A 72,089-nucleotide genomic window follows, 5' to 3' on the forward strand; every position below is an offset into this window, starting at 1 on the left:
TACACTCTACCATACAGCTTCAATCCATTCAACAGCTTTTGGAATCTGTTAAATGTGTCATTTAAAGATTCATTTTCTTCAAAATGAAAATACTCATACTGTTGAATGAGAAGCTGCATCTTGTTCTCTTTTACTTGTTCTGTACCTTCACACAGCAGCTGAACTGTGTCCCAAACCTCTTTGGCAGTTGAGCAATTTATCACATTATCAAACATATCCTTGTCAAGACCATTAAACAAAATGTTCATAGCCTTCTTATCCTTGTGGACTTCTTCTGTGTCTTCCATTGTCCATTCTGCTCTAGGTTTTGGAATGGATTGACCAACAACAATTGTGGCCGTAGCAACTGTGGCTACTTTGTGGGGAATGTGAGGACCATTCTCAATACAGTTTACATAACCTTCATCTTGGGAGAGTAGATGAAGGTGCATTTTCACCTTCCAGTGGTGATAACTGTCTCTGTCAAGAACTGGGATTTTTACTCCAATATCCTTCTTACTCATCTTTGTTAGATTCCAAGATCTTTAAACTCTTTGTTTGTCAAGAGCCTGCTCTGATACCAATTGTTATTTCTAGAGAACTAACAATGAGATTTACAGAAGGGGGGTTGAATGTAAATCTCAAAACTTTTTCAAGTTTTGAGCAGTTTATAAAGACTGTGTGTTCAAGATGAACAAGTGTGTGAATTGCTTTAAGCTGATACAGACAGATATATATTCAAACACAAATGTAAAGAACACAATAAACCTTTAAAAACTTTTCTGGTGGATTTGTTGTTCCACCAGAGATGGTATTTCAGAAATTCTGTGATCTAAGAATTTGATCACAGCTGCATCCTAGTACAAACTAGATAATTTTTCTCTCAAGATTTTTCTAAACAGCTCTGGAAAAATTCTTATCTAATTACTAGCTACTACTTGGTTTATATATCACCAAGTGTACAAGTGAAGACAAAGATAAAAATACAATAATAAAATAAGTTCTCCACTTGTTTCTTCTCCATATTACTCAAGTACTTTGTTGACTATTGCCTCTTTGTACTAGAGTAGAACGGCTGCTTTTTCTGATGTTCCTGAAATTAGGCTGCCACATTTCAGTTATCTCTGTTCACCCACGTGCCTCTGTTTGTAGGTACAACTACCACTTATCAACGGTTAATCAACAGAACATCCGTTGAAGCTTTCATCCGTTGATGCACTCATCCGTTGAAGGATGTTATCCGTTGAAGCTTTAGAGACATCCGTCGAAGCTTAGCTTCTCATCCGTCGAAGGTCTTTAAGTCATCCGTTGATACCACTTCATTTATACAAAATTACAAGGCATGAAATATTTACAATTGGCCTTCCTATCTGTATATCTTCTAGTAGTCAACATGACTCATAGTTTCTCTCAACTTCTAAGAATTACATCTTAAATACAGAGACTGAAATATGCTACAACACTAGACTTATTTCTAAGTAAAGCTACACCATCAACGGATAGCCAAAGTGGTCTTATCCGTTGAGGCTACAGACACTGAATTTCTACTTAAGTGTTTTGTTAAACATATCATCAAACTAATGCACATATATTCCTAACAGATTCCTCAATTATCCCAACTTCCAACAATCGATCTACCTCCTCCACTATTGCTATCGCCCTCTCTCCGCTTATCGGGCGACGTTTTTGTCGTATGCCCGTGCAGTTAGGGAAGATGTTCAAACGATGACACATTACTCCCGGGTCAATCCCAACCATGTCTGAATGAATCCATGCAAAGATGTCGAGATTTTTAATCAAAAACGGGTGAGCCTTTCTCTCATCTCATAACTTAACTGAGATCCCACTTTCAAAATCTTGCTTGGATCATCTTTATCGATTGGAACAGATATCGTGTCCTCAGCTGGCCTTATTTTCTCAGCAGGCATAGGGATTCTAGGATCCAGATTGAAATCAAAGTCCCGGGGGTCTTCTACTTTCATTCTTGCACTTGAGGGAACGTCCTTACAAATAGGAGTATCCACCTCAGGACAAGGCATAGTTTCATGCATTGCAGGTGTGGAGGACTCGTCCTTAGTTAGAGAACATTATTCTTGACATTGTAAACATGGAGGGTGCGTCCTTCTTTTGAAGAGCATCAACCTCATGCTCATTTTCACTCTCCAAGGGTGCGTCCTCCCTTTGAGGAGCATCTACCTTAGGATTACTTTTCAGGATTTATAAGATCTCACTCATTCCTTCCAACTTTTCTCCATTAATTTCCCTCTGCACAATATCTCCTTCATGATTCACCATGACTTCCTCCATACTGCAAATCCTCGAAACATTCCCCAATATCAAAGCATGAGTATTGGTCATACGAGTTTCTTCTTCCTCCGGATCCTCCACAAAGTAATGGGCGTGAACCTCTCCATTTGGTTTCACCTGAATGTCCGTCACATCTTTGTCTGGAAGACCCTTTCCTTCATACCTTCTCCTGCGGAATCCTTAGCAGCCTTGTGATAGCAGTCACGTGATTCGTATTGCGACCCCCTCAAGCTGCCCACTCCGTTAGGCGTAGGAAACTTTATCATCAAATGATGTATCGGGGTTATCACCCTGAACGCTCGCAACCAAGGTCTACCCACTAACACATTATGCACGGACTCCTGATCCAACACTTTGAAGTCTATCATTTGAGTAATAGACAGAGCTCCTTCCCCAAGTGTGACAGGATTTCTAATCGAACCCATAACCCTTACTGCTTCTCCAGTAAAACCGTAGACGTATGCATCTTCAAAATTCATGTCGCTATCTGGGAACCCCAATTTCTTGTATGTGCTGTAATACAAGATGTTCGAAGAGCTTCCGTTGTCCAAGAAGACCCGATGCACGTTCATCATCCCAATGAACATAGTTATTACCAACGCGTCGTTATGAGGATGATGTACCCACCTTGACTCTCTTTCCCTGAACGTAATATCAGCTGACTCCCCTTTGAATATTTTCGGAGGTCTATCCTCCAAGCTATGAATGTTGTTGAGCGGTAGATGTCATGCCTCTCTAGCATTTCTCTCCAATGCCTGATTACTATCACCAGCAAATGGATGTCTTACGAAGATTTCCCTAATACTCTCAGCTCTTTGGAACTTAATCTCGGCTGGCTTCTCAACAACGTCTGCTTGTGGGGGATGCCTTTCATCTTTCCCTTTGTCATCGTTTCCTCTATGTCGCTTCACCTTGTCAATTCACTCTCCCAGATACCCAACCTTGATCAATTCTTCAATCTCATCTTTTAGGTGACGACATTCGTGAGTATCGTGACCGGTAGACTCATGGTACTCGCAATATTTTTTCTTGTCTCTACTCTGCCATGAGGTCAGGCGGTCTGGTTTCTTGGAGATTCCTATGTTCTTATTTACTTCAAAGATATGATCAATGGATGCCGCCAGGGGAGTATAATTGCTCACCCTCTTTTCATAATTTGACGGTGGACTCCACTATCTCCGCACGTTCATGGCATTCACCCTATTAGGACTCCGAGCATTCCGCCGATATACTGGACTCGCAGACCTATCTCTCTTCTTAGTTCGCCCCTTTGAGTTGTTGGTATTATCATTCTTTTTGGTCTCGACAAGTGATTGCTCATTTGCTTTGAAGGACTCAGCCTGCGCAAGTACATCGGCTAACGACACAGGGTCTTTTCCTTGCAAGTATTTCCAGAAATCTGTTCCCACGCGCAGACCAACTATAAGAAGTATTTTTAGCGTCTCGTCAGTTGTGCCTCTCAACAAGGTAGACTCCACATTGAATCTTTTGAAGTATGAGGTAAAACTTTCTCCTTCCTTCTGTTTCACATTGGCCAGTGTAGTAACAGGCGGCGTATACTTCACCCATCTTGGAACTGAGTCAAAATATAAAGTTTTTATTTGCTCCCATGATGTGATAATCCTTGGGCCAAGTTTATGGAACCACTGTTGAGCACCTTCCCTAAAAGTAGCTGCCAAAAGACGACACTGTGCTAAGTTAGGTACCTGATACACATCCATTTCAATGTTGAATCGTCCCAGGAATTCCACGGGGTCGGAGTTTCCATGAAAGTGCAAGTCATTGGTCATGTTCCTATATCCATCGGGTAGCTGCGCTTCCCTTACAACAACAGAGAAGGGGGATGGGGCTTGTGCAGTTGTTGTAACCCTACCTCCTTCAAGATGGTTGAGCAACCTCCAAAGATCATCCATATTGAACGTTCCTACTCCGGGAATGGTTTGAACATTGAGTTATTGGGGTTGCTCCACAACCTGTTATTGTTCCCCTTGGTTACCCCGGGTGTACTGGCGGATCTTTCCGCCCCTCGCCATGTGGTTGCGGCTGTGGTATATCTCCATCTTGATTTTGAATATTCCCTTGTGCATGAGGTTCCTCCTGGCCGCGTCTCGGTACCTCATTGTTGTTTTGCAACCTTTCTTGAATTCGGACGCCGTCCCTGTCATGAGGACGCATCCTGGATCCATTGCCCGTAGCACTGTGAGAAGCTATGGGGACAATGACAGGGGCTTCTTCAGTTGAGGGTGCGCCCTTCCATGCTGGTATCCCATCCTTCCCCGTCCATTCCTCGAAAGGCGCAGCTATAATTTCCAAACCTTCCTCATTGAGGGGCACGCCCGTGCTCGCAGTACCGCACCCTATCATCCCTTGGATATGTAGGGGGCACACGCGTTGTATCACAGGGCCTCGCTTCTCCACCATTTCCTTCCTTTTGCCACTCTAGCAGCAACATCCTCAAATCGTCATCTTCCAATCTTATGCCAAGTCTCCTCTTCAGAGTTGAAAAATCTCTTCTTTCCTCATCTTGATTCTGGATATTTTCCGCACGATGACGCTCGTCTATCGTATGCCCAGATCTATGTGGGTGAGGAACAACCTGATTATCGATACAGGGCCTCTCTCTTTCATCAGTATCCTCATCGATAGGCTTCACAATAGGCTCGACATCATCAGAGTATTCCAAGCGCTGCTGAGTGATTCACAGGTTTCCTCCATTGGCTTGGCTGCGAACATCCTGGGTATCTCCTTCGACCACAGGCACTTTCCCCACGGCGTGGCCATGGCGGGGTAAACGACGACCCCTCCTTGTTTTACAACGCTCCACCATGCTGTTAGGAATATATGTGCATTAGTTTGATGATATGTTTAACAAAACACTTAAGTAGAAGTTTAGTGTTTGTAGCCTCAACGGATAAGACCACTTTGGCTATCCGTTGATGGTGCAGATTTACTTAGAAATAAGTCTAGTGTTGTAGCACATTTCAGTCTCTGTATTTAAGATATAATTCTTAGAAGTTGAGAGAAAATATAAGTCATGTTGACTACTAGAAGATATGCAAATAGGAAGGCCAATTGTAAATATTTCATGCCTTGTAATTTTGTATAAATGAAGTGGTATCAACGGATATCTTAAAGACCTTCAACGGATGAGAAAAAAAGCTTCAACGGATGTCTCTAAAGCTTCAACGGATAGAGCTTCAACTGCTAACACATCAACGGATAAAGCCATCAACGGATGAAGGCTTCAACGAATGTTCTGTTAAATAGCAGTTATTAAGTGGTAGTTATAACTGCAGACAGAGGCACATGGGTTGACAGAGATAACTGAAATGTGGAAGCCTAATTTCAGGAACATCAGAAAAAGCAGCCGTTCTACTCTAGTACAAAGAGGCAATAGTCAACAAAGTACTTGAGTGATATGGAGAAGAAACAAGTGGAGAACTCATTTTATTATTGTATTTTTATCTTTGTCTTCACTTGTACACTTGGTGATATATAAACCAAGTAGCAGCTAGTAATTAGATAAGAATTTTTTCCAGTGCTGTTTAGAAAAATCTTGAGAGAAAAATTATCTAGTTTGTACTAGGACGCAGCTGTGATCAACATCTTGAATCACAGATTTTCTGAAATACCATCTCTAGTGGAACAACAATCCACCAGAAAAGTTTTTAAGGTCTGTTGTGTTCTTTACATTAGTGCTTGAATATATATCTGTCTGTATTAGCTTAAAGCAATTCACACACTTGTTTATCTTGAACACAAAGCCTTTAAAACTGCTCAAAACTTGAAAAAGTTTTGAGATTTACATTCAACCCCCCTTCTGTAAATCTCATTGTTAGTCCACTAGGAATAACAATTGGTATCAGAGCAAGCTCTTGACACACAAAGAGTTTAAAGATCTTGGAAACTAACAAAGATGAGTAAGAAGGATATTGGAGTAAAAATCCCAGTTCTTGACAAAGACAGTTATCACCATTGGAAGGTGAAAATGCACCTTCATCTACTCTCCCAAGATGAAGGTTATGTAAACTGCATTGAGAATGGTCCTTACATTCCCCACAAAGTAGCCACAGTTGCTACGGCCACAATTGCTGTTGGTCAATCCATTCCAAAACCTAGAGCAGAATGGACAATGGAAGACACTGAAGAAGTCCACAAGGATAAGAAGGCTATGAACATTTTGTTTAATGGTCTTGACAAGGATATGTTTGATAATATGATAAATTGCACAACTGCCAAAGAGGTTTGGGACACAGTTCAGCTACTGTGTGAAGGTACAGAACAAGTAAAAGAAAACAAAATGCAGCTTCTCATTCAACAGTATGAGTATTTTCATTTTGAAGAAAATGAATCTTTAAATGACACATTCAATAGATTCCAAAAGCTGTTGAATGGACTGAAGCTGTATGGTAGAGTGTACCAGGTGAAGGATTCAAATCTTAAATTTTTAAGATCCTTGCCAAAGGAATGGAAACCCATGACTGTCTCCTTGAGAAACTCTCAAGATTATAAGGACTTCACTCTTGAAAGATTATATGGAATCTTGAAGACTTATGAACTAGAGCTGGAACAGGATGAGGTATTGGAGAAGGGAAGAAAGAAAGGAGGTTCAGTTGCCTTGGTAGCTGAAAATGAGAAAGAATGCAGACAAGAAACTATGAGATCTACATCAAACTCCAAAGATGGCACAAGCAAATCAGAATCAAGCAAGGGTAAGGAGCAAGTTGCTGAGAATGAAGACAACTCCAGCCAAGATGACTCTGATGGTATTGATGAGCATCTTGCATTTCTGTCCAGGAGATTTGCAAAGATGAAATTTAGGAAAAACACTAGAGCCACTAAACCTCATAAGAACATGGTGGACAAATCCAAGTTCAAGTGTTTCAATTGTGGTATAAGTGGACACTTTGCAAGTGAGTGCAGAAAGCCAACTTCTGAAAAGAAGAAATTTGACCAAGTAGATTACAAAAAGAAATATTTTGATCTGCTCAAGCAAAAGGAGAGGGCTTTCATTACTCAAGAAAAAGACTGGGCAGCTGATGGAGAAGAAGAGGATGAAGATGTGGAATATGTCAACTTGGCTCTCATGGCTGATTCTGAGGAAAATGAAGTTAGTTCATCAAGCAACCAGGTAATCACTACTGATTTAACACATCTTACTAAAGAAGAGTGCAATGATGCTTTTAATGACATGTCTACTGAATTGTATCATTTGCGTGTGTCTCTTAAATCTCTTGCTAAAGAAAATAGTAGGATTAAAGAGAACAATCTGTTTTTAAGTAATAGAAATGCTGTGTTAGAAGATAAGTTGATTGACCTAGAGAAAACTAAGCTACATTGTATATCTGTTGAAAATGAACTAGCTGAATCTGTTAAGAAAGTAGAAATACTTTCCAATCAATTTGAGTGAGAGGCTGGGTTGCACCCAGGCAAAAGGAGAGATTGAGAGCTCAAATATGCATGCTATTTCTTCCAGCATGGCAAAAGTAAGTGAGAGGAGTACCACCTTAGTAGGTGAAGGTGAAGAAGTGAGGAGTGTGAGCCAGGGGGAGCCCCTGATGCAAAAATATAGAGAAAAAGAGAGAAAGGCAGGTACAACAGATATAAGGGTGGATCCAGCCATTGCTAGTGAGTCAATGATTGTGGATGATGCTGAAAAGGAAAGACAATTTCAGCAACATTACAAAGCTGTAATTGATAACATTTCCTTGGATGCTGACACTTTTACTCATCCTGTGTCAGCCTATCAGTTGTTGGCTGCTCAGGGCAATGAGGAGGCAGAAAATACACTACATCTAGTACATACAACAGAATCTCTTCAAAGGGATAAAGCTGACAAGATGCCTTCTACAGCTGGTGAGTCATCTGAGGAATTTGGAGTAAATTCTGATGATGATGACTCTGTTTCTTTTGATGGAAGCATGGACTTAGGGGGAGATGAAGGCCCTAGTTCTATTCCAAATTTACCTGAATGGGCCTTGACAAAGGAGTCTACACCAGGGCAATTCAATGTCTCCTTAGTCAAACAAATCAGTACTATCCAACAGGCCATTCAGAAAACTTCACATGCTGGTACCAATGCAATCCTTACAGCTCACCTGGACTCACTGCATCTCATGAAGTTGCAGCAAGTAAGACAGAATCTGAGTGTGGATGAACTCAAGAAGGATATTGCTGACTTGAAATCCTACAATTCTGAAAAATTGGATTCAGTCATGCCCTATGGTACAATGAAGGACTTATTGTTGAGATTGAAAAAGGATTCAAATACTGAAAAGAGGCTGGCTAAGTTAGAAGACAGAGTCCAAGTTATTGAAAATTCTGTGGCCAGCATTCTTCACAACCAACAATCTCAAACAAGTCTACTTATGCAGCTGGCAAAGGCACAAGGCTTGACCCCTCTCCTTGATGATAACAAAAAGGGGGAGAGAAAAAGGGAAGGGGAAGGAGAGCCATCTACAAAAATCCAAATATCTAAAGTGCTAGTTCATGCCATCACTACTTCTCCAATTATGCAAATCAAAGGAAAGCCTGATGGAATTGACCTAATCCAGCTAGCAGCAGCTGAAATTCAAGTGAAAGAGCAAATGAGGAGAATTGATGAAAGGGTGCAACAAGTGTTTGGCTCAACACAAGATAAATCAATATCTGTGAAACATAGCACAAAGGTTGAACCAATCATTTTAAGCACAAGACAGAAAGGAGGAATAAGGTTGGAGAGACTTCTTTCAAGAATCTAAAACCTATAGTTCTCAAGTCCATCACTAGATCCAGCAATGACTCCACAAAGAACCCCCTAGACTTTGCTCAGATGAAAGAAGTGGACTTTCCTCTTCCAAAGCCTGATGAAGACAAAGTTTTGGGTGCTAACATCATAAAGCACAAGGAGACCAAGGACATAGTTGAAAGAATGAACATGGACATTATCTTTAGAGAGGGAAAGAGTATCTGTGTGATGCAAGGACATCCCAAATTTCCAAAGGCCAAGAGGGAAGAAACCAAAAGGTTGAAGAAAGAAGCTGAAAAACTCAAGGCTGACAAAAGAGCACAAGCAAAGCTTGAACAACAGCTAAAGTCAAGTCAAGTTGAAGGAGAGAAAGGAATTGAAGTCAGGGGTGAAGACAAGATTGCAAACCTAGATGAGGTTTTTGGGAGTATATTTGGTGAGAGTATGGAGGAAAGAGAGGAATGACAGAAGGGAAACAGAAGAAATGCCAAGGCACATAGAAGGAGTGAAGATAACACTGAAGAAACTAAATCAATATCTAAACCACTACCTTCCATACCTGAACCCTTTGTTGCTGATCCCACTATAAACATCCATGGTGAACTAATCATCCCAAAAGAGGAACCTATTGATTGGGATACCATCAAATTGCCTACCTTTTTAACCACTCTTCCACTACCAAAGAAACAGAAAAGAAAATCCAAATCTACACCTCCCCTAACCTCTAAGAAATTCACTCAAAAACAAAAACCTAAGCCTAAGCCACCCATTTCTAAAGATGATTATGTTCACATCTGTGACATAAAAGAAATTTCAGACATTGAACTCTATCTGGATGAGCTGGAGGATGTAAGGGGAATAGCTGCCTATAGACAGCTACCAGAGAGATTGGTGTTCAGATACAAAGGAGCTGGGGAAAGAACATGGCCTCTCTACAGGATTCTGAATGAAGGCTACTCTACCTTGATCAGAGTCTTTTCAGCCATACAAAAGGATTCTGGCTTTACCAGGACTGCCAAGACTGAAATTCTCAACAAGATTGCCAACATAAGGAAAACTTGGAGGGAGCCCAATGCTTTGCCCAGAACTTTACTCATTCAAGAAAGGGGAATTACAATCCACAAATCACCTCATTGGTTGATGGAATTTAGAGATGATAAAGGAGTCAGAAGATTTTTCAGACTTGAAGACCAACTCAAGATTGCCAGCAATGAAACTCTCAAGGAAATACAATCTAAGTTGGATATCAGTGATGATGATGAAGCTGAATTCTACAGACAACTCCAACTCCAAATTGAGGAAAATGACAGAGGGCTAGGAAAGAAAACAAGGGAACAAAGAAGAAACAGATGATTTGCTCAGACTAGAGGAGCACCCTTGGAAATTCTGTAAATCTTCAATTACCTCCTAGTACATACACTTTTGCAGCACTTTTAAATTTCTACTTAGTTGCAATTCATATATTTGTTAAGTGTTTTGTTATCATCAAGTTAACCCTGAATTTATGTCTACAATTATAATAGACATAAATAGGGGGAGATTGTTAGGAATATATGTGCATTAGTTTAATGATATGTTTAACAAAATACTTAAGTAGAAGTTTAGTGTTTGTAGCCTCAACGGATAAGACCACTTTGGCTATCCGTTGATGGTGCAGCTTTACTTAGAAATAAGTCTAGTGTTGTAGCACATTTCAGTCTCTGTATTTAAGATATAATTCTTAGAAGTTGAGAGAAAATATAAGTCATGTTGACTACTAGAAGATATGCAAATAGGAAGGCCAATTGTAAATATTTAATGCCTTGTAATTTTGTATAAATGAAGTGGTATCAACGGATATCTTAAAGACCTTCAACGGATGAGAAACAAAGCTTCAATGGATGTCTCTAAAGCTTCAACGGATAGAGCTTCAACTGCTAACACATCAATGGATAAAGCCATCAACGGATGAAGGCTTCAACGGATGTTCTGTTAAATAGCAGTTGATAAGTGGTAGTTGTAACTGCAGACAGAGGCACATGGGTTGACTGAGATAACTGAAATGTGAAAGCCTAATTTCAGGAACATCAGAAAAAGCAGCCGTTCTACTCTAGTACAAAGAGGCAATAGTCAACAAAGTACTTGAGTGATATGGAGAAGAAACAAGTGGAGAACTCATTTTATTATTGTATTTTTATCTTTGTCTTCACTTGTACACTTGGTGATATATAAACCAAGTAGCAGCTAGTAATTAGATAAGAATTTTTTCCAGTGCTGTTTAGAAAAATCTTGAGAGAAAAATTAGCTAGTTTGTACCAGGACGCAGCTGTGATCAACATCTTGAATCACAGATTTTCTGAAATACCATCTCTGGTGGAACAACAATCCACCAGAAAAGTTTTTAAGGTCTGTTGTGTTCTTTACATTAGTGCTTGAATATATATCTGTCTGTATTAGCTTAAAGCAATTCACACACTTGTTTATCTTGAACACAAAGCCTTTAAAACTGCTCAAAACTTGAAAAAGTTTTGAGATTTACATTCAACCCCCCTTCTGTAAATCTCATTGTTAGTCCACTAGGAATAACACATGCCCAACCTCGAGTTAAAATTATTTAGAGTGGCGATACAGCCGATCCAAGATATTAGCATTGCTGATGAGAACTGGTGGTATTCCACCCACATCAAGAGTTCGCGGAGGATCCATTATGTTTCTGGGCACGTAGTGTTCATGGCGAGTGTAGCCTCCCTCGCATTCTCCTTCAGATTTTCTATCATTTCCATCATAAGAAATCCTATCATGATTGTAAGACATCTTTTCCTCCCAAGACTATGATCTTAATCAGTAACCCCTCCTTCTAGCGCCAATTTATTGACGAAGGAAACTGGTAATAACAAATCTTGAGGTTTCTCGCCGGACTAAAGATATGTAACGGTGGTTCTTCGCCGGAAAATTAAGCGGTGTATGGTGGTTGTATGTTAATTGGTGGCTGAGATTGATTAGGGCAAGTGGTGGCTCCTTTTCAGCTCTCAACTTCTTACCCCTCTCAATTTGCCTACGTATCCTTTATATAGGGATCAAGCCTGACGTAGTTCTTGGGGAACAAGAAATCTAATAGGCTTAGACTTCTCATTCCTAGTCCCGGTAGAAGTCTCTCTAGAATCCATCTTCCGCTAGCTTTAGGAATGTCCAACTATGAGGCCCAATCGCGAAGGCCCAAGGTTCGTCCGTAATCGTAGGAATTCACGGATAGTGCATCTCCCTACGCAAGGATAACACTCCGTTACAGTTATCTCCCTTGATTTACGAACACAGGTATAACCACGGTTCACCCCAAATACCAGACGCGTCCTTGTCTCCCGAATGAGGATAACCCACCAGATAGTATGACAGGTGATTCCAAGCTCTTAGGTGCAAAGTGCAGGATGACTCCAAAGTTCTCCAACAAGGACACCCGTTGAATACAAGAACAGAGTTTTCAGAGCACACACCAAAGTTAACCCCACATCCCCAACGAGGACACCCATTGAATATAGGAGGAGGTCTTCAATCATCAGGCATACCCCTGGAGATTATCAAGCTTTTCACGGACATCCCCCTCATTGACCGTCTCAAGGAGGGAATTCTTCAAAGAGTACCTGCAACAAATATGTTGGTATAAACAATCTCTATTACTCTTTCCATGCTTGCCTTGTCCTCAAGATATCTTTGTTCGCCTTGTCCTAGATGAGGACAAACCCAACTATCCAAAAGTATGCATCTCCCAAGGACAGGACGCGTCCTCTTCCCGTGGAATGCACACATTTTCCTTGTATTACAAACTTATCATGTGGACAATCTATCTTGTCAATTCTACCCATGCAAGGCGTGCCCTGAGCTCTGGGCACGTCCTAGACCATTGAGATTTCCTTCACATCCCTGGCATACCAACCTTGACCTCAAACGACCCAAATCACAGTCTATTCAATATTGGACGCGTCTTATATATATACAGTGGGCGCGTCCTCTCTTAGCACATTACAGCCTACAACTTAACCCTTTATTTCTTTACCCTAATTCTATTCCAATTGACCCGTTTTCGACCCAAGATGATCCGACCAAATTTTGGCCATAACACAATGTATACTCACTACAAGAAATATTGAATCGGATAATGGTTTTACACCGCTGTCTAAAAGATGAATTTTTTGTTGTCTATCCGGGGGTGGTGTGTTTGGCACTCATACAATGGTTACTCACCATTATAACAAATACACCACACAACTAAATATAAAGCCTTTGTCTCATTTTATTCACACAATGCATATGACCCTTTCTAATATTCTACAAATAACAGTTTTCTAGCCGTTGTAACAATTTAGAGGTACAATAGTTAAAAATAGTGTTATGTAAATTGACTACTACAACAGTTTATGTATTTATTTCATCTAGTTACACAATGGTTTTTATTAAGAAAATAAATGTATGAGATACTTTATACAACGGTTTTTTATTTTTGGGTATTGTGTTTTAGCTATGCTCACAGCAGCTTTTGTAATGACCAAGATTTTGTTAGAAGCTAATCTAGTAATGGTATGTAGTGATCCCAGAGTGTTGTTAGGATTTGTACATACAATGGTGTTAATAATTTGATCTATTGTGCAAATTATTAAGGCACAATGTTTAAGTTCTATTAATGAGTTGTATAAGTTTGGTTCATACAAGTGTATGCCTTTTAAAACATCATTGTCGAATATCTTTAGCACAATGGTTTACTTTTGTGCCAAATATTATCTAATATAGCTTAGAACAATGGTTTACTTATGTACCAACTGTTGTCTAGTATAACTTAGCACAATAGGTATTTTTATTTTACTAAACAATTGTCTGTCAAACATAGCAATGGTTCTATACCTATTCTATTTATAAATAAAGCCTTTACAAAAGTAAATTGCAAAATCAAATACCAAACCATTCAAAAACCAAATGTACCATGCGATAAATACCATAACATCCGATAAACTTCATAATTCACCAACTACACCAAAGATCCACTTCAACCATAAGTACATACATCCACCAAACTTCAACAACCATAAAAAGTTCAGAAAAACTCCACTTAAACACCATACCAACAACGTCAATAACTTAAACTAGTTCATCTTACCAGCACAAATTACATATAAACTAGTCGCGAGACTAACTTAACATGAATAAAACTTCATGAAGAATTTGGCGAAGTCCATCTTGATCACGTTTAAGTCATCCTCATTGTAAGCCAGATTGCCTCTACGAATCCACTGAAAAACAAATAAAGTTTTGACAGTTTTATAAGCCACTGTGTTGATAGTGAACATAAAGTACAGCCGACATAAAGTTGTAATTTAAAATTAAAAACAAGAAAAAATCATACCTTAGTTGCAAATTGAAGCTCTTTGTCATAACAAATTTCTTTCATATATCCCATAACAAAAAGGCCACAGTCCCGGACCCCTGTCTGCAAAGGAATTCCCTGAAAAAAAATAAAAAATAAAATTAATCACATATTTTACTTGCATATATGAGAAATTATAAAAATATATTATTACCGCCATATTCTCCCAACAAATTTTCTTCCTGGCAACCTTATTCAGCGTCTCTTTGTACATCTTTATCGAATTGTTAGAAAGTAGTACAAGTCAACAAAAAACATTTTGCGTAAATAACCTAAAGCAATTAAAAATATTGACTCACTTGTCAACAACATCTACCCATTCATCGCTTGCAATACGACGCTTAAGAGGATCCATGTGGTATACTACCTCCGTCGTTGGAACAACAACAGTCAATGACCAGTGATTCCTACCAAAGCATGAGAAGATGTGTCATTGAGAAATTCAATTATGCAGTTAGATGTTACCTCAAAAATAACCAAAGGTAAGTTGAAGAAATAATTAAATAAATTACTTATATCTCATTTAATTATGTATTTAACAATTTACAACTTACCAAATTAATTTACAAGTTACCAAATTTAAAGTTCCAGCCATACAAATATATTCTACAAATTTCTAAAATTCACTAAAAATATAAAAAAAATGAAAATTAAATTACAAGTACTTAAACATCTTAATGAGATCATAAAATATGAAGTGTACTTATAAAGTGAGAAATGCTTACACGTCATTGAAAGGAATAAGAAAGCATTGTCCTTCCTTAGCATTCATAAAACGGTTGGCAAGCGCACGTGACCTCTCCCCTGCATTGCCACAACCAATGGCTCCAACCATACCCGGATCCACAAAAGCAATCATATTCGTCATTTTATTCTTTCTCAAAAACTCATACAAGAAGATGTAAACAAATTAAACAATAGTTGGAATCTAATTTCATTTTATTTAAAGAACAATTAAAATAAGAATGCACTCATTTTTAATTCAAGATAATTAACAACAAATTGAAAAAGCTAATGTACGTGGAAACTTACTGAATGAATATGGTAATGATCGATCCGCATATTTCACCTCTACCACATAGGGAATGTATATCTTGCAGAAAGATCACCTGCTTCTTTGTGACAGCAAAATGCTTGTTCATTTAACTGAAACTTACGGTTCTACCATCGCTTGAAGCATCCTTTGCCCACATCCACAACCGTTTTAAATATGATGGATAATTTACACCCATCTCTACATGAAGCTCATCCTCCACATCATCAGTTTCTATCACTACAGGCTTTTTTGTTTTCTTGGAACCAACTTTCTTCGCACCACGCTTTTTGACATTCTGAAAATAAAAACATGCACGTCAACACAGTAAAAACATAACAAAATATATCAATTACACACACACTATCATCAATCTTTACCTTTGGAGTAGACAAAACTTGGGTACTGCTTGTGTTCCCCACCACGAGATCCCTTGGCCATGCAATAAAAGAACCTATTTCATCAACCCGACCATATGCTACGATGTTGCTTACTGATCCTATTTCTGGTTGATAAACACTGGATAAACCATCCAACTTCAACCCTTTAGGATGATTCTCAATTTCAACAAACTCATTATCAGCGTCAACCATAAAGGCCTCCTCACCTTTGAAAAAAAACATTATGCTCATTCTCCTCTTCAATATTTTCATATCCAACATTATCCTTAGAAAAAAATTCTACATTCTCCTCATCACCATGATCTGAACCTTCATCCCCAGATTCCACATTCAGCTTTTTCCTTACAATATCATTCCTATCATTCTCGTTTACGAACTGAGGCACGCCCTTTAAATCTGAGCAGCTTCCTTGTTGGGAATCAATAATTGGGCTACCCCTTTGACCAATACCTTTTGCCATTTTCAATTTTGCTCTGATCTTTTCAATTTCAGCAGTCCAGAATGCATCTCTCTGTTTTATAATTTTCGGAGTCTCCTCAGCCATAAAGTTTTTAACCCCCTCATGTATCCTCTCCTCAATAGTCCTTGATTTTTTCTATCTCGGCAGATCAAAATAGATAGACTATTTCACATGGCTCCCCTGCCCACGTACTCTGCCTCCATGCTCAAGCTTACTGAGCACCATGGTTAACACTTCATTTCTACCTTCTTCTACCAATTCCCTTTCTTTAACCTTCTTCTTGAGCAACTCCTAAAAAGACCACAGTATAGAAGAAGTTATAAATCAAATTGGAACTATGATGAATATTCTCAGTTAAAATATAAATAAAAAACTTACTATGTTCTCAGCTTTTTCTTTAACATTCTCATTTTTAAAATTTCCATCTTTGTCTTTCCTTGCAAGGACCCAGGCATCCGATCGATCTATCGGTTCTTCTGGATGTTTTTTCAACTGCATGTACGATATGTTTTATTAATGATTCAAAGATACAAATTCATATTGAGCACACAAAGTATATAAAAAGACTAAGTAGATTTTGGTTGTCATCACTAACCCATTCCATTTCTAGGTTGGCATAACCTTTTCGAGACATTAGATGATGATACTCATTCATCCGACTTCTTTTTACCAGTTCTTCATGAATTTTCTGTAGAAAAAAGCACCAACAAGGTTAAAACATCATGCTAAATACCTATCCAATTATTGAAATTGATAAATAAATAAAAATAATAAAAAGTTTACCTTAAAATCATCTCCAAGACGATCAGCAACAAATATCTCCCAGTGCGACTTTTCTATGAACGTGTAGTCAGCCGGAGGAAAAGTGAGTTTTTCTGGTTGATTCCGGTGTTGAAGGATGTACTCTGTCGTGAGCCGGGATTTGAACTCTCTCCACTTTTGACAAGCGGATTCCCATACCAGTTTGCTTGCAGGTACAATAAAGGCCATCTACGTACATAAGAAATAAAAAATTCAGATATGCAAGTTAACGAATGAACAAAATCTATAGAAAGAAAAGAAAAAAACCAATATCAAAGAGAAAGATAGGCATGTGTGTGTAGACAATTTACTATACCTGCACACAGTCCCAAATTTTATTCTTTGTCTGCTCAGGAACTTGCTTCCAACTATTATGCCAAATGGGGACTTTGGTCCTTGCCAAAACTCCAATGTACAACTGCATCTCTCCAGCTTCATCACCATACAGCTCCCCTTTTACATTGAAGGTCACAGTAAGCTTCTTATTCATTATCTTCCATCTCAGAATTCTGTGCATCGTGACACAACCACGTTTCAATAGTTTTAGTCCTTCCGGTATTTCTGGATTTTTCTTAGAATCCACTTGCTTTTTTCTTAGAATTCACTTGCTTTTTCTTCTTTGACAACTTCTTCTTTAAATTTTCAGATATCGGATTCTTCTTGACAGATATGGGAGAAGAATAAGAAGGGTTAACTTTGTTCAATGATTGTGTTTTTCTTATAGCCTTCACAACTCTCATCGCTGTTCTATTTGGAGAAGACTTTGCTTTTTTATGAGAAGCTTGTGTCTTCTTCTTTGGAGGAGCCATAATATGTATAAGGAAGGATTTGCCAAGCTAAGAAATAATAAGGGGTTTATGAGAAACAAAATTCAACCACCAAAAAATCCCCAATAATATGGGTTTCATGAGAAACAAAATCTAACACTACTAGAAAAAGTAGAATAGACATCGCCTCTTAGACATCGGTTGCTCTTGGCACCGATGTAAAAAGTTATTTTTACATCAGTTTTTCCCAACCGATGTCTTTGTGTAATATAGACATCAGTTGTTTTATCCCAACCGATATTAAAAGTGTGTTTTCAAAAAATGATCCAGCACGCCTCCCATATTTCCCCCTAGTCAAATAATTCATTCCCTCTTAAAATTCCCTCCATCTTATTTTTTACCTTTAGCAAAATTTCAAAATCGTCATCTTTCCCCCTTTCAACTTTATACATAAAATTTAAATAAATTAAAAATAAAATACATTCACATACTCTCATCTCTTAAACATAAAAACATATAAATCAAATAAATCAAAAACTTTCTCCTCTCTCTCTGCTCGACTGAAAGAACAGCTCCATCTCTCTCCTTCAACTGCTTTCGCTCTCTACCTCGCTCTCCCCGTCTCTCCCTCTCTCTCCCACTCTTTGCTCAACTACTCTCTTTACTCTCTCTGTGTGCCCTCTCGTCAAACTTTGAAAAGTTTGGAGGTTGTTTAGGATGGGAAGTAAGCTCAACTTAGAGTTTAACGGTTTAGAAGTTGAGAACTAAAAGCTCAAAGCGGTGTTTAAAACTCAAGTCAGAGGTCAAAGTTTGAATTAGGTAAGCCTTAACCCTAATTTTTAAATTGGGGATTTCAATTTCAAACCCTAAGTTTTTAATTAGTTAATTTTAATTAGATTTATATAGTTAATATTCTACCTATTTTTTAACACTTCCACGGAGTTTAATTATGCATTAAGTTGTCCACACTGCGTTGGTAGGATGGGACGAGGATGTGGATGTTACAATCATGGAGCGCAAAGAGATGCGGCAGGGGAAGATGTGAAGGGGGGATGCAATAGACTACTTTCATAAGTTGATGTTATAGTTTGATGGCGTCATGTTCTGTGTTATTTCTTTGTTGTGAACTTTTTTATTAATATATATAGCTAGATGCATGTATGAATGTGTGTATCGAGTTTTGATGCAATTATTGCTGTGTCGTGTTTCAAGCAACTTATTACTTATTTATTGTATTGATGGCTTTATGCTCTTGTATCAGGCTCTGGATTGATTACGAAGAAAGGATTCAAAGGATCGTTTGGAGAGGTTTGAAGAAAGGTCTAAATTATGTTTTTTTTTCTAATTATTAATTTAGATGGCTCCTTGTCTAAATTATGATTCTCCTACTTAATTATATGTAGTTTAGATTGGGAGTTATATAGTGAGTAAAGATTTATCTTTGGATAATGTTGAGTGAGTTATATTCAGTTAAGATCCCATTTGATAAAGAACCTGAGGATTTTATTCTCAACTAATGAATAAAAATGAAATTTATTCACACATAGAAGACTTTTTCTTTTAAACAAAGGGCTTTCTAGTTCTCAAGTTAAATGTGTCACCATTCAAGCCAAGACCGGTATCCTTTAGCTCATTAGTCATTACTATCTACTTTCAAGTCAAGTAGACATGTATTGATATCAATATGCCTTTGCGTTTCCGTAATTAGATTCCCAGATAGTTGAGAATTGGCGTGTTCTTGATATATTAAATGCTCCAATTTATATCACCAGTAGTGAAAGAAACTGGAGTAACTGTTTGGTGTTTATTGCATTTTCTCTTTGTATGATCAAGCAGATTGTGTGATCTGGTCCTTTCGTGTGTTTTTTTTAAGTTACCGTATTGATGACTTTATGCTCTTGTATTAGGCTTTGGATTGATTACAAAGAAAGGATTCAAAGGATCGTTTGGAGAGGCGGGTAAATCTGCCAAGGTATAGTAATATCTGTTTCCAAAACTGAGTTGGAGAAATCATACTTGTAATTTACTACTTAACAGACCCCTAGACTAGTATTTGTTGGTGTGTAACTAATTGTATTGCTTCTGCCTATGCCAGACATTTGCAATTCTGTCTGGAGTCCACAGCTTGGTTGCGTGTCTTTTGAAGAGATTAAGAGGGAAAGATGATGGTAAAGCATTTATATTTGATAGATGGCTCCATGTCTAAATTATGTTTTTTTTCTAATTATCAATTTAGATGGCTCCTTGTCTAAATTATGATTCTCCTACTTAATTATAAGTATCTTTTTTGCTTTGCTATTTTGTCTTTTGATTTGGATTCCGCTAGGGAAGTAAAGTTGGCCGTGTTTGTATCTGATAAAGTTCCGGAAATGGTTACGGGGGATCCTGGAAGATTCAGGCAGGTTATTACAAATCTTGTGGGAAATTCTGTCAAGGTAAGAACTATTATTCCCTAGCTAATTTCTCTTCCTTGTTTTCTGCATGAGACGTCATATGAGACTCAATTGTAGATGATCTCCCCACCTACAGTATCCTTAAGACGTTGTCTGTCTTTTAAAATAGTAATTTATATGATCTATGCCTCAAGAAATCTATTTCACAACAGTTTACAGAACAAGGACATGTACTTGTTCAAGTCCATCTTGCGGAGCATGCAGAAGCTTTAATGAAGGCAAAAGCTGACAGCTTCATGAATGGAGAATCTGAATGTGTAGTTTTATCTGATGGGGGGCGGTCTAGTACTCTAAGCGGTCATGAAGTGGCTGAAGATATGAATAGTTGGAAAACCTTTAAGAATTTGATTGTTGATGAAGAGTCCCTGCACTTGGCCACTCAAAAAGTAAGTGCTCAGGAGGAAGCATTTCAGAATGTCAAACTGATGGTATCTGTCGAGGATACAGGAATTGGGATCCCCTTAGGTGCACAAGAGCGAGTATTCACACCGTTCATGCAGGCAGACAGTTCAACTTCTAGAAATTATGGGGGTACTGGTATTGGATTGAGCATTAGCAAGTGCCTAGTTGAATTGATGGGTGGTCGGATTAATTTCATTAGTCACCCTCAGGTTGGAAGTACATTTTCGTTTACCGCTATCTTTAGAAGGTGCCAGAAGAGTGCAAATAGTGATACAAAAAAGTCTCATTCCGCAGATTTACCTGTGGCATTTAAAGGACTGAAAGCAATTTTAGTGGATGAAAAAAAAATTAGAGCTAGTATAACAAGATACCAATTAAAGAGACTTGGTTTATTGGTTGAAATTGTTAATAACATTAGGACTGCAGCCTCTATATCTGGCAGCAAAAATGGTTCTGTAAGATCAAAGTAAGTTCTATGATTCTGATTCATTTTCTTTTTCCATCTATCTGACTGTTGCAACTCAATCTAATTTGTGACTTAAAATTCTACTTGTTATGGCAGCAGGGGTTGGCAGGCAGAAATGATTCTCATTGAGAAGGACTCATGGTTATCTGGTGAGAATGATTGCTTAGACCTGGGACTATTGGATTGGAAACAAAATGGCCACATGGGTAACTCGCCCAAGATAATACTTCTCGCAACCAATATCACTAGCACTGAGTTTGACAAGGCAAAAGCAGCAGGTTTTGCGGATACTGTGATCATGAAACCTTTAAGAGCAAGCATGGTGGCAGCATGCCTTCAACAAGTAATGGGGACGGAAAAGAAAGCACAGCAAGAAAGAGACATGATGAATGGATCTACTTTTCTTCGTAGCTTGCATCTGCAAAGGTATGCTAACCAGTCTCTGATATTACAATTTTTATCTGATTATATGTTTATTAGATCTTAGAATTTAATACCTATGTTTTCCCTTTATTCTTTCTCTAGGCAGCAGAAGATGCAGATGAACAAGGGCGTTCCTCAAATGATATTTTACATGTTATTGTCGGTACCAAGTCAAATTCTTTGTATAGAAAGTAGTAGAATATATGAACGGATATGTGTAGTACTTGATATTTGGATTAGATGAATCTCTTGTATCGGATGTTTGAATATTGATTGTTAGATTTATAGATAACTGGTATTATGTAGCAATTGGTTTTGGTAGTTCATTGGTTTTTGGAATCAATATTTTAAAATGTGCATTAATAAAATAGGTACAAACATCATTACAATGGAAAATGATGTCTATCAAAGCTTAATACATCAGTTTTAGTGGACCATTAACATCAATAAAAACCGATGTTAAATACTACAGCAAAAAAAATCTTAAAACAAAAAACTGATGTTATTAAGTATTATAGACATCAGTTTGTTATAAATAGACATCGGTTACCAATTAAGAACCGATGTCAAAGGGATTGTTAACATCGGTTTTTGATAAAAACTGTTGTTACTGGTACTAGTAACATCAGTTTATTGATTAAATTGAAAGATTTTGCTTAGCTCACATATATTTAAATTGATAAAAATATCATATTATGATGATATATGAAGATTAGATATGTATGAGACATTTAATTTGAAGATATAGAAATCGGTTTTAAAGAAAGAACTGATGTTATATGTTGTATTTAACATCAGTTTATAACTGATGTTAAATGGGGGGGCTTTAACATCACCCACGAAGACATCGGATTTTTGCATTCATAGACATCGGTTTTTAGCCGATGTCTATTGACGTTTTTCTAGTAGTGTAACCACGAAAAAATCGCTAATAATGTGGGTTTTATGAGATACAAAATCCAGTAACTAACCAAGACATCATCAAAGTAAACCATTTAAATCAGTAGCAAGTAACAACATCTAAAAAAATACCAAAGAAACAAGTCATATGAGAGTTTTATAAAAATCCAACAAGAACTACATAACATACGAGGGTTTCACAAGAATCGAACCAAAATATAAAAGAATCACAGCAGAATAACATAAGAATCAAATCAAACAAGTAAAAACATTACAAATCAAGAACAAAGCAAGAACTGAACATAACCAATCAAGAATAAGCAAGAGCAAATAAGAACTGAACAGAACAAGCTTAATCAAGTAACATGCAACAACAAGCAAGAACTGGACAAATTAAAACATGCAAGTACCTTTCTTAGATTTGCTTCGATTAGAAATTGAGAAAAGAAAATGGAAGAGAAATAAAAGAGGGAAATGAAGTGTTATCGGGTAAGAAAAGAGAAATCACAAAGGGGAGAACAAAAAGGGGGAATGAAAATGAAAAGAGGGGGAAGTGAAATAATTTTGGGGAATAAACCAACGGCTTGGGTTGTTAGTGTTTTACCAATCCAACAGTTTATTTTAATTGATTGATGAATGAATTATTCATAATTGTTAGAAATTAATTGAAAAGAAGAGAATATTAGATATTTTTTAAACAACGGTTATTATTAAATATATCCTTAATCTACGATTCAGAAAATTTTGAAATAACATTTTGATTTTTTTTCTAAATAATTTCGATATTAATTAATTCATAATTTTGAATTTTGAATTTTCTCAGTTGTGTATCTCGTGTCGTGTACCTTATTGTGTCGTCCTTATCATGTCGTGTACTCAAAATCCAAACACAAATACTAAATTTTCGTGTTGTGTTAAAAATTGTCTGGTGTAGCTTATATAAATAGCTTTTTAGATACACTTAATTTATACATAACCTCGTTTACTTACTAATTCATTGCCTTTTTCTAATTTTTGGAAAATTACCTTGGGGCATGATACTCAAGAATCCTGGTATGTTATGAAATATTCTCCTGGTATGTTGGCAAAATTTAGGGAATATTTCATAACATACCAGGAATCTTGAGTATCATGCCCGAAGGTAATTTTCCAAAAATTAGAAAAAGGCAATGAATTAGTAAGTAAACGAGGTCATATATAAATTAAGTGTATCTAAAAAGCTGTTTATATAAGCTACACCCGACAATTTTTAACACAACACGAAAATTTAGTATTTGTTTTTGGATTTTGAGTACACGACATGATAAGGACGACACAATAACCTAACAATTATGGATGTAATGAGACAATGGTTTATGTATAAAAGGCTTGTTTTTACATGTTCTTACAATGGGAAATTGCAAAAATCGTTGTCTTATGTAAGAAAAAATTATGCCACCAAACCCTAAACCCTAAAACCCTAGATCAAACAAAAATTAAGGTTGAAGGCGAAATATTCAAATTTTTCGACATTAAAATGACTCGTTTAGCTTTTGTAACGGATATAGTGTCTATTTAAAAACTTAACAAATCCCGAATCTTTTATATAGAGTTATCGACTATATAGTTTGAAAGTAACCACTGAATGCACGTATAGTATATGATTACAATGTAACAAATTAAAAGAAGACACTTGTAATTTATTTCATAAACAATTAGTGATATTTAAATATATATATAATAATGTAAGTTTTAACATGTCGATTGTTCCTCTTGTTACATGTCTTCTAAGCCTACAAAATCATTTATAGCCCTTGTGTTTGTCGAAAAAGTTAATATAATACGACAATGGTTTATTGAAAAAGCACTTGTTTGTAGGTGTTACTACAATGGTAAATTGTTGAAACCGTTGTCCAATATTTTAAATAAACTATGAAACAAACCATTGTGTTTACGTTTTATTACAATGCAATATTGTTGAAACCATTGTCCTGAGTTTTAAATAAATCAAGAAACCAAATTCTTTTACTTTAAGAAAATTTCAATTTTTTTCAAAAAAAATATAAGTGGGTACACTGGTGAAAGAGGGGGAAAGTGTAAATAGTTTTGATAAAAAAATAATTTAAGCGAATACAAAGTTTAAGACAACGGTTTTTAAGAATTTTGTTGTGTGCTGAAATGCATACACCGTTTATTAATCAAAACCGTTGTACTAGGATGTTCATTTTTAGTTTTTTGACTAGCAATAAAGTACTTTGACTAGCATTATTACGTGATCATTGTTTGTCTGAAGTATCTATGTTTTATTATGCCTCTTTTTTTGTCTCCTTCATACACCATTTTTTAACAATATATTTGTCTCAGTTCTTTGATGTCTGAAGTAATCCAAGGGAACTTCACTTTGCTGAACTCAGGTAAGTTTCTGCTGAACTCATATCAATTTGGGATTTTGGTGTTTATATCGATTTGGAGAACTTGAAATTAGGGTTCATATCTATTTGGGGAATTTTAATTAGGGTCCATATCGAGTTTTATGGAATATATATGTTTGTGGAATTTGAGCAAAAGAATGGGTTTAAACTTGGTTGAGTAAAAATGGATAGATCTTGGTTGAAAGCAGATAGAAGAACACAAGAATTTAAACTTGGAGTGGATGAATTGTTAAATTTTACATTTCTGAATGGGTTTAAAGAAAATAAAATTAGTTGTCCATGCTTAAGATGCGCTCATAGTAAATCTTGGAATGCTCAGACTGTTAAGAATCATCTTTATCAATATGGTATTGATCAAACCTATACGTGTTGGATATGGCATGGAGAGTCAAATTCTGTACAGAGTCATGTAGTCTCTGAACATGACACTTCAGAATCATCCGTTGATCCTACAAACATGAGAATGGGGCAGGATATTGTCGATGATGAGGATATTTCGTGAGATTCTTCTGATTTTATTAATCATGTTCAAGGTGAAAATGAACCACTTTATCCTGGATGCGAGAGTTTTACAAAAATGAGAGCTTTAGTCAAGTTGTATAGTTTAAAAGCAAAACATGGTATTTATGATAAATGCTTTTCCGATGTCCTTCTTTTGCTTGCATCAATGCTTCCGGAAGGCAACAATATGCCTTCATCTTTTGGTGAAGCCAAGAAAACTTTATGTACTTTAGGCATGAATTATGAAAAAATACATGTGTGTCCGAATGATTGTCTCTTATACCGCGGCGAGAGGGACGAAGATGAGACGATTTGCCGAATATGTGAGGCATCTAGATGGAAGTTAAACAAGAAAGGAGAAGAAGTAAAAGGGATCCCTGCTAAGGTTCTATGGTACTTTCCATTGATACCAAGGTTGAGAAATTTGTTAAATACAACTCAGATTGCAAAGGACATGACTTGGCATAAAACCGAGCGACAAAATGATGGTAAAATTAGACATCCGGCTGACTCAAAGACATGGAAGGATGTCGATCAAAGGTGGCCTGAGTTTGCTGCAGAGGCTAGGAACCTTCGGTTAGCTTTATCCTCCGATGGATTTAATCCTTTCCATGGACCAGGAAGTGATCACTCAACATGTCCTGTGTTGCTTTCAATTTACAACCTCCCACCTTGGCTCTGTATGAAGAGAAAATATATTATGCTAAGTCTATTGATATCTGGACCAAATCAGCCCGAAAATGATATTGATGTATACCTTCAACCACTTATAGAAGATTTTCAGAAATTGTGGCATGGAAAACAAGTTTACGATGCAATTAAGAAAGAGTCTTTCATACTAAGATGAATTTTGTTATGGACAATTAGTGATTATCCAGCCTTAGGAAACTTGTCGGGTAACATCATTAAAGGATATAATGCTTGTGTCGTTTGTGTTGATAAAACAAAACCTACCAGGTTGGCTACTTACAAAAAGACGGTGGTTATGAGACATCGTAGATGGCTGCCCAGAAATCATCCATATCGAAGGCAAAAATCAGCCTTTGATAACACCTTGGAGAAGTTGTCAGCTCCTATTCCTTTAACTGGAGAGGAGGTGTTAGAAAGGGTACTACCACTAGCGGACCATGTTTATGGTAAGACACAAAACCAACCTCGGTGGAAAAAAGGGGAACCTCGACCAATTTGGAAAAAGATGTCTATATATTTTTAGCTTGAGTACTGGAAGTTTTTGCCAGTTCGCCATACCCTCGATGTGATGCATATAGAAAAAAATATATGCGAGGCTTTGACCAGTATATTGCTAAATATTTCCGGGAAGACAAAAGATAGAGAATCTGTTCGTATTGATATGGCTGAAATGGGAATAGGAATGGAGCTGAGGCCAAAAAATCCTGGAAAAAAAGAGAAGTTACCGATGGCATCTTGGAACTTATTGCATAAAGAAAAAAAGATTGTCTGCTCGTCCTTGATTGACATGAAGTTACCTGATGATTTTTGTTCGAACCTTATGGGTATAGTATCAATGGACACACTGCGACTTGTTGGAATGAAATCTCACGACTGTCATATAGTGTTGCATCACTTGCTCCCCATCGCACTTCGGTCAGTACTTCAAAAATAGGTAAGGTGCACTATTATCAGGTTTTGCCTTTTTTTCAAGGCAATTTGTAGTAAAGTCATTGAGGGCGATAAATTAGAAAAAATGCAGTCTCAATTGGTGGAGACCTTATGCCAGCTAGAAAAGCACTTCCCCCATTCCTTATTTGATGTAATGATCCATCTCTCAGTTCATCTTGTAAGAGAAGTTGAGCTTTGTGGTCCTGTCTTCCTACGTTGGATGTATCCTTTCGAGAGATATATGAAGACGTTCAAGGGATATGTTCGAAACAGGGCTCATCCGGAAGGCTGCATCGCTGAGGCCTATATTGCAGAAGAGGCGATTGAGTGTTTAGTTAATTTTGAAGAACCAGCAGTTGGGTTACCAGGTAGGGATAAGAACAAGGAGAAATACAGACCCTTATCTGGTGCAATAATGATAAAGCCGAGCATCAAGGATTTGCACCAAGCACATCTATGTCTTCTACAAAATAGTAATGAATTGACCCCATATTTCAAGTAAGTTTCTTTATTTAGATTTTTGATTTTTCAGTAATAAATACATCTATTTTTTGTTCCATGATTTTATGATTTTTTTCAATAAAAGCTGACATTGATTTACTCACAGTGAACATATGGCCTTCTTGGTGGCAAGATATCCATTACATGAAAATGATGAGGAATGGCTAAAGAACAAGCAAAATGAAACATTCCCTAATTGGTTTCAAAAGAAGGTAATAGCTAGACATTAATTTTTTTCTAATATAAAGAAATCAAGTAAATGTCTAATTGCTTTAGTATTTTTATTTTTTGGACATATTTTGTCAGAATTGCTTGATGTGAAAAGTATGGTATCTAAGGAGGTAATGTGGCTTGCAGAAGGGCCTAACAAGTATGTCCCGACATTCAGTGGCTATAAAATCAATGGTGTTACCTATAGCACAAAAGATCGTGATGAGACGTGACAAGTTCAATGCAGCCGTGTTTGTGTTCATGCTGATACAATGCTCGTGCAGGGTAAGGATAAGAACATTGAGCATATTTCACATACATTTTATGGAGTAATCACAAGTATTTGGGAGTTGGACTATAACCATTTTCGAGTCCCTATCTTTCGGTGCAATTGGGTAGATATGAACAAAGGGGTTAAGATAAATGATTTAGGATATACAGTTGTTAATTTACATAAGTTAGGTTTTCTGAACGACCCTTTTGTGTTAGGTAAACATGTCAAGTAAGTTTGTTATATTGACGACCCTCTTGAAAAATTCTGGTTAGTTGTATTAAAATTACCAGACAAGTTCGATGATCCAAGTGACGATGAAAATGAGGGATCCGTAGAAATTGAACTTGAGAATGAGGTAGATGTCACCATGTTCCCAACTGTTGATGAAGTCGAGGAAGAAAATAGCAGTTATATGCGGGAGGAAGAAGAGATGATTCAGCTTCCATAATTATATCAACTGATCAGATGTTGCCTATAAGTGCCTATGTTATCCCATTTGCTTATAATTTGTACTTAATCAAATTTGGTTGGACAATTTATTATAAGATTTGCTTTGGCATTGTTCTTGAAGGATTTGGTTTGATTTTTATCCCAGAATTGTTATATGTAATTTGTACCTTTCAGTTAGGTTGAGAAGTTTTTTGTACATCTGGTTTGACAACTTGTTGGAAGCATTTCTTTGACAATGTTCTTAAAGCATTTGGTTTGCTTTTTGTCTAAGGATTGTTTTATGTTTTAGGCAATTTTTTTAAAACCCTCTGAAAATTAGACAACGGTTTTTCATGAAAGTTGTTGTAACATATTTTCTAATGCTAGTGATTCAGACAACGAGTAAGACACCATTGTCTGAAACTCTTTTACTCAACAGAGGTGATAAACTATTGTCTTTTATGCTTTATTTCTAACATTGGTTTTTTTGCACCATTGTCTCAAATAAATAACACATTGGTACCGGAAAACCGTTGTCTAAGTTGCATAACAGTACCCATTGTGTAAAACCATAGAAAGCACACCGGTTTATCGTGACCTAAACAACACTTGTACCAATAGATGTCACACAATGAGGATGAATACAACCATTGTCTCATTGGAGCACAAGGGCACCATTTAGACAACAATTTCGAATAAGTTGAATCACCATTGTGTGAAACAGAATGATACAAGGCTTTTTGGTCAACTACCAATTAACCGTTGTCTGATTTTTTGGGACAACAGTTTTTTTGGCCACCATTATGTAACAGGTGTTGTCTGATTCAATTTCTCGTATAGTGACTAGTCAGGGTACAGAGGAGTAGTGAGTAGTGATTAATGAAACGAAATAGCCGTTTAAACCAAATACACCAATTTTTGAAAACTTAGTTCAATAAGAGTATTGACGTTGTGTTCACCACAAGTACAAACCCCCCGGTTAAAATTTATTTAACAAATAAATTTAATTTACCAGTTAATGCAGTTTATTCAATTTATTAATTAAAATAACTATTTTTGGGCTAATACTTTTAACAGTTGACTACTAATGCTAAAAATGATCTTATCAAATAATTTTTTTGAGAGGGTATAAATAAAATACAAGATACATAATGAAAGGAATATATTTCATTTAAGAAAATTGCCCATCCAACTGAGAAATACACAAGATATCTATGAAAGTTTAGACAATAAAATTTTAATGTCCGAAAATAAAATTTCTGAGACGACTGAACTCATTTTTCTTAAAAAAATGAAAATTAAATAATTTTGTGTGAAAAGTGATTTTTTTTTTTTTTTTTTTTTTTTTTTTTTTTTTTATCGTAGGTAACCCGCAGCCGCTACCCTTCGGGTGCGCACTGGGTAAAATTTCAACTAAATGAATAAACACCAAAGCTAAAAATTGAATAAAATAAAACAAAATATAATCATAGGGATTCCTTTAGTTATACATAACAAAAAAAACTTTATTTGCATGGTCAAAATGATATTAATAACAAAATATATTTTACGAAAATAATTCATAAACTCGTACCAATAAAAAGACCCACTAATTAGAGTGCGCACCCAAATTGTTCACAAAATATTTAGGATATGCGTAATTTCGTTACACGTACATAACATGCATGTGCTTTGTGAAAATAAAATTTATTTATTTATCATTCTTTACGCGTTTTGTGAATGTTTGTTTGGTGTAACATACACAATTTCTATATGCATGTACCTTGAAAATTCAAGGGAGATATCCGAGATATCATTACATTTTCACTTCATTAAAATGTTATTGATGAATTGAACAACATGCGAAAATTGCTATTAAATTTCGATGCACTGTGTGTGCGTTAATATAACAAAAATACTTGAATTCCCCCCATATATAATTAAGGAAGATCTAACAACCTCACTAGGAAAAAATAATGCTAGAAGCACAAAGTGCACTATCAAACCAGAGATTTAAAAAATACAAAAGTTATCGAATAAGGTTACAAGAAATTAGTATTGTTAATTATTTAAATACAAAATATTGGAGAAAACTTTATTTAATATAGATGAGTCTGTTTGGTCAAGTTTTAGATAAAAGTATCATTCATTAGGAGAAAATTTTAATTACGATCATCCATATTAATTCTTTCTGATTCAAATATCATTTTAGACAAGTATAGAAAAATATATGTGAAGATGGTAAAATTAATAGAGACATATTCAATAGATTAGAATCCGGATTTTTTCCATAAATTTTTCTTTAAATGAATAAAATTTCTCATAAATATAAAATTGATTAGCCTAAAATGTTATTCATAGGTTAATAAAAGTCCTATATTTTAATTTTGTCGTTTGTCCTATATATCTCTTCTATATATAATAGCCCAACAGGGTATAATTTCATGAGATTAAAAAGTCTCGTTGAAAAGACTAATAAATTACCCCTGTTTTTAATATTTATATAAAAAATGTGGTTCGTGGGAATCGAACTCAGGTTATTTCATACACATAATAGTTAAGTATGCTAAATAAATATTTTATTTAACTTTAAAGATATTTACTTGAATTACGTAAAAAAAGATAGTTAGTTAAATATTTGTACAGTTAATTTTAAAGAATTGAATTCCAGATATAAAATTAGGCATAATACATAAATGAATTATTATCTTAATTATTAATCATTTTTTAGTTTGAAAATATATCTCATATATTTTTAACATATTTTTTATTATAAAAAGTAATTAAAATATACATATATAATTTTTTTTTAAAAACAGATATAAAATTAGGCATAGTACATAAATGGATTATTATCTTATTTATTAATCATTTTTTAGTTTGAAAATATATCTCATATATTTTTAACATATTTTTTTATTATAAAAACTAATTAAAGTGTACATATATAATTTTTTAAAAAAAATATTGAAAATATGATCGCTTATATACAAATAATTTATATTGGTATTACATATTTAGATAAGCTCGAATCATAATTAGTCAATGCATTTTAGAACTTGACCCATTGTTCAAACAATACTCGAAATTTGACTACATGACCCGGCCGAAAAACATCGTCACATTCTACGTTTAGTAAATTAAAATTACAAACTCGGCGAGAATATCTTACCAATAATGTGAATTTTTTTAATATTTTGTGTTAATATAAATTAATGTGTTTGAGGTCTTTATATGATCAAGTCAATTGATTATTTATATTAAAATTACTAACTTCACTAGTAATGTATTATTATTTTTGGGATTTGTCCTATTTTAAGAATATTTGAAATTTGAAATGAGATCTCACGAGATTTGTTAAAACTACAATGATATACTAAATTGATTTATTTTTCATTTTTCACTTTAAAAAACTAGCTTTTAAAAATTAATTCTTTTAGATCAGCAATATTTACTGATCAAGATAACATTGAACAAATATTTTGAATTATTTTAATATTTTGAATTATTCAAATAAAAGTTATATCTATACGATATTGTAGCATTTGAATCAATGTATTTTATATTATTTAAGGAAAAAAATATATATTATTCAGTAATTTGAAGGAATTAACCAGTTCAACTGATATTTATAAAACTTTATCGAACTGAATTTTTTTAATTTTAGGAGAATAGTATAAAATGTTATCAAATTATTATATGAAGAAATATTAGAGTCGTAATGAAAGAAACTTAAAAACAGTTTAAATAACGATATAATTACTATTTTTCTTTCGAATTCTTGAAAAAAAATCATGAATATCAATAATAAGTCTTAAAAATATATAATTCATTTTTATGTTACAACCATGATTGATACCCGGTTGCGTAAAAAATAGATATGAATTGTTTGTTAGTGATAATGTGAATATCATATATAAATAATAGCAATTTATTTATTACATAATTTTAATTTTTGAATAATTATAAATGCATGTTAGTTAAGTAATCAATTGTCTCACTAGATGTTAATAATGATTATACATATACATAAATCAAATATTTAACATATAAATAATTGAAACCATCATGATTTACTAAGAGATATAACATACAATAATTTACATGTTAACACACATATACATATAACTTAATCTTACTTTCTTAACAGTAGTGTAAATAAAAAACTAACATTTTCCCATACATACATGATACATACATACGTTGAATTTCAAAAAATAATATTTTTCATTAAAATCAACTTTAATATTAATAATAATGTAAATTCTCCATTATTGTATATTATGATTGCAAGACATTCTGACTTCAGTTATGCATTTTTTATCTTTTTAAATTGAGTATGTCAATTGTAAGTTAGTAGTGAACTCAGTAATAATATAGAGCATTAAATAGAGTTTATTTAAATAAAATTCAAGATTTTGGTCAACTCAAGAGCATATTGTTGGAATTGCTCTAAAACATTATAATTGTGTGGTGTATAAAAAAACTCTAGAAAATGACCTGTAAGTCGCATGTTATTATGCTAGTTTATTTTTAATTTAAATCTGATTAAAATCAATATTTTTAAACATATTTTTCTTAGTTAACATCAATAGTTGCATAACCCTTACAAAGGCAGCTTCATCATTGTTAAATTTACAAGCATCATTCAAATGTTATTTTTTTCTCATTCACGGGCACGGCACACAAAAAATCCAATCAAATTTGAATGCACCATGCATGTATCAATCTCTATAAAAGTTCTTCTAATACTGTTGCAGAGGAACGACATCGGAAGAGAAAAAAACACTGACAATATAAACATGTACTTAGGGTATTAAAAATAGGTGCGTCACCAGAAATGGGTACGTTAAGAAAAAGTATTTATTATCGACTAATTTTTACAATTTTAAATTCCAAAATAATGGAGAAAACTTTATTTAGGTGAGTGTTCGTGTGAAGGTGTTGTATTACTGATAGATGCTAATTAGATCATATTAATGGTATCTAAACTTTGTTTACCTATTACTTATACTAGTTTACAAGTAGGAATTTTTTAATAAATTAAGCATGTAATTTTCAATATTTTTATAATTTTATAAGGAAAAATAAATTTGAAATTTAGTCCTCACCTCAGTGTTTGAGTTTTTTTAACCTTAGTTCATTCAACACCTGCTAAATAGTAGTGTTAATTTAATATTTAATATATATTCAAATGAAAATATCTTAAAATTATAAAAAAAAGATTGATACAGATTTTATATTCAAAATTATAGCACTTATACTTTATTTTGATCATTAAAAACACTTTTTATTATTTGAATAAAACTTCTCTAACAACCATATGCACTTTTTAATATTACATTTATTAGTTCTAAACTATGTACTTTAAGATCTAAAGATAAATTCGGTCTAATTCGAATTTAATATTGAATAACTCAAAAAATGAAAAAAAGGTAAAAAAAAGAACCAATATAAAAATATAATCATTTAAGTTTTTTCAAATTTACACATTAATCTCATTATATAATCTATATATATATATATATATATATATATTCAATTACATACCTATATAATTGACGATTTTCATCTCTTTAGTTATAACCTCATCTTATTTGAAAATTTCTCATCGATAACTAATTAAAAATAATGATATTTTTGTTATTTAGGAGAATAATAATGACTTGAAAAGAGTAATATGTATTGTTTTAGTTATTTTAGTTGAGATGTGATTTACTACGTAATATCTCCATGTTCATACTATTATTCAAATTACAACATTCATTTCTTAATATATCCAATTTCTAATGCGAGTATTTTATTCTGCGTACTCCCTAATTAATTCGAGTAATTATGTGTGGGTACGGTGTAGTCTCACTTATTCAAACTAAATTTTAATTAATTGTGTGTTATTTGGTACTAGCTCACGGCTGAACAATTTTTTTTTAATATTATATAATTTTTTTAATATTTATAACTTTGAATTGAATTTTTTAAATTTGTTCATTAATTTTTTTATTTTTATATTTTTAAATAATATGACTTCTTGATAATTATATTAATACACCTATATGTTCATATGTTTTTAAAAATATTATAGCGATTTAATAGTTTTTTTGGGAATAAAAATATAATGTTTATATTGTATTGGAACTTTAATAAAAATATTATTTTAGAGAGTTTATTATTTAATCGATAAATTATAAGAGTTATTTGAAAAAGATAATATTACTGATTGAACGGTATAGTTTATTGATCATTTTATGTGTGTTTTAAAAATAATAATTATTATCTTTAGTTAAAAGTTAATTTTTGGTTCATATCAATAGGATACGAATTATGTTTAATTTGATAATAATTTAATTTATCCCGTATTATTGGCGTACTTTATTTTATTTTAGCCAAATGCACATTACTACGATCAAATTCAACTAATTAAATTTAGCGTAATTTTAACTTTTTATGTCCGGATTAATAAGATAATTTTGTTTTAGTCCGAATAATTAATATATATGATTTTATTTTAGTTGGTTGAATTATATTTTAATTATCTTGGATGACTAATATGTATTATTACGTTTACCCTAGTTCAATAGTATAATATTTTAGACGGATTAGTGGTATTTATTATTTTTTTCTTAACCCGATGCACATTATATCGACTAAATTCAACTAATTATATTTAGTTTGCTTATATTTCTTTTAGTTCGAAATATCAAATAGAATAATATATACATAAATATGAATTAGAGTTTTTTTTTGAAAACATGAGTTAGAGTTTTTAATTGATATAATAATATCAATTAATAATAACATATAGTTGGATATGAAATAGAATTTAACTTATAGATGAAATTGACTCCAATATCAATAAGAATTGGAATTGACCAATCGACTAACTGAACTAATTAAATATAGAATAAATAATTAAGGGTAATTAAGTAATTTTAGCAAGTACCGACCGAACGATTACCAAACTTTTAATGTTTCGTATATTATAATATAGTATAGATGTTTAGAATTGAAGTATCATTATCAGGTATCCAATCTTTAATCTTTGATAATACTTTGAAATTATCATTTTACTAGGATATAATTAGGATATCTATTTTATTTAAAATATTTTAAAATATAATTTGAAACTCTTTATTTCATAAATTCAAATACTTTACAATATTTAAATACATGCGGCCCGCAAGGGTTAACTTAGTTGGTTAAGACGGAATAACTATTCTCTTGGTCAGAATTTCGAATGCAGGGAGAAAAATTTATGATTATGCCTCTGGAGTGTTAAATACGATTTAGCTTGGTTCAAATGATTTGCAGGTTATTGCGTGCGGTTGCGGTCTCTACGAAAAAAACATGCTCTATTTTACAATATGTTTTAGAAAATAAAATTCTTATACTTTGTAAATTAGGATACCTTATTTATTTCAATTCCAAACTATCTATTTTACAAAAGATATTTTATATCAATATTTAATTCTATTGCATGTAGGATAATATTAATATTTTAAATTAAATTTAAAGAAGTACTTGATAAGTTTCGAACCGTTGACCTTTTATAGTACTTTAAATTTATCTCTATTATTCGCATTATATAACATGACATAATCTATTTACAATAATTTAAAAAAAAATTTGATATCCTCTATTTTATAAATTAGAATACTATTTATAATATGTTAAATAAAATTCATACCACTCTCCTTTGTAAATTATGATACCTTATTTATTTTTCAATCCCAAACTATCTAATTAAGATACCTATTCTATTTTAAATATTTTCAAAGATATTTTAATTAATTGTTTTTTATTTTATTACAGGAAGGATAATATTAATATTTTAAATTAAATTTAAAGAAGTGCTTGACGAGTTTCGAACATCGACTTTTGGTATTACTTTAAAATTATTTTTTTAATTCGTATTATATAATAGGATTCAAAAACGTGAAAACTTCATTTCTTACAATTAAATTGTTTTACATTTTTTTTGTAATTGGTTCTTTTAGTTGATAAATAAATCTTCATGTTTAAAATATTTACGAATTTCTCATAATTTATTTGATTCCCTGAAATGAGATTAATACAAGTTTTTGGACATTTATTGAATTTTTAATTATAACTTAATTGGGACTCATTCCTGATTTAAATTTAAAAGGAAGTCGATGTAAAAGAAGAGACTGATTCATAATTTGAATAATTTCATAATAATTTCATTCAATCTCTTCTTACATGTAAGAGTAGAATATGAGAAATATGAGAATAAAATACGAGAAATATGAGAATAAAATTGTGAGAAAATTTATTCATGAGATATTTTATTTGACTTTTTAATTAAATATTTAAGTTATTTTTATATTTATTTTTCATTCCATTTATTTTTTGAGAATCGAACATTGATTTTATCATTATTTTATTCAACATTATATCATTAAGCCACCTAACCATACATGTTAAACATATAATAGTTGTGCATGTGCGCTTTGATTAATATTTAATATTTTAATTAATTAATATTATTGAAACTTATCAAATAATTGTAATCATCTTTTCATTTTTACTTTGTAATATGTTATTAAGTTGGGTTTATTGGAGATCACTTTATTTGGAGACAACTGGGGAACTAGAAAATTTAAGTAATGCTGGCTAAGCTGAAAATTCCTATTTTTTTTCTATTGAGATATTAATTCATTAAAATTGTTCAAAAAATTATACTTATTAAAAAATATGTTAACTTTTCATAAGAGGAGAAACCACTTTTTACAATAGTACAATTTATAAAATAACTTTTTGATATCATAAATTAAAAGTTTAGTATTTTAAGTATTTTTAATGTAAAAAAATAATACATTATAAAGTTAAAATTATGATTTAATATGAGATATATATACATGTCTTAATAGTTAAGATATAAACATACTGTATAAAATTTCTAATTTTATTTTAGTGTTTAGATTTTTAATATTGGACTAAATAAATTGAAAGAATTTTTTTAAAGTGTATAAACTAATTGCCCATAAAAAAGTAAAAAATTAAGATATTAATTAATTAAAATATAAAACATACATAATTATATGGACTATTTTTTTAGGTTTAGTGGGGGTTGTTTTTGTCTAAAGCGTTAGATGCAAAGGTTATAAAAGGGGTTAATTATCAAATATGTCACTTATTATATTCAAATATATCAAGTTAGCCACTGATTACAAAATTGATTCAAATGAGTCACTCATTTAAAATTTTGTATCAAAAATATCACCCCATCATTAGTCAGAATTTTTAATAATATTATATATTGAGTTTCATACAATTTTTTATGAATGATATTATATCTAAATGAAAGGTTGCGAGATTTTTAAAATTTTATCAACTATTTATTTTTAATTTTTTGATTATTTTATTTGATGTAAATAAAAATAAATAGTAGATAAAATTTTAAAAATCTAAAAATATTATCTAAAATATTAGAACTCAGAGTCTTTCACTTGATGCAATATCATTTATAAACAATGTGCGAAACTCAATATATAATACTTTTAAGAATTTCGACTAACTTGATATTTTTTATACAAATTTTCAAATGAGTGACTCAATTAAGTACGTGGCTCAATTGATACATTTGGACGTATTAAGTGATTTAGTTGATTTAGAGTAGTTTTTCCGAGTCTTTGGCTAGAGATAAAGTAGGTAGAGGAGGTGGATTGGGTGTCATGTGCAAGCGTGCAGTAGACTGCAAAGTAGTGGAATTTTCAAATAATCATATTGATCTCCATGTAAAGGAAAAATCGATTAGATTCCTTGGTGCGTATTTGGTGACCTCAATGACATGCTACATATATCTGATAAAATAGGACCTCACACTCATCTCTTGGAAGGTTTCAAAGATGCAATTGAAGAGTGTGGACTCCTGAAACTTGACTTAATGGAAGGGGAGTATACATGGGAGAAGATCAAGAGTACGTCAAACTGGGTCAGAGAAAGGCTTGATAGAACATTCGCAGATGAGCATTGGTGGAAGAAATATCAACTTTGTAAGTTATCAGTCTCTCACAGGGTTTCTTCAGATCATGATCCAATTCATTTAGAACCGGTGCATACAATCTTTTCGAGAAAATAATTTAGGTTCAAATTTGAAAATGCTTGGTTGAATGAACCAAGATTCACAGAAGAAGTGGTGAAATATTGGCATAATATATCCAGAACTCACCCGCTATCTAAAGTAATGTCTGTCTTAATCTTTATGGCAAGATGGGGAAGATTTTTTTTCATTAATTTCGAACCAAAATAAAGAAGTGAAACGAGATTATGTCAGGCTTAATAATAAGAAGTGACGAGATAGGGGTTCAACAATATTTTGAGGAGAAAAGGAAACTTGATGAGCTCCTATTACAAGAGGAATTGTACTGGAAACAGAGAGCCAAAGCGTTTTGGCAATCGAGGGTGATAAAAATTCCAAGTTCTTTCATGCAGCTACAACCAAGAGGAAGAAATCGAACCACTTGCACATCTGATAAATAGTGAAGAGGAGATTATAAATGACCATGACACCATGTGCACTATGGTAGTGGATTATTTCAAGTCTATTTTCCAGGGGAACAACAACGACTTGAGCCAACAAGTGGATGACGATACTGAAGTGCAGGTTATTAGAGCAGCTCAAAATATTAAGTTAACTGAAATAAATTTTGTAGTATTCACTATGGCAGTGAAATAGATGCACCCTGACAAAAGTGCTGACCCTGACGGATTTAGCCCGACATTTTTTCAACACTTTTGGGGATTAATTGGTAAAGAGATTTTTTAATGTTGCAAAACTGGGTTAACTGCAGGTGTGTTGCCTGCAAACTTAAGTGACACAAAATTGGTGCTCATACCTAAAAAAGAAAATATAGAGAGGATGACAGATTTGTGCAACACTGCCTTATGTAATGTGCTTTACAAAATAGTAGCAAAAGTACTTGCTAACATGCTCAAAGGAATTCTCCTTACTGGAATCTATGAAAACCAATCTGCATTTGTACATGACAAATCTATATCAGATAATGTTCAAATGACTTTTGAGAATATACACTACATGAAGAAGAAAAATATCGTCATGATGGGGAGGTGGCTCTAAAACTCGATATCGTTAAGACTTATGACCATGTAGATTGCGGTTACTTGGAGAAAAGGATGCAAATTATGGGGTTTAATAGTACATATATAAAGTGGATCATGTTATGTGTCACCCCTGTGAGTTATATTGTGGCATTTAATGGAATGTCTGTAGAGCCAATTCATCCGAGTCATGGATTGAGACGGTGAGATCCGCTATCACCCTATCTATTCCTCTTTTGCGTGGAAGGGTTATCACATTATTTATTAAGAGCAGCTAGAGAAGCGACCATTACAGGCTGTCAAATTTGCCCAGAGGCTCCTCAGGTATCACACTTGTTATTTTCCGATGATAGTTTTCTATTTTTCAAAGCTAACTCTATCAAAGCCACGTCTATCAAAGCTTTGTTAAACGATTATAGATTTAAGTCAGGTAAGTTGGTAAATTATCAAAAATCGGGTATATTCTTCAGTGCAAATGTAAGGAGAGACAAACAACAAGAGATAAAAGAGATTATAGAGGTCCACAACGAGATAGGGAACTACAAATATCTAGGACTGCCTTCTCTAATTGGCAGGTTCAAAAAGGCAATATTTAACTTTGTTAAAGAGCGAATATGGAAAAAAGTATAGGATTAGGGCAACAGATTACTCTCTAAAGCAGGAAAGACAGTTATGGTGAAGAATGTAGCTCAAACTATTCCTACTCATGCTATGTCCTGCTTTGCAATACCTAAATCCTTGTGCACTGAAATGAAGAGGCTCATGAATGGATACTAATGGGGTTCTAGGGGGGATAAGAATAAGAAATAAGATGGTCAAGATAAAATAAAATGGCTCTTACAAAAAGAAGAGGTGGTTTGGGATTTAATGACATGCATGGGTTTAATACAGCTCTTTTGGGAAAGCACATTTGGAACTTCTGTCAGAAACCAAATTCTCTAGTAGCACGTATGTTTAAGGCTCGATACTTTTCAAGACATCATGTGTTACAAGCAAATAAGGGGACTGACTCAAGTTTCATCTGATAAGGTATTTGGGAGGTGAAAGAAGTGCTGAAAAAGGGTTTCAAATGGGTACTTGGTGATGGGAAAGACATAAGAATGTTCAAAGATCCTTGGTTAAACGGAAAATCTGACTTTTGTGTGGAGGACAATCACTTGAATATCAGTAGAGAAGAAAAGGTTTGTCATTACTTCCGTTCTGAAAGCAAATGCTGGGACGTGCAAAAGGTAAGAGAAGATTTTCTGGATATTGATATTCAACTTATTCTCCAAACAAGAATACTGCAGATAGATGTCAAGGAAAGGGTAACTTGGTTTAATTCGAATAACGGAGTCTATAATGTGAAATCTGCATATCAATACTGGGTTTCTCAATGTACAAATGAGGTAGACAATAAAGATGTTAAAGGATGATAATATTTATGGAAGCTCCAGCCACCTCACAAGATTAGAGTCTTTATTTGGAGGTTTTGCAAAAAACAATGTGCCAGTTAGGATTCTCCTGAAGCATAAAGGAAATTCAATACCAATTATGTGCCTAATATGTGAAGTCAACATTGAACATCTACGCCATCTATTCTATGAATGTACATTTGCCAAAGAGTGTTGGCAGAGGTCGGGACCGAGTATCAATATGTAGCATGATTATACGAGATGACAAAGGTCAATTTGTTGAAGGCAAAGTAATGAAATTAGCAGGGGACGTTATAGTTACAGAAGCAGAAGCTAGAGGAATATATGAAGTTGTGCATTAGCTAGAAGATACTGGACTGAGACAAGTGATCATCGAATGCGATGCTAAAATGGTAGTAAAGGCTTTGCAGAAGGAGGAAACATATCAAGTCGAGGTTGGACATGTTCTGGAAGAAAGCAAAGAGAAGCTCAAGCACCGGTCAGATCTATATGTTCGTCATGTTAGAAGACAAGTTAACATGGCTACTCATTTTATGGCTAGATTACCATGTATGGTTTTAATTGCCAAACTGTTTTATTTCTCCTCCAAACTTGTAGTTGGAGAAATTACCCTTAGAATTTCCAATTTAAATAAATTTTCATTCCTAAAAAAAGGTTTAGTAGGGGATAAAAAATATTAAAGTAAAGTGAACTCTAAATCTAGTGGAGGCTTTAGTTCCCACTAGCCCCAATATAGCTTCACCACTGTTTGGAGACCATGCTACAACCATTAGATTAGAATTAATTGTGTGGTTTGTAAACCTTAAAACCAGATTTACACATACACGTATATGACTCAGTGATATGCACAGCAAATATGACTCAGTGATATGCACAGCAAAGTGCTGATATTTCTCATTAAAGATAACTGAATACAGAAGGAAGATAAATACGAAAAATACAATGCTTGCTAAAAATACTCATGCAAACAATCCACAAACAACTACACGTACTAATACTCATCTCAACATTAAAATAAACCACGACTAAATCAAGGGTTTTAATCCCTAACAATCATGTGTTAAATAAACCTTATCTAATACACTGCTTCACAACCCTTAGATCTTTATTTCAAAGGCCCAGATTAAAGGATTTTTTTTACCTTCCGCTAGAAATATCCGCGGAAAGGACTTTTTCCTTTCCGCGGATATTTATAGCGGAAAGGAAAAAGTCCTTTCCGCGGATATTTATAGCGGAAGGTAAAAATAAATCTTCAATCCGGACCGTTGAAATATAGATTTGACGCCCCTGGAATAATGTGTTATTTAAACGGTCCCTGACACACGATTGTCAGGGACCACGACCCCTAAATCAAACTGCTACAAAACAGGACAACAACTATTTTTATTTAAAAACTAGATACGCTTAGATTAAATGCTAATATATTCCTCTTAATCTAAGTTGGTTTCCGCAGGTCCTTAATCCACTACAATGTTTGCATTCTCTCGAATTTAGTTACATACATTGTTTTGGTCAGGATGTCAGCTCGCTGCTTATCCATACGTATATGCTTATCAAAATCTCCCCTTGTTTGACACACTCGCAGATAAAATGGTTTCAAATGTATATGTGTTTGCTCCATCCATAGAATACTAGGTTTCTTCCTAAATCAATCGCTAATCTGTTGTCAACATAATTACCACCGGACATAAGTTCATATATGTTATTTGACTTAGCAAATTTGTAAGATACGGGAATTTTGCAATTATTTTATGATGTATTAAAATAAAATATTATGTGTTTATCTCAGCTGAGATATTTCTGGTCATAAATGTTCTTGTTATATGTTATATACAGTTCCGTGGGAACAAAATATTTTTTGGATATTTTGTTACGTGTTAAAACAGAATTACATTAAGTTATACATTACATGGATGGTCTATATTAGGTGTGGCATGTTTGGCTTCATTTTGTGAATTGTCGCGGGTTATATTTATTGTCGAGATATATTTTAATTTAAGAAATGTTTCATTTTACATAAAATTATCGGGCCGGGTCTCTACCAGGACGTCAAAACCCACAAAATTCATATTTTTATTTTTATAAAAACAAGGGTCATTTTTATAAAATCAAAGGGTGATTTTGAAGTGGTTTGAACAACAAAATGGGTCATATTTGTTATCAAATGGAATCCAAGAGCATCATCTACCTGCTTCTATCATCAAAAGCCTTGAAAATGATACACATTGTTCGAAGTGTTCAAGGTCAAACTGAGAGATTAAAAGTAAAACTTGTTTATATGTAAAACCTGAGACGAGCACACTTAGAGATGAAATGGTCTAAACAGAAAATAGTGAATGACGAGTAAAGATCAGGGAATCTGTTGTTTAAGATACATATAGACGAGAGCCGATCCAAGAAAAGATTTACATGAAAGATGGTTAAAGATCAGATACATGATCAACTGAGTCAAGTATTTCCCCCATATTCTAAATTCAGAATAGTTAAATATTTTACATTTCGCTGTAATAAATCTTGATTATGCAAGTATCCCTTATTCTTGTTCTTTCATTATTATTGATCTCATGAGCAAATACCTATTATTCTGGGTTATTTGCGAACCCTGAATCATGATGTTTTAACCAAAATGATTTACCATCAAATACTCTATGAACTGTATGGTTACAAAAAGGACAAGGAATGGATTGGACCCTATATGATGGTGGGTTTATTTAGATGGGCATAGATCCGTACTGTATCGCGTCTAATCAGCGGGGTATAGTACATATGTTGGTTATAGTGTACAGTCTAATTTATTGTTGATTGTCACTAACGACATTCCTTCTTTTAAAAGTTTTCCAGTTGTGAAATAAATCAAGTAACAAATTCATAAGATGAATCAAATAATTGTCAGTTGTTATGTTTTAGAGAAAAATCAAATTTATGATAGGTTTCCAATGAAGGCTGATATTTTATTCATTCAATTATTTAAATCGTAATAGTGTTTGAACTTCATTCTAGTGATTTCTTTACGATAGATATACTTTGTTATTTTTAATACATGGGAACCAAATTATAGTACTTGATGGGCATTATTGGCTCACTCTTGCTTTATTATTTTCTTATTCTTTCAGAGACACACCAAGATAGTTATAGATAACTCGCAGTAGATAGCGCGATGGAGAGATCCCAGCTTCAGACAGTTGGATATCACAGTGTCATTAAGATGAGAAAGTAATTATAAAAAGTTTAGATATTTTAGATTCTTGTTTCATACCATAACCTGTAATCGATTCAGAATTGAGGGGTCATCTGTATATTTATCTTAATATACGGATTTATATTGTTTAAATTTGTTTAGTGATACCCAATCATGACCCCGGATTTGGGGGCTGTCCCAAAATTCCTTAACCATACGCCTTGACATCACGCAACCATAACTGCCATAAATTCAGCCTCGCATGATGACAAAGAGACACAACGTTGCTTTTGTGAGATCCATGTAACTAAGCACTCGTCTAAGTAGAAGGTCGTACCACCAGTGCTCTTTTTATTATCAATATTCCCTGCCAAGTTGCTATCAGAATATCCACTCACCAAATAATTTCTCAGTCCTCGTGTATAGACTAGTGTTAGGTAGAAGTGCAACATGGGGGAGGGGGTGAATGTATTTTCTTGTTTTCTTGATTAACTTTGATTGCTTGTGGCTCTTTGAACTTAACAGCTAGATAAATTTACAGTGATAAAAGACTAAATGTAAAGACACAAGTAATTTATCAACAACTTACTTGATTTGTATTAAATCAAATTTGTTTGTGCTACAAATTTTTGTTCTTGAAAATAAGAACTCAACTACTTCTCTTGAGAGAATACAAGATTTCCTAGATTTGTTTGTTAGTTTTTGAAATAAGGACCCGTGACATGTTTTATAGATCAACATGCACGGTTTACAGAACTTGCACTTAAATAGACTAACACATTTTCTAAAGCTCATTTGTCTGGTTCTATTTCTAGTACAATATATCTGTGTAGAATCTACTAAGTCTGTGATCCTCCTTTGTCCAGTTCATCTTGGCCCTTGATCTTGTATTCTTCAAGCTGCATTTATAGGCTTTCTAATTCAATGTTGACTGATAATCTTGGATCTTCAAGTTGTCTGTATTCTGAATTCTGAAGTTGTTTGTCGAGATCTCTTTTATCGTGTATAAATGTCACATATCGATAAGTAAAATGACTTTTTGATATCTCTACTTCTTGATAGGTGTTATGACTTCTCGAGGTCTCTAGTTCTCTACAAGTAGAATGACTTGTCGATATCTCTAGTTCTCTACATAAGCTTTTGACTTATCGATATCTTCAGTTCTCTACAAGTAGAAAGACTTGTCGATATCTCTAGTTCTCTACATAAGCTTTTGACTTGTCAATATCTTTAGTTCTCCATATGGAATTTTTGACTTGTTGATATCTCCAGTTCTCAATATGCAGATTGACTTGTCGAAATCTCTTGGGACTTCTCTACAAGCCATTTTTGACTTCTCGATATACATCACTATATTCCTTGATTTGTGACTTGTCGATATCTGACTTAGAATATTTTTCCTAGAACAACACTATTCAACTCTAAACTTCTACACTTCTCTCTGAGGCATGATCAAGATTGATCTTTTTTCAGAGTTTATTCCTTAGCCTGATGACTCCTCATAGAAAAATTCTTCAGTCTAATCTACTTAGCATTTTTACAGACTCAAGAAATACAAATACAGAATATAATGGGATTATCATACAACTTATCCTTAGGGTTGTCAAGGTGACTTAGTGTTGTTATGTACAAGCATCTCTTGCCCAATAACTAATCTGAAATTTGTTGTTCCCTTCACGTTGCTTGATTGCAGCCATATGTATTACTGTAGGACGTTCTATATAGCGGCTAACTATGCCAACATAGTACACAATGTCTGGACATGTGTGAACTAAGTCCCGTAATCTTTCCCCAAACTTTTGAACTGAGTAGAATTGATTGCCTTACCCTTACAATCTTTTCCAAGTTAAAGTCTTGGTTCCATTGGATATTTTTCTGAATTACATTCCATCATTCCAGCCTTGTCAAGCAATTTTCTAGCGTAGGCAACTTGCTTAAGATCGATATAAGTTCCTTTCTGATCCACCTCGATACCCAGGTAATAACATAGCTTACCGATATTACTCATGTTAAATTCCTCCCATGTTTGCTTTTTAAATTTCTAGATAGTTGACACACTTGTACCAATTATGAGTAGGTCGTCAACATATACTCCAATGACAAAGGCTTCTTCTCGTTTAGGTTTCGTGTATGCCGCTTGTTCACAAGAATATTTTATGAAACCAAGTTTCAAAAGATATTTGTTAAGTCTTGCATACCATGTTCGAGGAGGCTGACATAACCTGTAAAGTGCCTTTACTAACTTATGTACCAGATTTTCTTTGTTTTTCTGCACGAATCCTTCAAATTGGGTCACATAGACCGTTTCTTGCAACTGCCTGTTGAGAAAGGCAGATTTGACATCTAAGTGGTGAAGTTCTCAGTCATTTTTCACTGCAAGAGCTAGGAGCATCATTTCAAGATGTATAACTGGTGCGAAGACTTCTTTAAAAGCCATTCATTGCCTTTGCACATACCCCTTGGCGACGAGTCTCGATTTGTACTTAGTATTCTCACCGTTTGTATCCCATTTCAACTTAAAAACCCCATTTCAATGCCACTCCCTTTGGCCCCGCTGGTAGCTCCACTATATTTTACGTGTGATTTCTTTCGATAACATCAATCTCTTCTCTCATAGCTTTCTCTCATGCTGGTTTTTTTACAGTATCACTGCAATTAGTGGGTTCATCAACACCCAACAAGAACAGCTCATGCTCAGCTTCGACCTCCTCTGTCTCGTTATAAATCTCATTCAGTAATTAAAAGTTTCCGGGGCACTGTTACTGCTGAATGAACTATAGCCCGAATTACCACCGTTCCTAGAGATCTTGCTTTTGTGGACTACCTTTCCCGGTTTCCGAGTATTTAACTGTGTCTTCACATGCGCTGTTGTTGTTTGCACTATATGAAGTCTCCCCAGTATGACTTTCAGGTTCACTACCTCAATTATTATGGGAACCCAATATTATGAATGGCTCGTGGATGGTTATTTTGTCTTTCTGCAGTTTATCCCATGCACTTCAAATATGACATCCCTACTCACGTGTACTTTTCCTGAAATTGGATCGTATAAATGATAAATCTTGGTTTCGGGCTCCTTACCGAGATGTACAACTAGTTTGGTGCGATCACTAAGCTTGGTTGTGTGCACGCTTGGCAACTTCATATGTGCAACACAAAAAAACACTCGAACATGCTTGACATCCAGTTTTCTTTCCATCCATATTTCATACAGTGTCTTCTCTGAAATAGCTCTTGTCGGCAACCGATTTAATAGATAAATCAAGTGACCAATTTAGTAGATAAATCAACTGACGCACATCATCTCCCCATTATGATAATGGTAGTTTCATTTTTTTAATAAGCTACGCGCCATCCAACCACCGTTTGGTTTCATCTCTCTAAGACCCCATTTTTTTGTGGGGTGTAGGGTGTCGTGAAATGTCTAATTATACTAGCCCCCTCGCAATATTTTGTAAAAAATTTCTGAGGTAAATTCCCCAGCTCTAATTGTTCTAAACATTTTGATTTCATTTCCTGAAGCTTTTTTAACCTGAACTCAGAATTTCTTGAAAGCCCCTAATGCCTCATCTTTACTTTTTAACATATATATATATATCCACATCATATGACTAAAGTCATCAATCAGGAGGAAAATATACATGTTTCCCACTACTGTGTCTGGTGCTATGGGTCCAAAAAGGTCATTGTGAATCAAATCCAAAGCTTGTCTTACATGAAACTCTGTTTGTTGGGGGAATGACTGTATTGTTTGCTTTGACATTAAACACCCGTCACAGACCTTCATTGGTTGTGTGAACTCTGGTAACCCACTTGCCATTCTGTTGGTTGACATTATTATCATTACTCCAAAATTCATTTGACCCAGTCTTGCGTGCCACAGTCATGATGATTTCTCCATTCTAGAAAACTATTTATTGTTGATGAAGATGTGTTTGATGTGCCAATATTGAAATTAATTTATCTCATTCATTTCATTTAAAATATAAAGAATGTCTTGAAAACTTCCACATGGTGGCTTTAAATTAGTGAGACGTTTTATTCAAACAAAATTATTGTGACCTTTTCTATTTTTGTGAAATGATTAATTTACCCGTGTATATATTATTTAATAAAAAGAATCGAACTTAAATCTACTCAATTATCTATACATCTCTATAACACAAGACCACATTATACCAGTACCACAAGATCAAATTATCACATATGTTTTTAGTGGTACATATAATATTTAAATATACCCCACATTATGTTGTTAAATATTTGAAGTTATATTTATGTAATAAAAGCATCTCTAATACTAGAAAATTTGTAGCTCAATAATATAGGTGACATCTAGATATCATATAGGTGGCACTTTTAGAGAAAATTTAAAAAAATTGAACCCCAACCTTTTATTCCCTTAGCATAAAATATAGATGATTTACATATATTCGTCCAAATGACAACTAAGAAACTGATTAGGTATAATTTACATAATCATAATCATATTTATAAATAATACCTTTAGAGTATACAAAAATTTATATAATAATCATAGCCAATCATTATAGCAAGAATTTTTATTTTTTATCATTGATGATGTTCTAAGAAGAGTAAGTAACTCTGCAACATATAAAGAATATAGATACAAAAAATAAAAGCATCAGATACCAAGATAGTTCAGTAGTATAGTATATAAGGAGGTAAAAATAAGACATCGTTTAGATAAAAATCAACGTTCAATTGCAATATCTACTTTCATTCTCATAGTAATTAATGTAATTAAAATATTTCTAGCAATCTCATCACAATAAGTAATAATTTCATTGTCACATACAATAAATAGTATACATCATATCAACTAATACAGTGTGTTAAAAATGTATCATACTCGCAACAATAGTAATCAATACGGTAATTTTTTTTTAAGTTTAATAAATGAAAGTAGATGAACACAACTAAAGAAATGGAATAAGATGAGCATTCCTAAATGTTAGGAAAAACCGCTTGACAAAGTCAATAGATGTTCAATATCACAAAAATCACCGTATTTGAAATCCTAGTGAATACACAAGAGCTCTTGCCTCAAATGTAGCAATAGTAATAAATAAATGTACATGAATCAGTTAGTTATATGAGTGTTTAAGATTTTTAAATAATAAAATGTAGGTTATTTATATAATATACGAGTCAAAAAATATATTAAATTCATTACCTTTTTCTTGACAGGGCCAAAACATTTATAACAATCTGGAAATTCATGAAGTCTAACATTCTCATAAAGTGTGAGTACTCGCTTTTAGGTGGGATGTATAATATCCATCATAAAGTATAACTAGTAAAAATAATCATAGGTATGCAAAACTGAAAATAAAAGCAAATAACAACAAAGACATAAAACTGAATTATTTAAGTAATTTGATGTTTTCATTACTATATTCGTGAGTTATAACATTGAAATAAAAGATTTATTTGTGTGATCGATGATCACTAATAAAATATATTATATACAACAAAGCGCATATACCTGCTTATGTGGTTCTGCCCTAATAACTATCATAGGTATAGTTTCATCCCACCATAATCTCCCAAATGGCCTATTTATATTTTAAATGAAAAATATTGAATATAACCAGAAAAAATTATATTTGATCAATAAAGAAAATAGATGAAATGAATTTTTTTCTTAGATGAGATCCCTCATATAAATGACATGGCATAATCAGGAACCTATGCAATATTAAATAAAATTATTGTTGACCTAATAAAAAATATTTAAGATTTAGAAATGAAAGTAATAATAAGGAAATCCTACCAAAGGCCCTGACTTCAAAAATTGAGATTCAACATTATAACCCCATTCTACTTTATTATCAACACGAACTCTAGCACATATCAGATCTCTACAATTTGCACCTTGTGTTTCACATGTGAGTATTAACAGCTAAACTCAAATCAAACAAATTAACAACATTATCATAAAATTTATTTCATTATCAATAAAAAAGTCTTTTAATCTTTCAGACGTGTATTTGACAAACACTCTCATAAGCATCTCTTACAACAACACTGTGAATAAGTAACGGGTATCAAGGAAACTTCTGCATATTAAATAAGAAATAATATAAGTAAATTTATGTAATCACAACGGTGGAGTAAGTAGTCAGAATCATGAAAAATATATTATTGTTGGATTATATGCACCCACAAGAACACCCGCATACGAAAGTGAGGAAGCCCATAGCTTTAATCATAGTTCATCCCGAAAAAGCGAGCTAATGCATATCTTCCAAAAAAGCCTTTGGAAAGAATACATAGTTTAGGATGAAATGCATGATTTAAAAATACTATTGTATGCCTTATTTTCTTGATCTAGTGAACTCCTAAAACTCAATTCTGAACTCAGTGTCATATGGCATTTCATCACCGGACTCATTTTTTTCAGTTGTTGGAAATAGGGCGGAAATTAAAAGAATATAACAATAAAACTTACCACCATGGAAAAAGGCAATCACACATTATGTACACATAATATATATATATATATATATATATATATATATATATATATATATATTTCCGAAAGATCGGAAATAACATCATCGAGTACATTTTGTCATTCAGTTCAGGAGTAGAACCTTCATCTTACGTAACAACATTTGACTACAAGCAATTAAATAAGTGAATTTGTATAGAAAATATAATAAATTCTAAAAAAATTGTGGGTAGAGTGAAGCGAAGTGGTAATCTAATATTTATGTCTTATGACAAGAGCTAAAATTAAATAAGCAATAATGGAGCTAGAAATTTAGAAAAAAATACAATTAAAGTACGTATATAAGTATTGGGTTTAAACTCAATATTGGGTGGACTATCGATCCGTCTGAACTGTGATTATTCGTCCAAATCTATTGGTTAGTTCTTCCGGCCCATGATGATGCTTTGAATCTGTATAGTATCAATAAATTCTCAGTATTTTTTCAAATATTAGTTTGAGGAAATTTAAAAATCATTTTCTTGATTAGATCAATTTCTTGTCATAATGATTGTTTTTCAGATGAGTAGGCAGTTTGGGTCTCCTTTGTAGAAGTTCTTTCTCCGAAAGTGCTAACGATGTAACTTATTTTGGTAGACATGTATTTGAGAATTTTTATTTCATCTACACTCAACTAAGGTCGACCAACACAATGGTCTATAACCTAAAAGATGGTATCATTTCCTTCAAGCATTAGATTAAGGTCGACCCATACAAGAGACTTTAGCCCTGCAATTTATAATTTTTCTATTCCACGCTCACAAATATATCTCTTAGTTCCTTTAGAAAATAGTCCCCAATTACTAGGTTCATACTCGTTCCAAGCACATATTATTTAGGATCTATTCTTTTTAAATATTTCTCTATTTAGCCCTAACATAAATTAACATCAATGAGAGGTTTCATAGTTAGGCCCCTGCTTCCAAACCTCAAGGAATATGATTCGAGCTCAAATCATGCTAGAGTTTACTATCGTATTATTTCCCTCCAAGCATCGAGTAATTTAATTTATCAAAATCTTACTTGAATCTCCTTGCGTATGATGAAAGTTTGTCTAAAAGCATCAGGATCATTTAAAAGTTCTACTTACCATTTGACCCATCATACCAACTTAAGTAAATAGACCGAGCTGCCTGCTATTTGAACTCATCAAACTGAGACACGACTTCACTAGCCTCGTATATTTTATCATCATTTTATCCATTGATTCAAATTTCTTATTTTTTGCATAATCACCAATTTTAAGTCTCTACGGACTATGAGGTTTTTGATCTTCCGGGTTTAAGCTAAGCCATGTTCGGTCACAAAGACCTCATATTTAGCTTCATTGTTCATTGTTGAGAAATGCAATTTTAAGATATACTCTATTATAGATCCATCAAAATTTTACACCTCTCAGTTTTGTTTTTTATGTTCCGTCAAAATAGAGAACCCAATGGTCATAATTCTTAAGTATCATTTCTTCATCGTGTTTACATGTTCCCTTATTCTCATGAAGTATCTCTTCCTGCCCCATGACTTTATGATTTTTAATGGTACATTCAAACACAAAGTAATCCAAAGCTTGAATTTTAACCATTTTATAGGGTTTATATTAGATACTGAACTCACCAAGCTCTGTTGTGAACTTAATCAACCTTTAATTAACTTTGTGAATGTGCATTATTCCTCTCACGGGCTAATTTTCCAAGACCTAATTGGGCACACCTATAAATATATATGTAATTTTTTTGTGATGTGGTCATGGCTGATACAAACTTCTCAATACTGGAGTTTTTCATATAAAACTTCACTCATATAGTAGATGTGTTTCTAAACCTTTATAACCTTTTTTTCATAAAGATAACTCTAAAATTTTTATCCGATATTCCTATATAGAGAATCAATATTGCTCCAGGTTTTGTCTTTACTAAAAGTGGTGTTTCGTCATGTGCTTTTTCAATTCCTCACAGTCCACTTGATCTGATCAATCCATACAAAGTTATTTACTTTCTTCAATATCCCGAAGATTGGAAAACATTTGTCACTATATTTGAAGATGAACCATTCCAAAGTCGTACTCTTCCGTTAGGTCCCCAAATATCTTCTATAGAACGTGAAGGTTCCATACCTAGGATAGTCTGAATCTTATCAATATTGGCCTTGATTTCTCTCTCAGAGATCACCAGGCCCAAAAATTTCTCAAATCATATTCTAAAGGCACATTTATAACATCATATATATTTCGGTGCCTCAACACTTCGAATGTCTCTCAGAGAGGTTATACATATTCTGCCTTGTCAAGGCTCGTTTTAGTTTGACTTGAATAATTCTTTTATACATGAAGATCTATCAGAAGAGGTATATATGAAAACTTCATAGAGCTATCCTAACCCTAAAAATTAAGCCGGTAAGCTCATTAAATCAATGTATGGTTTAAAGCAGGCTTCAAGGCAGTGATTTGCCAAATTATTGGAAGAATTGTTTAACAAAGATTTTCATCAATATACAAATGATTACCCTTTGTTTATAAGAAAAGATGGTTTATATTATGGAAGTTGTGCATGTGAATTATACAATCCTTACAGATGATAATATACAGATCATTCATAACCTCAACATATTAGGTTTATTTGGGTGTTACTTTCAGCATTAAGGATCTAGGTAAATTGAGTTTTTTCTTGGGTATTGAAGGGGGCTGTTTGTCAATTGTGATTACTTCCTTCACGCATATGATCAATCTTTTACCTTTGCACCTTCAGATTTCAGAGATCTTTATCATGATTTCCTGTTAGGTCACATACACACTGTAGAGGGGGTGAATACAGTGTTTAGTACACTCAAATCGAACATTAAGAACTTAAGTAACAGAAAACAAACTTTATTGAAACAATAAACTCTGTTACAGTATGGAACTGTTACCTCTCAGTGATGAACAAATATCACGAGAGTTACTAGGGTTACAATGAATAATCTTCTCTTATAATGATAACACTTATAGTGTAAACCCTATATCTGTGTTTATATACTACACAGTTACAAGATAATCGCTAATTGATATGGAATATAATTTTGCTTCCTAAAATATATCAATCAGATTTTTTTTTCTTCCAAGTATTCCATTCTTTACAGAATTCCTTCTTCATGCATATCTCTTCTTATGTTTATCTTGATCTTCTTTCCTTTAATCAGCTACTGTCCTTATCTGATTGTCCTTCAGCACTTAAGTTCTGATATCTATCTTCTGACGATTATCTCCTGATAACATATGTACTGATATCCTTAAGTCTTGACTTCCAGTATAAGTACTGATCAACAGTTAAGTACTGATTTATCCTATTCAAGTAAGATCTGAAAGCTAAACATAAAACATATTAGCCATGACATTATCAAATATATCTAACAATCTCCCCCAACTTGTAAATTAACATAATATACAAGTTTAACAGATATTTGATGATGTCAAAAATATTAAGTACAAATGCATGAGAATTAGACTAGATAACTACAACTTACAGTCCTTAAAGCTTTTACCAATTTCAACTTCTGATAATAACTTCAGTCTGTATAAATATCAGAATTTAAGCAGTTGTAGATCTTCGACTTGGCTTCATCATTTTCTGATCTCTCTGATGTCAGGAGTTGTTCTGAGATAGTTCTTCAACAAACATTTCTCAGCATATCTGAGTTCATCAATCATTTTCCTTTTGACATCTTTAAGCTCTGCAGTATCTTCACCAGTTTGAAAGATTGCAGCTCTGAGATCATTGATCTTTGCTTTTCTCAACTCCTGATCTAGTCTTATGACATAAGCTTTGTCAGACTCTAGATTGAATTCAAGTCCCTTAATACCAAGATATGTTCTGATCTGTGCAGTATTAGGCTTCATATCAACAATATCACCATTGTGATCTCTGTACTTTGGAACATATATGCTGTCAGACTTAACAGAATAAAGCCTTTTTTGTCTCTGAATCTGTTCTTTTAAGTAGTTTGCAGCAGTCTCTGTTATTTTGTCATCCACTTGAAGTAAGAAAAGTACATGCTCCAATTCTTCAAAATACTTCAATGGAATGGCATTTTGTCTTATATGATAAACCCTACCATCTGTCATGAAATACAACATGATGTATTCTTTCAAGTAGGTATGGTAAACCATCTGTACAGATTCCAGTTGATTCAATCTCTCAGGAGTTGCTCCAATACCTGGTTCACTCAAGGAAGTTGGATCATTGGTAGTGTTGTGTACTCTTCTTTCATCAGCACTTCCCAATCCAGTTTTATCTCTAGCTTCCTTTCCAGTAACTACTCTTGCTTCAAAACCACTTACAGTAGTCTTCAAAGATTGAGTCTGTTTTGCTTTAGTGAATCCTGGTAGGAGTGTCTTTGATCTATTTTCTGATATCAAGTTAACTTGAGCTCTGTCAGAGGTTACTTGCTTCTTCTGAATATCAGAACTTATAATTTCTTGACTCTGAACAACTTGAGCCATGTCAGAGGTTGTTTTAAGAACTTTTCTTGAAGTCAGAGTAAGATCATCTTTTTCATCAGTAATTTCTTCCTCCTCAGGAGTTACATAAACCTTGATAGGTTCACCAACCTTTTCTTTACCCTTGGATCTTGGATCTATCTGTGGTTGTGATCTAGCCAACGTTGCTTCAGTATGTGTCCTTTCTTTGATCACAATGCCTTTGAGTTTTGGAAGTGACTTTTTACCAGAAGCTTCAGATTTAGATGTGACTTTCTCTGATTTAAGTCTGGCTTCTTCTTCCTTTAAACTTTCCAAGTCCATTCCTGGATTTTCTTAAAGAAATAACTGTCTTGACATTTCCTCATCAAGATCTAGAAGTTCATCAGAACTTTTCCTTTTACCAGCAGCAGAACTTATTCTTTTCCCGGTATCAGAACTTGTCCTGTGACTAGCTTATCTTGATGTAAACCTTCTACCTTGTCTATAACCGCTACCCATTCCAGAGTATCCTTGATCATCATTTCCATCATCCTTTCCTTGCAGTGTCTTGTTAGTGTTGCATTTGGACTTAATTACCTTCTCCCCCTTTTTGGCATCAGCAGGTAGTAAAAGAGAGATAAGTAATTCCACTGAGGATTGGATTTCAGTAAGTTGCGCTTGCTGAGAAGCTTGATTTGTCAGAATGTCATCAATCTGAGCTTGTTGTTTCTCTTGAGTTTTCTCAATATAAGCACTCCTGTCAATGGTAGGTTGAAAGAACTTTTTCTTATCAATTTTCCAAACTTGTTCTTGTTTGATAAAGTTCTCCTGAATCTTGTGTAGCTCTGCATGAGTAGTTGAATGAAGACCTTGTAGATGTTTAATACTCAATGCAGTGACTCTAAGCTGGGTTTTTAAATCATCAGAATTTAACATTTCATCAGCTTTAGTCAAGTGCTCAGCAAGATGTATTGCAGTTGGAACACATGAAACTGAGTTCCATTCCTTAGTCCACTCCTGACCTGCAGGAGTTTCACTCCAAGGTACTAGTGCAGCCCCGGTAACAAACTTCTTTACCAGTTCAGACTTAGGAAGAGTCTGTTGAGGAGTATGTCCTGAAGGACCTGCTTCATCAGCATCTACAGTTGGAGCAGCATCACCAGTATCTCCAGCATTTGCAGCATCAGAACTTAAAGAATCAGTATCTTCTGATAAGACAACAGTGTGAGTAGCAATGGAGGCTTCAGCATCCTCTAATTGCTGATCTGATACTAAGTTCTGATCAACAGCCATATCCTGATGCTCACCTAAAGTCTGATCATCAGCATCTTGATGCAGAGAAGGTGTTGTTGATAACTCTGGAGTTTGAACAGCATCAGTAACAGGTGTTGTGGAAGGATTATTTGCTGTTGGAGCTTCTAAGAAAAATACTTCAGACACAACCAAGTGTTGAACATCAATATCAGCACTTGTGCCTGGATCAACAAGAGACACAGATGGTGAGTTAGCCTTGTCAGATACAGCTTCCTGAGATGGAGTTAATGGAGAAGAAGTGACTGGAGCAAATTCCTTGTCTTGTGAGATCAGAGAGTCCTGATCCCCTTCCTTAGCTGCTTCCTCTTCATCATCTGAAACTGGCCTTTGTGCCCTCTGTTTCTTGTACTTCCTTGTTGATTTGGATTCCTTGGGAGTTTCAGGAACTATCATTCGTCTAAGCCTCTTGAGAAGCCTAGAACCCCCAATTTCAGAATCCTTCTGAGAAACCTCTTTCTCAGCTTCAGTAACAGCAGGTTCTCTAGCAGGAACCGGTTCCTCAGAATCAGATTCATCGCTCAATGCAATCCTCCTTCTCTTTTGAGATGTTTGAGGAACATTCTTTGTCCTCTTTGGCTTGGAAGATGAAGATTTCACAGTAGGTGCTGAATATGAAGGTCGAGCAGTCTGTGAAGTTGAGAGATAGGATTTGAGATATGTTCTGAGGGTAGGTTGAGTAGAATGAGAGGTAGGTACTGAGGTTGATGGATTTTGGGTGTTTGGAGTTGGTTGGACATCAGAGTAAACAGATCCATAAGTGTCAGGATCAGCATTTACCAGGATCTGTTTTACAGACTTAGGAATCTGTAATGGTCTAACCACTTTTTTCTTAGTATCAGCATTTACCAGGTCATTAAAGTATCGTTTTGCAACCTTAAAAGGTGGGGTTTGAGTGCTGACTAAATGAGGTTCATCAGTACAGTAAGTGTAAATAAGTTGACAGAATCTAGCAAAATAAACAACATCTCGATCCTCTGTCATCCTATCCCCAATAAAACCAATTATTCCAGTTGCAAAATCAAAATGAGTTTGATGAATAATAGCATACCCTATGTGCTGACTCAGAATTGGGATATCATCAAAATTTGAACATTTGTTCCCAAAAGCTTTGGTGATGCAATCAAAGAAGAAACTCCATTCTCTTCTGATATTAGCCCGTTTCAACTGTCCAAGTTTCGTCAGACTCTTTTCATATCCCAATTCAGCCATTAACTCCCGAAGGGCTGAGTCCTCTGGAATTGAGAAAGTACAATCTTCTGGAAGATGTAAAGCCCTGCATACTGTACCAGGAGTGACTACAAAGGATGAATCACCCACTTGGAAGATAATACTGGGAGTTCCACGTTGACCACCATCATCAAAAAGTCCAGTCCTCCAAAACCTCAGAACTTGTTGGCTTGAAAAGAATTCAGGCTGTGTTAATGCATACCCAACCTCACTATGTGCAAGAAGATCTTGCACAAAGTGCAATTCAGATGGAGCTTCAGTGTGATCAAGAACTGCAGCATAGTTGTTGGGGACAAACTTAGCTCCATCAATGATTAAATCCTTTGGTGCCATGTGAAAAAAAATTGAGATTCAAGTATGCCTGTTAGGTGTTTGAGATAATGTCTGTATGAAAAACCAACGTGAGAAAGAAAGAGAAAGAGAGTAAAAGTAAGGAGAGAGATAAAATATAAAGAAAATAAAAGATTTAAGAAATCTTCTCTCTGTTGTACTTATACTCTGAACAAAAATGTTACCGTTGGACACCTGTCAGACATGCAGTAATAACGGACAGTTACTGGGCTCGAGAAAACAGGAATCATTACTTACGCAGTTGCCTAGTTTCAAGGAAAAACCGTCCATTTATCAAGAGAAACAGTTTTAATTCAAAATTTAAACCGTTAGCACTGATTGAATTATTTTTCACTACATCATTGATATTCTGAATACATCACATGAAAATGACCAAGATAAATTAGATAAGTAAGTGCTGAAAATGAATCAGAACTTAATATAAAACAAAATTTATATGGTCATCAGAATATCAATCGGGATTTATCAACACAAGATAAAATAACTCAGAGACAAAATCTTGAAGGAAAAACAACTTTCATTAATATATCAAGACAATACATTTATGAAATGGAAATTACATCAATACTTATACAAGATTTTCCCTAAGCTTCTAATCCTAACATCAACAGCCTTAGTCCTAGCTAAGAAGCCCGACAAAGCTGATGATGAAGAAAAACAGGAAGAAGACAAGATTAAGTCATCTTCTTCTTCCTACTCTCGACAAACAGAATGGCGAGTCGGATGATTCGCTCTTGTTGGCGGAGACCTTCCAGCCTTTCCTCCTCCAATCGCTCCAGATGGCGATGTAGTCCATATAGAAGAACAGAAGGTGTGTCAGTACCTCCTGTGGGACAGAGTCCCATATCTCCTCAGAAATGGCTGTGACATGCCATTCCTGCTGCCACTCGGCACAACTTAGCTCCATATTGAAGTTTTGGTAGTTCAAAAACATGTTGTATCTGACCATTATGTTTTTGAAAGAAGAAGTATGAAGATAAGTGTGTGAGAAGAATTTGATGGAAAGACTGATGTGAAGTGGCTGCTTATATAGGCAAGAGAATGCTAGGAGACGCAAAGAAATTGAATGCTGACAGGTAGAATTAATTCTACCTCTTCTCCCAAGACTTTGAAAAAGAATAACATTCATTGGAAAGAGGAATCATGGTTTAAACCGCACAAGAAACAAGAAACAGTGGACTGTTCAAGTACGAATACCATTAATCATAATCATAGTGACTATTAATCTTCCACTTCAACATATTCTAGTTCGAACTGAGACTGTTATCAAATTTTATTCACAGATAAGCCAAGTAAAGGATTAGACTGAGAAATCAGAACTTAGACCTATACCAGAACTTAACAGTCATCAGAACATAATTTCTTAACTCGAAAAAGGAATGCCCATCTTAGTAAATCCTCATACAAGTTCTGAGTTATAGACTTCAGAACTTAATCATCAGAACGTGTAACTAGAACTTGTCCTCAGAATTTGTGCAATAATGACACAATGACTGTTTATCTAAAATAACATAGACCACCACAGAAATTTTCATCATTCAGATGGAGTGATTAGTGTGTGCATTAAGCTAAATAACAGACAAAGAGTAAAGTCTGATTCACTTCAGTACATCTTAGAAATAAGGCATAACTAAAATTTTGCTAAAGAGCTGTCATTGTCCTGAAACCTACTGATGAATGAGTTCATGCTTGAGTCCACCTCAACTGTTTTGTGCTAATTTTATGCATCTTTTGAAATTCTATTTTACAGTGGCTTCTCAGTGTAAGTGAGTCACGACTGTGTATCAGAATTTATGCTATTATCAGAGTATTTCTCCAGTAATCATAGAGTGTGAAAAGTCACCAAGAAAATATTTTGCTTTTCAAATGCATATCTACTTAATACCAGCAATGCACTTGGGTCGTCCCTTCCACATTTTTACTCTAGATCTCAAAGGAGTACCTGATTTTATTCTTTGATCTTTTTGCTTTTTCTTTTGATAAGTGAGGTTTATCAGCACTTAGTACATTCAGCAGTTTTACTAGTATCAGAACTTAACAGATGAGTAGCATTATTCTAATTTGTGACTTAGTAATAAGATATACAAAGTAAACTTAACTAAGCTCAATTATCAGAATTTGCTAGTGTCATAGGGTTTCCACTGAAATAATTAATTCTTACATGGAATCATTTGTTTATTGAAGACTACTAGGTCAGTATCTAGCACAGTTATCCTCATAGGATTGAATAGGTACTTGAACAGACATATCACATATCAGAGTTTAGAAACATATATCAGACAACAGTCAGTACTTAAAGACATTTATCAATTAAGCACAGAATACATAATGAGATTAATTCTGTAAATACTGAGCATAAAGTCTGATAACACAGAACAAGACTAAGCAGATTTAGAGAAAGAACCTGAAACCATTTCAAGTTCATTTACCAATCTTGTAAAAGTAGCTTCACACAGTGGTTTTGTGAAGATATCTGCTAGTTGTTGATCTGTGGGAACAAAATACAATTCCACTGTACCTTCATCCACATGTTCCCTGATGAAGTGGTACCTGATGCTGATGTGCTTTGTCATTGAGTGTTGAACTGGATTACCTGTCATAGCAATAACACTTTGATTATCACAGTAAATAGGGATTTTGAAATATGTTAACTTATAATCCAGTAACTGATTCTTCATCCAAAGAATCTGTGCACAACAGCTTCCTGCAGCAATATACTCTGCTTCTGCAGTTGATGTGGAAATTGACTTTTGTTTCTTGCTGTACCAAGAAACCAATCTGCCTCCAAGAAATTGGCAGCTTCCACTTGTGCTTTTCCTGTCAATTTTGCAACCTGCAAAATCTGCATCTCTGTAGTCAGTAATATCTACTGATTTACCGGTATCCTTATCCAGTTTTGTCGCAGTGGCCATTGGAGTGGATGCACTTGAACAATCTTGCATTCCAAATTTCTTCAGCAAGTTTCTGGTGTACTTGGTTTGACAAATAAAAGTGCCTTCCTCATTCTGCTTGACTTGAAGGCCCAGAAAATAGCTAAGTTCCCCCATCATACTCATCTGATATCTTGACTGCATTAGTTTGGCAAACTTTTTGCAAAGTTTGTCATTTGTAGATCCAAAAATGATATCATCAACATAAATCTGGACTAGAAGTAAGTCCTTTCCATGGTTGAGGTAGAACAGTGTTTTGTCTATTGTCCCTCGGTTGAATCCACTTTCCAGAAGAAACTGAGCTAAAGTCTCATACCATGCTCTAGGAGCTTGCTTAAGTCCATAAAGTGCTTTGTCAAGCTTGTAGACATAATCTGGATGTTTGGTATCTACAAAACCTGGAGGTTGTTCAACATATACCTCCTCCTCCAATTCTCCATTGAGAAAAGCACTTTTCACATCCATTTGAAAGACAGTAAACTTTTGCAACCAGCCTTGCCTTATTCCTTCCTGTTGAGAATATCCTTTTGCAACCAGCCTTGCCTTATTCCTTGTAATTATACCATCACTGTCAGTTTTGTTTCTGAATACCCACTTTGTACCAACAACAGATCTATTCTTTGGTCTTGGCACTAGGGTCCAGACTTTGTTTCTTTCAAATTCATTCAACTCTTCCTGCATTGCTTGCACCCAATCAGCATCTTGAAGAGCTTCTTCCACTTTCTTTGGCTCAGTCTGAGAGAGAAAAGAATTGTAAAGACATTCATTTGAAGTACCTGTTCTAGTTCTGACACCTGCATCAGGATTTCCAATTATCAAATCAGGTGTATGTGATTTTGTCCACTTCCTTGCAGATGGAAGGTTTTCTCTAGAACTGGATGCTCCCCCAAGATCCATGCTATTTTCATTTTCATTTTCTGATGCTCCCCCTGAAACTATGCTCTCTGAGTTGGATTCTTCAGTATTTAGATTTTCAGCACAATCAGAACTTGGCTTATCAGAACTTGAAGAGCCAGATGTATGTTCTGATGTTTCTTGAGATGTGGTAGGATCTTGAGTATGCTCCCCCTGAATAGGTGCAACTTCCTTTGACGTAGTCTCCACAGTTTCAATAACATCAGAGTTTAATCCATCAGAGTTTACAGTATCAGGACTTAGACTATCAGGATTTTCTGTATCAGAATTTGAGTCTTCATTTTCAAATCTCAGCTGATCATGGTCAATGAAATCTTCAAGACCAGTAATCTTTTTGTCATCAAAAGAGACATTGATAGATTCTATGACCACTTTTGTTCTCAAATTATAGACTCTGAAGGCTTTTGTGGAAAGTGGATATCCAACAAAGATTCCTTCATCAGCTTTTAGATCAAACTTTGATAGCTGTTCAGGATGAGTCTTGAGAACAAAACACTTGCATCCAAATACATGAAAATATTTCAGATTTGGCTTCTTTTTCTTCACCATCTCATATGGTGTTTTTCCATGCTTGTTAATGAGTGTTGCATTTTGAGTAAAACAAGCAGTCTGCACAGCTTCAGCCCAGAAATAGGTTGGAAGCTTTGCTTCTTCAAGCATTGTACGTGCAGCTTCAATGAGAGTTCTATTCTTCCTTTCCACAACTCCATTTTGCTGTGGAGTTCCAGGAGCAGAAAATTCCTGCTTTATTCCATGGTTTTTGCAGAACTCTTCCATTATCAAATTCTTGAACTCAGTGCCATTATCACTCCTTAAAACTTTCACAGAATCTTTGACCATTTTATCCAGATGTTTGATATGATCAATCAAGGTTGATGCAGTTTCACTTTTTTGTATGCAAGAAATACACCCATGTGTATCTGGTGAACTCATCGACTATGACCAACGCATACTTCTTCTTTGCAATAGACATGACATTTACTGGACCAAATAGATCAACATGTATTAGATGATAAGGCTCAAGAATTGATGATTCAGTCTTGCTTTTGAATGAAGATTTTCTTTGTTTGGCTTTCTGACATGAATCACAAAGACCATCAGGAGCAAATACTGTGTTTTGCAATCCTCTCACAAGATCTTTCTTGACCAGTTCATTTATATTGTTGAAATTTAAATGAGAGAGTTTCTTATGCCAATTCCAGCTTTCTTCAATTGATGCTCTACTCATTAGACAGATTGCAGAACCATCAGTATTTGTTGAAAGCTTAGCTTCATAAATGTTACCACGCCTGTATCCTTTCAGAACAACTTTGCCTTTAGATTTACTCACAATTTCACAGTGTTCTTCAAAGAAATCAACATGATAACCTCTGTCACAGATTTGACTTATACTCAGTAGGTTGTGTTTAAGTCCTGAGACTAGAGCTACTTGTTTAATTATGACATTTCCAAGATTTATATTGCCATATCCCAATGTTTTTCCAATGTTGCCATCTCCATAAGAAACACTTGGGCCAGCTTTCTCCACAAAGTCTGATAGCAGGGCCTTATTTCCAGTCATATGTCCTGAACATCCACTGTCCAGAACTAGAATATTTTTCCTGTTGCCCTGCAATCACAAAGACCACTAATTATTAATTTTAAGGACCCAGACTTGCTTGGATCCTTTGGCCTTATTAAGTTTGTTAACATTTGCAGCGGATTTAGCATCAGAGTTTATGTTAACATTTTTCTTATCAGAACTTACACTATCAGACTTTGAATCAGAATTTACACTAGAAGGAACAATGGAACCTTTCTTCAAAGAAGGTTTTATTTGATAATAATCATAGTACAAACTATGATATTCCTTACAAGTATAAATGGAATGCCATAAACTACCACAATGAAAACAAGGATTTTGTGGTTTGTATCTAACAGACTGACTCTTAACTCCTGATTTTGAAGGTAAGGAGTTAATATTCTTATTCTTCCTGCAAAAAGAAGCCAGATGGTTAGAACTTCCACAGTTATGACATGTTTTCCTAGGAGCATCAGGAACAGGTTTATAATCATTGCTTTTATTCACACCTTCCTTTCCATTCCTATTTTTCCTAGGTGATTTTACCTTGTTTGCATTCTTGACATCTTTCAGCTTATGCTTAAGCTGCTTCTTTGTCATTAAGCCTATGTTCACTTCAGCTGTCTTTTCCTGTTTTAGTTTATCAGAAGTTAATTTCTTTGTAACTTCTGATTTTTCATTTTCAGACTTTACAGTTACAAACTTAACAGGTTTTAACTTTGGCTTTTGTTTATCAACAGACTTAATTTCTTCAGTTCCTTTATCTTTCTTATCTTCTCCATAACCCAAGCCCTCTTTCCAGTTTCCACTACTTAGCAAATTTTGAGTTGTTTTGCCAGAGTTAGTCCAAGTCCTGATAATCTCTCTTTCCTTTTCTAACTCAGTTTTTAGAGATTCATTTAATTTTAGTACTTCATTCCTAACATAAAAAGCATCATCTCTATCCTTCTGAGTTTGATGGAACATGACTAACTCTTTTTCTAAGAAATCATTTCTTTTCTTAAATGCAAGATTTTCAGAAGTTAATCTTTCACATGTTAAAGTTTGATCTCTATAGCTAACAAACATGGTTTTAAGATATCTTCTCAACTCATTAATATCATCAGTATGAAAAGCATAAGTAGTCTGAGGTACCTTTGTTTCAGCAGCTTCAGAACTGCTCTCAGCACTTTCTTTATCAGCATTTGCCATCAATGCATAGTTTTCCTCACTTTCAGAGTCTGAGGTGTCTGTCCAGCTTTTCTGCTTTGTGACAAGAGCCTTGCCTTTGTCACCCTTTACCTTCTTGCAGTCAGGAGATATGGGGCCTTTCTCACCACAGTTATAGCATTTAACATTGGTGTAATCTCCTCTGTCAGACTTTCCTCCACTGCCTTCAGATCTTCTGAAATTCTTCTTATCAGAACTTATGCCTTTCCTGGAAAACTTCTTTCCATTCCTGAACTTCCTGTATGCAATCTTTGTGATTCCTTTCACCATAAGAGCACACAGCTTCATCATCTCCTCATCAGCATCAGTCTCAGGCAAGCTTTCAGAATCTGAGTCATCATCACTCTCAGAACTTGATGACTCGGTATCAGACTTTATGAAAAGAGCTTTTCCCTTGTCTTTCTTTGAGGAAGCTGCTTTGGGGAATTCTTCTTCAACCTTAAGAGCAACTGTCCTTGACTTTCCTCCTTTCCTCTTGCTTCTTTGTTCCATCTCCAGCTCATGAGTCTTGAGCATTCCATAGATTTCGTCAAGAGTTGTTTCATCAAGATTGTAGTTGTCTCTTATTGTCGTTGCCTTCAAATCCCAGCATTCAGGAAGAGCTAACAGGAACTTAAGGTTTGAATCTTCAAGATCATACTCTTTATCAACCAATGACAAATCATTCAAAAGTTTGACAAATCTATCATATAAATCATTCAATGACTCATTAGTCTTTGAGTCAAAGTGTTCATACTCTTGAGTGAGTATTGTCTTCCTGTTCTTCTTAATTGTGTCAGTTCCCTGACACCTTGTTTCCAGAGCATCCCATATCTCCTTAGCAGTCTTGCAGTTGATTACCCTGTTTGACATTACATTATCAATGGCACTATGCAGTAAGTGTCGTACCTTAGCATCCTTAGCAATTGATGCTATGTCTTCAGCAGTATAATCACTCTTCTCCTTTGGTACGGTCTTTGCTGCTTCACCTGCAACTGCAACAGCGAGTTTGGTTGGTTTGTGAGGGCCTTCCTTGATTCTATCAAGGTATTCTGGATCTGTTGCTTCCAGGAACATGGTCATCCTTACCTTCCATATGGGATATTCAGATGGTCTCAGTATGGGAACTCTGATGGTCTCATACCGACTCTGAATTTGTGTCTTTGGTGGTTCCTCAGTTTTGGTAGGCTTAGTTGGAGTTTCTGTGTCCGACATGATTGTGTTTGGATCTTTAACTGTATGTATGTTAACAGATAGGCTCTGATACCAATTGTTAGGTCACACACACACTGTAGAGGGGGTGAATATAGTGTATAGTACACTCAAATCGAACTTTAAGAACTTAAGTAACAGAAAACAAACTTTATTGAAACAATAAACTCTGTTACAGTATGGAACTGTTACCTCTCAGTGATGAACAAATATCACGAGAGCAGCTAGGGTTACAATGAATAATCTTCTCTTATAATGATAACACTTATAGTGTAAACCCTATATCTGTGTTTATATACTACACAGTTACAAGATAATCGCTAATTGATATGGAATATAATTTTGCTTCCTAAAATATATCAATCAGATATCTTTTCTTCCAAGTATTCCATTCTTTACAGAATTCCTTCTTCATGTATATCTCTTCTTATGTTTATCTTGATCTTCTTTCCTTTAATCAGCTACTGTCCTTATCTGATTGTCCTTCAACACTTAAGTTCTGATATCTATCTTCTGACGATTATCTCCTGATAACATATGTACTGATATCCTTAAGTCCTGACTTCCAGTATAAGTACTGATCAACAGTTAAGTACTGATTTATCCTGTTCAAATTACAACATTCATTTCTTAATATATCCAATTTCTAATGCGAGTATTTTATTCTGCGTACTCCCTAATTAATTCGAGTAATTATGTGTGGGTACGGTGTAGTCTCACTTATTCAAACTAAATTTTAATTAATTGTGTGTTATTTGGTACTAGCTCACGGCTGAACAATTTTTTTTTAATATTATATAATTTTTTTAATATTTATAACTTTGAATTGAATTTTTTAAATTTGTTCATTAATTTTTTTATTTTTTTATTTTTAAATAATATGACTTCTTGATAATTATATTAATACACCTATATGTTCATATGTTTTTAAAAATATTATAGCGATTTAATAGTTTTTTTGGGAATAAAAATATAATGTTTATATTGTATTGGAACTTTAATAAAAATATTATTTTAGAGAGTTTATTATTTAATCGATAAATTATAAGAGTTATTTGAAAAAGATAATATTACTGATTGAACGGTATAGTTTATTGATCATTTTATGTGTGTTTTAAAAATAATAATTATTATCTTTAGTTAAAAGTTAATTTTTGGTTCATATCAATAGGATACGAATTATGTTTAATTTGATAATAATTTAATTTATCCCGTATTATTGGCGTACTTTATTTTATTTTAGCCAAATGCACATTACTACGATCAAATTCAACTAATTAAATTTAGCGTAATTTTAACTTTTTATGTCCGGATTAATAAGATAATTTTGTTTTAGTCCGAATAATTAATATATATGATTTTATTTTAGTTGGTTGAATTATATTTTAATTATCTTGGATGACTAATATGTATTATTACGTTTACCCTAGTTCAATAGTATAATATTTTAGACGGATTAGTGGTATTTATTATTTTTTTCTTAACCCGATGCACATTATATCGACTAAATTCAACTAATTATATTTAGTTTGCTTATATTTCTTTTAGTTCGAAATATCAAATAGAATAATATATACATAAATATGAATTAGAGTTTTTTTTTGAAAACATGAGTTAGAGTTTTTAATTGATATAATAATATCAATTAATAATAACATATAGTTGGATATGAAATAGAATTTAACTTATAGATGAAATTGACTCCAATATCAATAAGAATTGGAATTGACCAATCGACTAACTGAACTAATTAAATATAGAATAAATAATTAAGGGTAATTAAGTAATTTTAGCAAGTACCGACCGAACGATTACCAAACTTTTAATGTTTCGTATATTATAATATAGTATAGATGTTTAGAATTGAAGTATCATTATCAGGTATCCAATCTTTAATCTTTGATAATACTTTGAAATTATCATTTTACTAGGATATAATTAGGATATCTATTTTATTTAAAATATTTTAAAATATAATTTGAAACTCTTTATTTCATAAATTCAAATACTTTACAATATTTAAATACATGCGGCCCGCAAGGGTTAACTTAGTTGGTTAAGACGGAATAACTATTCTCTTGGTCAGAATTTCGAATGCAGGGAGAAAAATTTATGATTATGCCTGTGGAGTGTTAAATACGATTTAGCTTAGTTCAAATGATTTGCAGGTTATTGCGTGCGGTTGCGGTCTCTACGAAAAAAACATGCTCTATTTTACAATATGTTTTAGAAAATAAAATTCTTATACTTTGTAAATTAGGATACCTTATTTATTTCAATTCCAAACTATCTATTTTACAAAAGATATTTTATATCAATATTTAATTCTATTGCATGTAGGATAATATTAATATTTTAAATTAAATTTAAAGAAGTACTTGATAAGTTTCGAACCGTTGACCTTTTATAGTACTTTAAATTTATCTCTATTATTCGCATTATATAACATGACATAATCTATTTACAATAATTTAAAAAATAATTTGATATCCTCTATTTTATAAATTAGAATACTATTTATAATATGTTAAATAAAATTCATACCACTCTCCTTTGTAAATTATGATACCTTATTTATTTTTCAATCCCAAACTATCTAATTAAGATACCTATTCTATTTTAAATATTTTCAAAGATATTTTAATTAATTGTTTTTTATTTTATTACAGGAAGGATAATATTAATATTTTAAATTAAATTTAAAGAAGTGCTTGACGAGTTTCGAACATCGACTTTTGGTATTACTTTAAAATTATTTTTTTAATTCGTATTATATAATAGGATTCAAAAACGTGAAAACTTCATTTCTTACAATTAAATTGTTTTACATTTTTTTTGTAATTGGTTCTTTTAGTTGATAAATAAATCTTCATGTTTAAAATATTTACGAATTTCTCATAATTTATTTGATTCCCTGAAATGAGATTAATACAAGTTTTTGGACATTTATTGAATTTTTAATTATAACTTAATTGGGACTCATTCCTGATTTAAATTTAAAAGGAAGTCGATGTAAAAGAAGAGACTGATTCATAATTTGAATAATTTCATAATAATTTCATTCAATCTCTTCTTACATGTAAGAGTAGAATATGAGAAATATGAGAATAAAATACGAGAAATATGAGAATAAAATTGTGAGAAAATTTATTCATGAGATATTTTATTTGACTTTTTAATTAAATATTTAAGTTATTTTTATATTTATTTTTCATTCCATTTATTTTTTGAGAATCGAACATTGATTTTACCATTATTTTATTCAACATTATATCATTAAGCCACCTAACCATACATGTTAAACATATAATAGTTGTGCATGTGCGCTTTGATTAATATTTAATATTTTAATTAATTAATATTATTGAAACTTATCAAATAATTGTAATCATCTTTTCATTTTTACTTTGTAATATGTTATTAAGTTGGGTTTATTGGAGATCACTTTATTTGGAGACAACTGGGGAACTAGAAAATTTAAGTAATGCTGGCTAAGCTGAAAATTCCTATTTTTTTTCTATTGAGATATTAATTCATTAAAATTGTTCAAAAAATTATACTTATTAAAAAATATGTTAACTTTTCATAAGAGGAGAAACCACTTTTTACAATAGTACAATTTATAAAATAACTTTTTGATATCATAAATTAAAAGTTTAGTATTTTAAGTATTTTTAATGTGAAAAAATAATACATTATAAAGTTAAAATTATGATTTAATATGAGATATATATACATGTCTTAATAGTTAAGATATAAACATACTGTATAAAATTTCTAATTTTATTTTAGTGTTTAGATTTTTAATATTGGACTAAATAAATTGAAAGAATTTTTTTAAAGTGTATAAACTAATTGCCCATAAAAAAGTAAAAAATTAAGATATTAATTAATTAAAATATAAAACATACATAATTATATGGACTATTTTTTTAGGTTTAGTGGGGGTTGTTTTTGTCTAAAGCGTTAGATGCAAAGGTTATAAAAGGGGTTAATTATCAAATATGTCACTTATTATATTCAAATATATCAAGTTAGCCACTGATTACAAAATTGATTCAAATGAGTCACTCATTTAAAATTTTGTATCAAAAATATCACCCCATCATTAGTCAGAATTTTTAATAATATTATATATTGAGTTTCATACAATTTTTTATGAATGATATTATATCTAAATGAAAGGTTGCGAGATTTTTAAAATTTTATCAACTATTTATTTTTAATTTTTTGATTATTTTATTTGATGTAAATAAAAATAAATAGTAGATAAAATTTTAAAAATCTAAAAATATTATCTAAAATATTAGAACTCAGAGTCTTTCACTTGATGCAATATCATTTATAAACAATGTGCGAAACTCAATATATAATACTTTTAAGAATTTCGACTAACTTGATATTTTTTATACAAATTTTCAAATGAGTGACTCAATTAAGTACGTGGCTCAATTGATACATTTGGACGTATTAAGTGATTTAGTTGATTTAGAGTAGTTTTTCCGAGTCTTTGGCTAGAGATAAAGTAGGTAGAGGAGGTGGATTGGGTGTCATGTGCAAGCGTGCAGTAGACTGCAAAGTAGTGGAATTTTCAAATAATCATATTGATCTCCATGTAAAGGAAAAATCGATTAGATTCCTTGGTGCGTATTTGGTGACCTCAATGACATGCTACATATATCTGATAAAATAGGACCTCACACTCATCTCTTGGAAGGTTTCAAAGATGCAATTGAAGAGTGTGGACTCCTGAAACTTGACTTAATGGAAGGGGAGTATACATGGGAGAAGATCAAGAGTACGTCAAACTGGGTCAGAGAAAGGCTTGATAGAACATTCGCAGATGAGCATTGGTGGAAGAAATATCAACTTTGTAAGTTATCAGTCTCTCACAGGGTTTCTTCAGATCATGATCCAATTCATTTAGAACCGGTGCATACAATCTTTTCGAGAAAATAATTTAGGTTCAAATTTGAAAATGCTTGGTTGAATGAACCAAGATTCACAGAAGAAGTGGTGAAATATTGGCATAATATATCCAGAACTCACCCGCTATCTAAAGTAATGTCTGTCTTAATCTTTATGGCAAGATGGGGAAGATTTTTTTTCATTAATTTCGAACCAAAATAAAGAAGTGAAACGAGATTATGTCAGGCTTAATAATAAGAAGTGACGAGATAGGGGTTCAACAATATTTTGAGGAGAAAAGGAAACTTGATGAGCTCCTATTACAAGAGGAATTGTACTGGAAACAGAGAGCCAAAGCGTTTTGGCAATCGAGGGTGATAAAAATTCCAAGTTCTTTCATGCAGCTACAACCAAGAGGAAGAAATCGAACCACTTGCACATCTGATAAATAGTGAAGAGGAGATTATAAATGACCATGACACCATGTGCACTATGGTAGTGGATTATTTCAAGTCTATTTTCCAGGGGAACAACGACTTGAGCCAACAAGTGGATGACGATACTGAAGTGCAGGTTATTAGAGCAGCTCAAAATATTAAGTTAACTGAAATAAATTTTGTAGTATTCACTATGGCAGTGAAATAGATGCACCCTGACAAAAGTGCTGACCCTGACGGATTTAGCCCGACATTTTTTCAACACTTTTGGGGATTAATTGGTAAAGAGATTTTTTAATGTTGCAAAACTGGGTTAACTGCAGGTGTGTTGCCTGCAAACTTAAGTGACACAAAATTGGTGCTCATACCTAAAAAAGAAAATATAGAGAGGATGACAGATTTGTGCAACACTGCCTTATGTAATGTGCTTTACAAAATAGTAGCAAAAGTACTTGCTAACATGCTCAAAGGAATTCTCCTTACTGGAATCTATGAAAACCAATCTGCATTTGTACATGACAAATCTATATCAGATAATGTTCAAATGACTTTTGAGAATATACACTACATGAAGAAGAAAAATATCGTCATGATGGGGAGGTGGCTCTAAAACTCGATATCGTTAAGACTTATGACCATGTAGATTGCGGTTACTTGGAGAAAAGGATGCAAATTATGGGGTTTAATAGTACATATATAAAGTGGATCATGTTATGTGTCACCCCTGTGAGTTATATTGTGGCATTTAATGGAATGTCTGTAGAGCCAATTCATCCGAGTCATGGATTGAGACGGTGAGATCCGCTATCACCCTATCTATTCCTCTTTTGCGTGGAAGGGTTATCACATTATTTATTAAGAGCAGCTAGAGAAGCGACCATTACAGGCTGTCAAATTTGCCCAGAGGCTCCTCAGGTATCACACTTGTTATTTTCCGATGATAGTTTTCTATTTTTCAAAGCTAACTCTATCAAAGCCACGTCTATCAAAGC

At 33.7% G+C, this 72,089-nt stretch overlaps 2 protein-coding genes across 2 annotated transcripts; both read left to right on the forward strand.

Moving 5' to 3' along the window:
* The first annotated feature begins 18,584 nt into the window (after window positions 1-18,584).
* On the forward strand, window positions 18,585-25,424 carry LOC141716859 (histidine kinase CRE1-like). The gene is made up of 11 exons (XM_074519031.1): window positions 18,585-18,591; window positions 18,848-18,908; window positions 19,129-19,187; window positions 19,576-19,689; window positions 19,775-19,839; window positions 19,963-20,060; window positions 20,194-20,302; window positions 20,473-21,188; window positions 21,288-21,614; window positions 21,714-21,774; window positions 25,242-25,424. Exons 1-11 carry the CDS (start codon window positions 18,585-18,587, stop codon window positions 25,422-25,424), a joined length of 1,800 nt encoding a protein of 599 aa, XP_074375132.1.
* A 75-nt stretch (window positions 25,425-25,499) lies between these two features.
* LOC141716863 (uncharacterized) lies at window positions 25,500-28,476 on the forward strand. Its single transcript, XM_074519034.1, has 7 exons — window positions 25,500-25,999; window positions 26,291-26,531; window positions 26,637-26,966; window positions 27,087-27,541; window positions 27,651-27,756; window positions 28,039-28,093; window positions 28,319-28,476. The coding sequence occupies exons 1-7, from the start codon at window positions 25,500-25,502 to the stop codon at window positions 28,474-28,476; spliced, it is 1,845 nt and encodes a 614-aa protein (XP_074375135.1).
* The last annotated feature ends 43,613 nt before the right edge of the window (window positions 28,477-72,089 follow it).

Source organism: Apium graveolens, chromosome 4 (assembly GCF_009905375.1).
Source record: "Apium graveolens cultivar Ventura chromosome 4, ASM990537v1, whole genome shotgun sequence".
NCBI classification, from domain to species: Eukaryota; Viridiplantae; Streptophyta; class Magnoliopsida; order Apiales; family Apiaceae; genus Apium; species Apium graveolens.

Bases quoted from the DNA above. Each gene is read 5' to 3' on its own strand.
- LOC141716859 (XM_074519031.1), top strand. The intron at 19,690-19,774 runs GTATGATCAAGC...CTCTTGTATTAG, and splicing joins GTTTATTGCATTTTCTCTTT to GCTTTGGATTGATTACAAAG. The intron at 20,303-20,472 runs GTAAGAACTATT...ATTTCACAACAG, and splicing joins TTGTGGGAAATTCTGTCAAG to TTTACAGAACAAGGACATGT.
- LOC141716863 (XM_074519034.1), top strand. From the start codon at position 25,500: ATGAGAGCTTTAGTCAAGTTGTATAGTTTAAAAGCAAAACATGGTATT. The intron at 26,967-27,086 runs GTTGGAATGAAA...CTTTTTTTCAAG, and splicing joins CAATGGACACACTGCGACTT to GCAATTTGTAGTAAAGTCAT. The intron at 27,542-27,650 runs GTAAGTTTCTTT...ATTTACTCACAG, and splicing joins GAATTGACCCCATATTTCAA to TGAACATATGGCCTTCTTGG.